The 70,894-nt window shown below is 52.0% G+C and overlaps 1 protein-coding gene and 1 pseudogene across 2 annotated transcripts; both read right to left on the bottom strand.

Moving 5' to 3' along the window:
* Positions 1–15,713: 15,713 nt before the first annotated feature.
* On the bottom strand, positions 15,714–35,785 carry LOC144279712 (zinc finger protein RFP-like; annotated as a pseudogene). The gene is made up of 7 exons (XR_013348688.1): positions 35,367–35,785; positions 33,356–33,451; positions 28,076–28,306; positions 27,754–27,776; positions 26,919–27,034; positions 25,463–25,522; positions 15,714–18,290 (listed from the first exon to the last, which is right to left on the bottom strand). The product of XR_013348688.1 is annotated as a zinc finger protein RFP-like (transcript).
* A 19,006-nt stretch (positions 35,786–54,791) lies between these two features.
* On the bottom strand, positions 54,792–56,231 carry LOC144279968 (interferon-inducible GTPase 5-like). Its single transcript, XM_077841672.1, is given in 3 exon segments — positions 54,792–55,523; positions 55,706–56,114; positions 56,116–56,231. Coding segments are annotated over 3 exon segments (1,257 nt in total).
* Between the last annotated feature and the right edge of the window lie 14,663 nt (positions 56,232–70,894).

Raw genomic sequence — 70,894 nt, forward strand, 5'->3', positions numbered from 1 at the left:
GCATGGGCGGGGATCTGTGTGTGGGGGGAGGGGTTGACACAGGCGGGGGGGGGTGTTGGTGGTGGGGGTTTGACACCGGGGTCTGTGTGTTGTGGGGGTTGACACAGGCGGGGGGAGTGTGTGTTGGTGGTGGGGGTTTGACACGGGGGTCTGTGTGTTGTGGGGGTTGACACGGGCCGGGGGCTCACAGCCGGACACGCAGCGCTGTGCTGACAGCCTGTGGAAATGCAGATCTGGCCGTGACGCTGCCCCGGCACGGCAAGAACACCTGGACTAGCAACGCGCTGCTCATCGGCTACAGACAGCAGGGGCTGGGGGTCGGGAGTGAGGGACACCAGCGGAGCTGGGGGTGGGGGGAACCCAGGGCTGGGCTAGCAGGGGCTGCGGGTCGGGAGTGAGGGGCACCGGCGGAGCTGGGGGTGGGGGGAACCCAGGGTTGGGCTAGCAGGGGCTGGGGGTCGGGAGTGAGGGGCACCGGCGGAGCTGGGGGTGGGGGGAACCCAGGGCTGGGCTAGCAGGGGCTGGGGGTCGGGAGTGAGGGGCACCGGCGGAGCTGGGGGTGGGGGGAACCCAGGGCTGGGCTAGCAGGGGCTGCGGGTCGGGAGGGAGGGGCACCGGCGGAGCTGGGGGTGGGGGGAACCCTGCCAGCTGGGCTGGGGACTAGCCCAGGGGGCTGTAGGATCTACAGGTGACGGGGGGCAGGTGCAGGTGCAGGGGGGCTGCAGGGCCTGTCTGTTTGCCAAGGGGGGAGGCTAGGATCCTGTGCAACATCTCAGGCCCGCGTGTGGGTCACTGTGTGGGGCTGGGCCCGAGCAGCGCCCTGGGCCGTGTGCTGGCATTGGGAGGTTTGTGGGGCTACCGTGTCCAGACACACACACGGCCCTGGCAGCCATCATCACGCACCCCCTGCCAGCCTCCACACAGCGCAGGGTGGGGGACACGCCCATCACCACAGTCTGCACTGGGCCCAAGGGGCCGGGACGTGGGCGGCGCTGGACCAGCCCCCCATCTGGGTCAGTCAGCCTGGCTGTGCTGGGGCAGGGGGTCCCTGAGGATGGGAACCGGCTGGGGATCGGAGTGCGTGTGTGCGAAGGGGGCGGGGGTGCGCGAGGGGCGGGTGCTGGGGGGGATGGGGGTGTGCTAAGCAGGGTGCTATAGGGGTGGGCATGTCTCTCTTTCTGCCAAGGGGGGGGGGTGTGTCCCTGTACCGGGGTGTCTGGCAGGGTTTGTGACCGTGCTCCTCATCAAAAGCCACCCCCCCATTCCCAGCTGCGTCCAAATCCCGGCCCCCTCCCCCAGCCCTTCAACAAGTCCGTCCCCCCGCCCCGCCCCCTGCAACAATCCCTGGCAGCTGGAGTCAGCTGGGCCAGTCAGATGGGCCCTGGGCTCCCAGCGCCCCTGGATCCTTCCCCCCCGCCCCCCTCCCCCGGGTTGTGCTTCTGGCAGGTCTGGCCTGGGACCCAGCGCTCGAGGGGCCTAGTCCTGGCTCCGTCACTGAGGCCTGTGTGACCTGGGGCAAATCCTGCATCTCACGGGGCCTCGGTTCCCACCCGGGCAACATGGGAATAAATAACCCTGCCAGAGTCGGAGTGTGAGCGCCTAGGGCAGTGGCTGCCTGGTCTCGGCTGGGGTCCGGGCAGCACCCGGCACCTGGGGACCCTGATCTCGGCCGGGGTCCGGGCAGCACCCGGCACCTGGGGACCCTGATCTCGGCCGGGGTCCGGGCAGCACCCGGCACCTGGGGACCCTGGTCTCGGCCGGGATCCGGGCAGCCCCCGGCACCTGGGGACCCTGATCTCGGCCGGGGTCCGGGCAGCACCCGGCACCTGGGGACCCTGGTCTCGGCCGGGATCCGGGCAGCCCCCGGCACCTGGGGACCCTGATCTCGGCCGGGGTCCGGGCAGCACCCGGCACCTGGGGACCCTGGTCTCGGCCGGGATCCGGGCAGCCCCCGGCACCTGGGGACCCTGATCTCGGCCGGGGTCCGGGCAGAGCCTGCTGGGCTCAGAAGCAAGGGCGGCTGACTGGAGCAGTGGGGGCTGCAGGTTGGGATTGAGGGGCACCGGCAGAGCTGGGGGTGTCTCTAGATTGGGGGAGCCCCACTGGGGACGGGAGTGGGGCTGAGACTTTGTGGCCCAAGTTGGGAAGCTTTCTTCAGCCTGTTGGATGAAGTGCCCCCCCTCCCCGGCTGCCAGAGGGCCCCACCCAAGGCCCTTTGAGCCCAGGGGAAGGAGCCGCACAATGGTGCTAACCAGGCGCCAACTGGGCTGTGATCGACACCCCATGGGGCTGGACAGGTGGGAGGGGCTGGGCCCACCATTGTTCGGAGGGTTTATGGCCCCTTGGCTCTCTCTGTCTGCACCCAGCCCCAGTGCAGCTCCCACAGGCTGCGGGCTCTGCCCCAGCTCAGCCAGGTCCCAGCCCAGGGGCCAGCAGGACCCACAGGTGAGGGGCTGCAGGTGCTGGCAGTTTGCAAAGGGGGCGGGGGCTGGAATCCTGTGAAGCTTCCTGGCCTGTTTGTGGATCACTGCAGACCCAGCCCCAGAGCCTCAGGGGGTCTTCAGGTTGGGGGCTGGGGACTGTGAGCTGGCCGGGAAAGCGATCAGCACCCCGCAGGCTGAGAGCTGAGCTGCCCCTTTAGACACCGGGCAAATCCAGGCCTGGGCTGCAGTGGGCTGTGGGTCGGGACTGGGGGGGCACCATTGGAGCTGTGGGTGGGGGGAGCCCAGGGCTGGGCTAGCAGGGGGCTGCGGGTTGGGAGTGAGGGGCACTGGCTGAGCAGTGTGGAGAGCCCAGGGCTGCGTTCCCTACCTCTGCCCCACGCCATCCCCGCTACTGGGGCTTGTTCAGCAGTTCCCCCCTTGCAGAGCAGGGCTGGGCGGAGCGAGGCCTCTGGAGGCTCTGCCAGGACTCGGGCGTGTGGGGGTCTCGTCCCACAGGGGCAGGATGCTGTTTGAGGAGCTCGACCCCCGGCATGGCCTGTGGGATGAGGACGGCGAGAGCGGCGAGTCGGAGGAGGAAGAAGCCTTGGGGTCGGACTGGGCAGAGGACAGGGGCTGGTGAGAGCTGGGGCTGGAGGAGACGGGGTGGGGGGCTGTTGAGAGCTGGGTTTGGAGGAGATGGGGGCTGGGGGGCAGTAGGATGTGGGCAGCGGGGGGTGGGACAGATGGTCCATGAAGCTGAGCAGGTCTCTTCTCCCACCCACAGGCTGCAAGAGGAGCCCAGGGTGGGTCACGGCCTCCCCCATTCATGTAACAAGTCTACGAGGCCTCGGCCATGTCGCCGGCAGCTCTTCTCCCCCTGCAGGCCCTGGCCCCACAACCCTGCCCCAGGCCAGGGCTCGCTCCCCGGCTGGGCAGGTAGGTTGGCAGCAGAGGGCGTCGGGGTTGATAGATACCAGGCATGTGGGGCTTGTCTCACCCAGTCCATGTCCGTGCTGTGGGGAGCGGGGCGTGGGCTCAGAAGGGGGTTCTGTGCTGGGGGGCTCAGTAGGGATCACGATGCTGTGGGGAGCAAGGGCTCCGTAGGAGTCACAGTGCTGCGGGGAGTGGGGTGGGGGGCTCCGTAGGGGTCACGGTGCTGCGGGGAGCGGAGCGAGGGCTCGGTAGGGGGCGCTCTCCCCTTGCGGTCAGTGCTGGCCCAGTGCAGCACTCGAGGGAGCTATGCAGTGGGGTGGGGGGCTCTCCCCGCAGACCCATCGTTGACTCCAGGGCGAGGCGAGAGACCCCCGCGTAAACGGTTGCCGGCCTCCACCCCAGAGGCAGCCGCATCCCAGCGCTGGGCTAGAACTGCCAGGCCAGGGAAGTGATCTGTACCGACGGGTATTTATCAGGTTCCTGAGCATCCACCGGCGCTCATGGGGAATCCCCCCTGTTTCCAGGGCACCTTTCTGGAGCTGGGCTGAACCGTGAGCCGCCAGGCACCGATCTCAGGGCTCCCCCGGCTGGGCTGGCAAGAGTGGCACTAAACCTGACAGCGTCTGCGAACCCGGCTGCCTACGAGAGCTCCTGGGAGCCGGGGACGGTAACTGGGGAGATCTGTGAATTAGGGAGAGTCAGAAACAGGGCTTTGCAGCTCATGGGCCCAGCTGGGGGCTGCGGGTCGGGAGTGAGGGGCTCCGGCAGAGCTGGGGTGTGGGGAGCCCAGGGCTGGGACAGCAGGGGGCTCTGGGTCGGAGTGAGGGGCGCTGGTAAAGTTGGGAGGGGAGCCCAGGCCTGGGGTAGCAGGATCTGTGGGTCAGGAGTGAGGGGCACCTGCAGAGTTGGGTGTGGGGAGCCCAGGGCTGGGACAGGGGGCTGCAGATTGGGAGTGGGGGGCACCAGCAGAGCTGGGGGGAGCCCAGGGCTGGACTAGCAGGGGCTGCAGGTCGGGAGTGAGGGGCACCGGTAGAGCTGGGGGGCTGCTTGTCCTGATTCTCTGCTCTCCCCTCTGCAGGGTCACTCGCTTTCCACCCGGACGCTCTCCCACCCCTCCTTCTACCCCTACTATGCGGCTTTGTCTCGCTCCGCACCAGGGACCCATCCAGTGCCCCATGGGGACCGGCCCCAGGGCTCTGGCCTGCAGGGGGGCCCAGTCATTGGATCAGGTAAGAGTCCAAGTGGGGTATGCGGGGGGGAAGGGAATCTCCCTCTCTGTGGCTGGTTCAGCCCTGGGTCCTGTGGGGAAGGGCAGGGGTCTGTGCGGGAGGGGGAGACACCCTCCCCCCGCCCACAATCTCACCTTCCCCTTCTCTGCTCCAGGTCTCCTGCTTCCCATTAGTTCCAGTGAATTCTTCTACACGGATCCCCTGATGCCCCCAGGGCACCGGGTCTACAACTACCTCTCCCATCCCTCCCAGCAGGTACGGTGCCCCCAGGGGGAGGCAGGGCACAGTGGGTGGGTCCCCTCTCCCCAGTGTTGGCCAAAATGGTGGCTTGGATGTCTTAAGACCCCATAATGTCATGTGGCAGGCAGTTCTGCAGGCTAGTTCTAAATATTATCCTGCCCCAGGGGTTACACAGGGTTAAATCCCAATAACAGCAGGTGGCTGGGACTTCCCCTGCTGCAATGAGTTCCACAGGTTAGCATCATGCAGCAGGCACATCTGCAGCTTAACCATAATAGTAGACTGCTCAAGTGGCTCCCACGGGTTAAATTCCTTTACTAGTAATGTGGCAGGGAGTTCCACAGGTTAACCCTACTAATAGCTTCTGCTAGAGTGTTCTGTGGTTGAACCCTCAGTCACATTGTGTGGCATGCAGCTCCACAGGCTAACCCTCAGTAGTGTCGGTAGTTAACCCTCCCCACAATATCATGTGGCAGGGAGTTCTGCACGTAACTTTCCCCCCTTCAGCCAGGTAAATAACCTCCCTCTTGTCTGTTCCCTCCAGGTCTGTCAGAGTCTCCGTCTCAGCACCCCAGACCCCATCATGTCGGTCCGTGAGGCTTCTCCTCCTCCCTGCTTCCTGCCGCGCAGTGGCATGAAGTGGCTCTCGCAGGCAGAGTACAACGCGGTCAGTGCCCTGATGGAGCTGCCGTATGAGGAGCCGGCCTGCAACCCTGGGGAGGGCTCGCCCAGAACCCAGCTCCTCCTGTCAGCCGTGGAACCGGAGTATGGCCGGGTGGTCACCCAGGAGGCCGCTAATGTCCTGCTCAGCCTGCACAGCTCCCCAGACACACTGGGGGAGCTCCTGGAGGGCCCTGAACCCCCAGCACTTTCCCAAGGCCTTGGGACTGTCACGCTAGGGGCCTTCTTCCCCCACGGGGCTGTAGGGGAACCAGCACTTTAATTCTCACACCCTCTTTCCCCAGTGATGGTCAGTTCCAAAGGTCAGGGCTGCCAGTAACGTGGCCGGGAGTCCCAAAGGCCATCCCTCTTCCTAATGACTTTCCTCAGAGTTTTTTACCTAAGTTAAACCTGAGCCACATCATGTAGCAGGGGGTTCCACTGGCTATGTCCTAGTTGCCTCCTCAGCGAGTTTTCCATAGGCTAAAATGCAGCCTAATATCCTGTGGCAGGGAGTTCAGCAGGTTATCCTATTTGCCTGCCCAATGGTCTGTCCAAGGTTTACAGCCCATTCAAACATCATGTAGCAGGGAACGCTCAAGATCATGTGGCAGGAAGTCTCTCAGACCATCAGCCTGCCTTTGGGAGTTTTCTGTGGGTTAATCCCAGTCATATATCCTTTGGCAGGGAGTCCCACAGTTTACCCCTTGATTGCCTGTCTCAGGAATTAAATCCCTGATATAATATCTTTGGGTACTTCAGTTTAACTCTGCTACCATCCTAAAGCAGGGAGTCCTGCTGGTTCACCATACCATGGGTTAAACCTCTGCAACATCCTGTGGCAGGGAGTTCCACAGGTAAACCCAGCTGGCAACTTGGCAAAGGGCTTTTTCAACAGGCCCATGCCGTTGTTACCCTGCAGCAGGTAGTTCTACAGGTTTACACACCCGCTGGGTGTCATTTGGCCATGTGTGGAAGAGCCAGGTTTGACGATGTGAAGGGACAATTTTGTGCCTCTTTGCTGTGAAACAGTGTTGTCAAGTGTGGACTTATTTGTAACTTTTTCTGTTCAGTTTCTTTCATGTTAATAAATGAGAGTTCCAGGGGGACGTAAAACCCAATGTGCTACGTCTTTAAATCCAGTTCAGATCCAGCCCCAGGGAGGGGAACTGGCTGGCCCAGGGGAGTAGGGAATGAGACACGGGGCCTTTCCCCTCTAGGGGTATCGGCTCCCCTCCAGCCGCAGGGCGGGGGACTGGCTGGCTCGGGAGGCTCAGAAGATCTAGCCCAGTTAGCAGCCTCCCCACCCTGCTGCCCTGAAGTGTCACAATCCTCAGTGCTGGGGGTGGAGGGAATTCATCATTTTCTTCCTGACCCCTGTGGTGGGTTCTGGAGCATGAGGGTGAATCCCCCTCCCCAGCTACAAGGACTCGGGGACAGGGCTCCACCTCCCAAGGCTCTTTATTGCAATCGATCCAGAAGGGGGGGGGTCTCATCCAGTCAGCGCCCAGCTCGGGGTCCTGGCTGGCTCAGGGGTCCTTGTCAACACTGGGCAGGTCGCCACCTCTCCTGGCACTGTAGCCTCCTCCCCATCTTCTCCATCACAGCGTCCAGAAGGTGCAGCACATCAGCCAGCACAGCAGCGGCGGAGCCCGTGGGCCTGTGTTCAGCTGCCTTGGGTGTGACCTGGGGCTGGGGAGGAGACAAAAATGGGGGGGAAGGGAGGTATGGATCAGCCCCTGCAGGCTCCCAATCCCTGGGATTGAACCTCTATGTGGAGGGCAGATGGACAGCTTAACCCCAAAAGCAAACAGGCTGAGCCCTGTCCAATCCCAGCACTATCATGTGGTGGGTAGTCCCACAGGTTAACCCCAATAATAAACGACTAGCAGGGAGTTTGTATAATCAGTGTGGCACCCCGTCACACCACTCCCCCTCCCCATGGGCACTAAACTCCCCCACTTCTCAATAGGCCAAGGGCATGTACCCCAGGCTTGCAACAAGGAATTCCCTGAGTTAATTCCTTTTATAAGCCAGTAGCAGGGTGTCCTCAAATATATCCCACAGCCAGGACCTCCATTTAGCCATACTAATAGCCCAGTGGCAGGGAGTTTCACAGTCCAACCAGCCCACTAACCCTCTGCCAGGTAGTCCCACAGGTTAACCCCACTAATTACCAAGTGGTAGGCAGCTGTGTAGGAGAAACCCTCTAATGGCAGGGAGTCCCACAGGTTAACCCTCTAATAACCCACTGGCAGGGAGTCCCACAGGTTAACCATCTAATAATCCACTGGCAGGGAGTCCCACAGGTTAACCCCACTAATGACCAAGTTTAAGGCCCGGCAGGTCTCCAGGCTCCTCCATGTTGCCACCCAATGGCAGCTGTAACCAGGTCGTGCTCCACGGCCCATGACCCGTTACAGACACAGACCATGGGAAGTCCCGCCTCAAGGGGTCTGACAGGCAGCAGCCTTTTGGCTCCTGATTGGCTCCCCGTCCTATGTACACCCCAGGGGGGTTCCAGGAAGGGTGCAGGGAACAGTGTGGGTCTGCTGTAGCCACCACAACCATCCCTGCTCCTGAACTGGCTTTGACCTCGTATCCTGACCTGGACCCGAAAACCTGCCTCGAACTCTGACCCTGGATATCGACCCCGGCCTGGAACCTGCCTATGACTCTGCTGCTATTCCCAGCCTCAAGCTGGACCCTGCTGCCCTTGTCGGGATGCTGCCACCAAGTGGCAGGGAGTCCGGCAGGCGACCCCCTCCAGGAGGCCAGTGACAGGAAGCCCCACAGGTTAACCTCGTACTGTCAGACCACTGGCAGGGAGTCTTGTAGGTTAACCCTACTAATAATCCAATGGCAGGGAGTCCCACAGAGAACAACTCCACTAACAATCCAGTGGCAGGGAGTCCCACAGGGTAAACTCCACTAACAATCCAGTGGCCGGGAGTCCCATGGGCTCACCCAGTTAAACTCAGTCCCTGACTTACTTTCTCTGGAGAGCGGCCCCACCGGGGGAGCAGGATTGTGATGGTCAGGGCACCCAGTACCAGGGTGAGGGCCAGGGGCCAATAGGCCAGGCCAGGCCAGCCCAGGGCCCCTGCTGCTATCCCCAGGGCCGGCTGGGATTGCAGAGGGGTCTCCCCTGGGGCTGGCTCCATCCCCACTTGGTACCACGTGGGACGCTGCCCATGGGTCCTGCCCCATAGACCCCACCACTGAACACTCAGCAGCAGGCAGAGCTCCCCCTGGCCCATGGCTCAGCCACCCACACCCGGGACTAGGACCCGAAGTGTCGGTTCCGAGCCAGCTTCTGGAACCTCCAGTTGCTCAGTGATACGCAAACAGCAGTGACCTCAATGGCAAGGGGGGGGCTGCGGGTCAGGATTGAGGGGCACGAGAGGAGCTGGGGGCCGGGGAGCCCGGGGCCGGGCGAGCAGGGGGCTGCGGGTCGGGACTGAGGGGCACTGGGGGACGGGGAGCCAGGGGGTGGGCGAGCAGGGGGCTGCGGGTCGGGACTGAGGGGCACTGGGGGACGGGGAGCCCGGGGACGGGCGAGCAGGGGGCTGCGGGTCGGGACTGAGGGGCACTGGGGGACGGGGAGCCTGGGGACGGGCGAGCAGGGGGCTGCGGGTCGGGACTGAGGGGCACTGGGGGACGGGGAGCCAGGGGACGGGCGAGCAGGGGGCTGCGGGTCGGGACCGAGGGGCACCGGGGGACAGGGAGCCCGGGGACGGGCGAGCAGGGGGCTGCGGGTCGGGACTGAGGGGCACTGTGGGGGGGAGGAACCCACTTGGTTCTAGGGCTGTTCAACTCCCCTAACAGTTTTCACTCCGTCTGAGACCTTTTCTAGGGCCCCCCCACCGGATCTCTCTAATGCAAGGTCAGGGGATCCACACTCGCACAGTCAGAAACTTGATTTCAAAAAAACCATGAAGGTTTTTCTCTTCAGGAATCTTTCTAAGCAACATCCCATCTTCCCTCTGCTCTGCAGAAGCATTGCTCCGTGCAGCCGTGACAAACTCCTTCCAAGTTTCACTTACACCCAGAATCACCTCTGGCCCATTAAGACTTTCACATAATCCCCTTTCCTGCAAGCTGCTGAACTCCATGGTCAAAGGCTTGGAGGTGGCACGCTCTTTCCCTCTGCGGCGTCCCTCCCTGGCAGTATGCAGGGTACCACGCCCAAGCTTGGGAACACTTCTTTCCTGATGTTCAGTCCGGTCCAGAACCACCCCTGGGACAATGGACAAATCCCAGTGTAAGGGGACTGTTGCCCCCTTACTAACAGTCAATGGGGGAGTTTTAGTTGCTAGCTCCCAGTACTAAAAAGGGGGAAGGGTCGATGGGGAATCAGGACCCTGAGACTGACAGCCCCCAGGAACAATGGGGAGAGGCCAATGCTTCAGGTCAGCCTGAATGACAGGGCGGGCGGGCTAATCAGGGAGTCAGGAGGCCAGGGAGGTCCCGTCCTCCGTGTGAGCTGGATTTGCCTGGGTCAGACAGAGTGGAGCCCAAGCTAAGGAGAAAGCAGGGGCCCAAGCTGAGCTGGGGAGCAGAGCTGGGCCAGATCCAGAGAGAGCAGCCCCAAAGCCAGAGGCACAGCCCAGAGAGAGCAGACTTGTCCTGGGAGCAGAGCTGCAGCCACCAGAGCCCGAGGGGACAGAGAAGCAGCCCAGGGAGCTGGAGGCAGAGCAGCAGAGACCGAGCAGTGCAGCTGGGGTTGGAGCAGTCCGGAGCTGGGTGCGGTGAGCAGCTGGGGAGAGCAAGGGGGACCCTGGGCAGTGGGCCCAGGACAGGGAGACGCCTCAGCCAAGAGGCTCTGCAGGCCAGGCTTGGATTGTAACCCCGACAGGGCGGGGGCAACACTGGGCAGAAGGGTCCTACCACTTAGAGCCTGAGAGCGTGTGGCCACCACCAGAGCAAGTGTCCAACCCACAGCATCCCTGCAGCACAGCCAGGGCCTGAGAAGAAGGCCTGGGACTTACGAGGAACAGACTGTGAACTGCCCTGACGTTCCAGAGACACTGTTTGTGATGTTCCCTGCCACAGAGCGGGGTGATGTGTTTCCTTTAACCTTTCCCATTTTTCCTTATTCTTTTTAAAATTAATTGTTGATTAAATAACTTGCATTTGCTTTAACTTGTATGTAATGGTCAGTAGGTCAGAGAAGTGCCCAGTGCAGAGAGAGTACTCCGGAGTGAATCATAGAATCATAGAATATCAGGGTTGGAAGGGACCCCTGAAGGTCATCTAGTCCAACCCCCTGCTCGAAGCAGGACCAGTTCCCAGTTAAATCATCCCAGCCAGGGCTTTGTCAAGCCTGACCTTAAAAACTTCCAAGGAAGGAGATTCCACCACCTCCCTAGGCAACGCATTCCAGTGTTTCACCACCCTCTTAGTGAAAAAGTTTTTCCTAATATCCAATCTAAACCTCCCCCACTGCAACTTGAAGCCATTACTCCTCGTTCTGTCATCTGCTACCATTGAGAACAGTCTAGAGCCATCCTCTTTGGAACCCCCTTTCAGGTAGTTGAAAGCAGCTATCAAATCCCCCCTCATTCTTCTCTTCTGCAGGCTAAACAATCCCAGCTCCCTCAGCCTCTCCTCATAAGTCATGTGTTCTAGACCCCTAATCATTTTTGTTGCCCTTCGCTGGACTCTCTCCAATTTATCCACATCCTTCTTGTAGTGTGGGGCCCAAAACTGGACACAGTACTCCAGATGAGGCCTCACCAATGTCGAATAGAGGGGGACGATCACGTCCCTCGATCTGCTCGCTATACCCCTACGTATACATCCCAAAATGCCATTGGCCTTCTTGGCAACAAGGGCACACTGCTGACTCATATCCAGCTTCTCGTCCACTGTCACCCCTAGGTCCTTTTCCGCAGAACTGCTGCCTAGCCATTCGGTCCCTAGTCTGTAGCGGTGCATTGGATTCTTCCGTCCTAAGTGCAGGACCCTGCACTTATCCTTATTGAACCTCATCAGATTTCTTTTGGCCCAATCTTCCAATTTGTCTAGGTCCTTCTGTATCCTATCCCTCCCCTCCAGCGTATCTACCACTCCTCCCAGTTTAGTATCGTCCGCAAATTTGCTGAGAGTGCAATCCACACCATCCTCCAGATCATTTATGAAGATATTGAACAAAACCGGCCCCAGGACCGACCCCTGGGGCACTCCACTTGACACCGGCTGCCAACTAGACATGGAGCCATTGATCACTACCCGTTGAGCCCGACAATCTAGCCAGCTTTCTACCCACCCTATAGTGCATTCATCCAGCCCATACTTCCTTAACTTGCTGACAAGAATACTGTGGGAGACCGTGTCAAAAGCTTTGCTAAAGTCAAGAAACAATACATCCACTGCTTTCCCTTCATCCACAGAACCAGTAATCTCATGATAAAAGGCGATTAGATTAGTCAGGCATGACCTTCCCTTGGTGAATCCATGCTGGCTGTTCCTGATCACTTTCCTTTCATTCAAGTACTTCAAGATTGATTCTTTGAGGACCTGCTCCATGATTTTTCCAGGGACTGAGGTGAGGCTGACTGGCCTGTAGTTCCCAGGATCCTCCTTCTTCCCTTTTTTAAAGATTGGCACTACATTAGCCTTTTTCCAGTCATCCGGGACTTCCCCGGTTCGCCACGAGTTTTCAAAGATAATGGCCAATGGCTCTGCAATCACAGCCGCCAATTCCTTCAGCACTCTCGGATGCAACTCGTCCGGCCCCATGGACTTGTGCACGTCCAGCTTTTCTAAATAGTCCCTAACCACCTCTATCTCCACAGAGGGCTGGCCATCTCTTCCCCATTTTGTGATGCCCAGCGTAGCAGTCTGGGAGCTGTCCTTGTTAGTGAAAACAGAGGCAAAAAAATCATTGAGTACATTAGCTTTTTCCACATCCTCTGTCACTAGGTTGCCTCCCTCATTCAGTAAGGGTCCCACACTTTCCTTGGCTTTCTTCTTGTTGCCAACATACCTGAAGAAACCCTTCTTGTTACTCTTGACATCTCTTGCTAGCTGCAGCTCCAGGTGCGATTTGGCCCTCCTGATTTCATTCCTACATGCCCGAGCAATATTTTTATACTCTTCCCTGGTCATATGTCCAACCTTCCACTTCTTGTAAGCTACTTTTTTATGTTTAAGATCCGCTAGGATTTCACCGTTAAGCCAAGCCGGACGCCTGCCATATTTACTATTCTTTCGACTCATCGGGATGGTTTGTCCCTGTAACCTCAACAGGGATTCCTTGAAATACAGCCAGCTCTCCTGGACTCCTTTCCCCTTCAAGTTAGTCCCCCAGGGGATCCTGGCCATCCGTTCCCTGAGGGAGTCGAAGTCTGCTTTCCTGAAGTCCAGGGTCTGTATCCTGCTGCTTACCTTTCTTCCCTGCGTCAGGATCCTGAACTCAACCAACTCATGGTCACTGCCTCCCAGATTCCCATCCACTTTTGCTTCCCCCACTAATTCTACACGGTTTGTGAGCAGCAGGTCAAGAAAAGCGCCCCCCCTAGTTGGGGGACACCCTAGCCCCTGTCCTAGGTGACCACAGCAGGGTTGAGGGTCGAGCCCCCCAGGAATCCTGGGCCCAGACTTGTTGGGGTTACGAGGACTCTGCCAGATAGGAATGTGGAAGGGGAGTCCTCAAGGGCAGGGAGGCCACTGGGTAAAGGAAGCGGGAGCGAGGACTCAGATCCTTTCGCTAGCCCACTTCACCGGGGTCGTGCAGAAGCCAGGAAAGTTCCCCACAAGAGCGGGACTATTTCCCCGCTTACACCAGCATAAGCTGGGAGGGTCCTTCCCAGACAAAGGACTGGAGGTTCACTCTCCTTCTTCAGCAGGGACACTGCGATTTGCAACAGGCCACCAACTGGAAACAGTCTATCCCTCAACAGATAAGCTGGTGTTTTCCACAAACAGCGGCTCCTCGCACTGAATTACTTTAAGCAAAACACTTCTACTTTGTTCAGGCTCGTTTTTACAAACTTCACTTGCCAACAATTCAGCACCCGCCAAAAATCTACCCTTTCCTTCCTCAGTTAGGGCTTTAACCTGGTTAAACACAGACAACTGCTTAGAGCCAGACACGCCCTCCACCTTCACAAATCTCCCTGTTACTAACAGATAACATAGCAAGTTCCCATTCATACTCTCTCTGGGACTGGGTTATCACATTAACTTGATTGAACATAGCTTTAATATCACTCCCAATACAAAGATCTGTAGGCAATAACTTCCTCGCACCAGCTATAACTTTATGTTTAACACTGTTCCATTCAAGGTGGATTCTGGCTAAAGGAACACACAGTAAACTCATAGAGGAGTACAATATTCACCCTCTTATCTGGTAACTAATCTTCCTCTCTGACAAGATCTGCTTGAACTAGAGTGATGTTAGAAGCTGTAACTTGCCCTAAAAAGCTTTTATCATTGACTTTTACACTCTTTAGGAATTTTCTATTATAACCCCCATAAGTAGCATTGGCCCACAGGTTACCTCCTTCAGATCTTACAGTGACAGTATTTACATAAAAGATGGCAGTGTTGGGAGATATTTGGTTACCCTCTTTCTGGTCAAAGTTCTTTAGCAGATTTTTCAGTTAACACCTGGACTAGCTACAGCCTCAGTTATGGAGTAATTTCTTCCAAACCCTCAGGGATTCATAGATATATTGAACCAAAATGACAAAGAAACTTTAGGTTTCAGAGTAACAGCCGTGTTAATCTGTATTCGCAAAAAGAAAAGGAGTACTTGTGGCACCTTAGAGACTAACCAATTTATTTGAGCATGAGCTTTCGTGAGCTACAGCTCACTTCATCGGATGCATCGGATGAAGTGAGCTGTAGCTCACGAAAGCTCATGCTCAAATAAATTGGTTAGTCTCTAAGGTGCCACAAGTACTCCTTTTTTTAAAGAAACTTTAATAACAAAAGGGATACCATACATTGAGCTCAAAGACAAGGGACATGGTATTCTTTAAAGAAAAGAACAAGAATGTTCCTGTTTAGCTGTTCATTTATGGTCCATTGTGAGAACCAAAACCAGAAATATGTCACCCAAGGACGCCCCCTCCACCAGGAACTTCCAGGCTTTCCTAATTGCTACCCATAGTGGGACAAATATGGACAATCCTAAACAGGGACAGAATCAGGACAGCAGGTTGCAAGAAACCCACTGAACCCCCTTTCTCAGCTCCAACGTCAGCAGAGATTTCAGGGTATTTTAGTGTAATTTACTGATTTACAGAACGTTCCTGAGGCCTGTTTCCTTGAACAGAGCTGGTCACACCCCTGAACGACACAGTTATACTGACCTAATTTCCTAGCAGAGACCTGACCTATGTACCTTTGTGGATCTAGGCCAAATTGCCCATGGGCAAGTCCCTCTTGAAGAGGCCTTGACTAAAGCACCAAGAAGTGGATCTCTCTGGGACTCTACTTAAAATACTGTTTTCTTTTCCTGCATCAGCCTCTGGACTTTTTAACTTGAGGAAACTTCTAATGCAAAGCATGAACTCAAAAGACAGCCAGCTCATTACCCTACTTTCTGTGCAGCTGCTCTGCAACAGAAAGAAAACTCAGAAAAGATTTGATTGCTCAGGGCGGAAAAGGAAGCTTGAACACCCACAACGTGCTTGAATACACAGTCCCCTGAATGACCGTCCGTGCAGCTCCTGAATGGACTGACTGGAACTCTGTATTGGAGCAGTCTCATGGGGCGCGCTTATACATCAATGACTCACCCCTAGACATCAGCACCTTTTGCTATGGCCATTTGGAATACGGGAGAGGGAATTTAATGTCATTTTTTCCAACCTTTGCGGTTTGGGTAGTTGAACTATTGTGTTCAGGAAGGGCAGGGACAGTTTGGCAGGATTGTGTGGCCACAACCTTAGGAAAGCTTTTTCTTGAAAGACAGCACAAGCCCGAGAGAGTAGAAGAAATACATCGCCTAGTAATGCCCACACTCCCAGCGTCTGAACGTTCAGGCTTTTTTCTAGAAGTGGTTTGGTCAGTGAGGAATCAAATGCCCTGGTTCTATCCAAGCCGTTCTCAACAAGACAACAATAGCACATCAGAATGAGAGGAACGCCAAGCAGAAAATAACTTTACGTGGATTGAACCGTGTTTGTTTACTATCAACGTGAGGACATCTTCTACCTTGGACTGATTATTTAATCATCAAAAAAGAAACAGACCCAATTTGTGCAAAGTGTGATTTGTAAAGACTTTTAAATGGCTCCACTTTTGATGATCTACTGCATCACATGAATGACACTGTCACTTTCAACAGCATTTATTAAGCTCACGGTCACGCTCCTATATGTCTGTCATTTTCTGTTCCCTTTGCCTTCATTCCACCACACCTGGGTCCCTATCTATCAGGGTCTGACCCTACAGCCTGCTAGAGTCCTCCTTGATCATAGAGGGGAGTGAAAAACAGGCTACACAAGCCACAGGGCAAGGAAATGGCCTTTTCCATCCCAATCATTCCCTGTTCTCTATGGTTTGACAGTACAAAGATTGTAGCATTTAAGGTCACAGAGATGGCCCAGTAGAACGTCTGTAGGATGACAATAGTCCTCCAGGGTCATAGTGACTGGGGTGTGTGAGGCTAGAGGGAGTGAATATAACCAATTGGGGAAAAGGCCGGGGGGAAGCCCATGACCACCTTTCAAAATTGCAGCTAGGAAATTAAAAGGAAATAAACAAGGAATAAATATACTTCATTTACAATAAGTAAAAGTTAGGCTTCAAAGGAGCGGAGAGGGAAGTTCCATAACCAGTCTCACCGTCAGTAACACTTTAAAAAACTCCCTCGCCTTTCTCATGCTCTTTTCTTCTCCCTTTTCTTTCATTTGATTCAGTTTTACACCCCATTGTCTCTGGCCCTTGTTTTCCATCCCTATTTATTTCCCTGCGTTCCCCTCAGTCTTCTCTAAAAAGAAAAGGAGTACTTGTGGCACCTTAGAGATTAACCAATTTATTTGAGCATGAGCTTTCGTGAGCTACAGCTCACTTCATCAGATGCATACCGTGGAAACTGCAGCAGACTTTATATATACACAGAGAATATGAAACAATACCTCCTCCCACCCCACTGTCCTGCTGGTAATAGCTTATCTAAAGTAATCTTCAGGTTAGGCCATTTCCAGCACAAATCCAGGTTTTCTCACCCTCCACCCCCCCACACAAATTCACTCTCCTGCTGGTGATAGCCCATCCAAAGTGACAACTCTTTACACAATGTGCATGATAATCAAGTTAGGCCATTTCCTGCACAAATCCAGGTTCTCTCACTCCACCTGGATTTGTGCAGGAAATGGCCTAAGGTGCCACAAGTACTCCTTTTCTTTTTGCGAATACAGACTAACACGGCTGTTACTCTGAAACCTTAATTAACTCTGTGTCCCTGCCACCTCCACAGCTTCCTGTCCCCTGGCCAGCTATTAATTCTGCCCCCAGCCCCCACATCACTTCTGCCTCCTGTCCCTCCATCCGTTCTGACCCTGCCGCCCCCACATCTGCCCCTTGGGGCCCATCTGCTCCTCCTGCAGCTCCGGGGGTCCTTAATAGAATCATAATCATAGAATATCAGGGTTAGAAGGGACTTCAGGAGGTCATCTAGTCCAACCCCCTGCTCAAAGCAGGACCAATCCCCAATTTTTGCCTCAGATCCCTAAATGGCCCCCTCAAGGATTGAACTCACAACCCTGGGTTTAGCAGGCCAATACTCAAACCACTGAGCTATCCCTCCCCGCGGTGAAGGAGCTATCCTTCACCCCTCCCTCTTCCCATCCCTGGGGCTGCAGGGCGGTGGGGTCGGGGGGAGGAGTTCCCAGGTGTCACAGAGATGAGGTATCGGGGGTTGGGTAGACAGGATTCCTCCAGGGTCATAAAGATGAGGCAGGAAGCTAGACAACTGAGAGTCCTCCAGGGTCATAGATACTAGGATGATGGTGGCTAGAGAAGCCCCCCCCCCCTTTTTTTTTTAATTCCCAGAGGGCTACTCCCCCAATATCTCAGTGACCCAGTCTGACCCAGGATCCCCAGAGTCCTCCTGGACCACAGAGGACAATGACAAACAGGCAGGACAATCCATGGGGCAATGAGATTGATTTTTCTGCCACAAGCACTCCCTGATCTCTGTGGTTTGACAGCCCGGACCTGAGACCCCAGGAGCCTTCAGGAAGACTGGTGTCCTCCAGGGTCATGGAGACTAGTATGTGTGAGGCTAGAGAGGCCGATACACCGTGGAATATTCCCCCTACGTCTCAGGGACACAGTCTGAACTGGGTTTCCAACCCCACTGAGAGCCAGGGGCGGATTCTCTCCCCATTGAAAGATGCTGGTGGGAAAGTAAAGATCGGAGTCTCGTTATCAGCGTCGAAAAATGTCACCTGCCCACATTCATAGTCCAGTGAAACCCGGATCCTCCTGGGGACCTAGCTCAGGGGCAGGGGGGTCACAGGGGAGGTGAGAGCCTGGTACTGACCCCACCAACACTGCTCCACTGCCCAGATCCCGCCCTCAGGGTTATAACTGATCCCTTCCTTCCTCTTCACAGACTCTCTGGCCACCCCCATAGCCCAGAACAATCCATCCCCCACCTCCACCTCCCAGGAATGTATCCCTGAGGTGAATCCCTCATAGCCCAGCACACAGGGATCAGCGTCAAATCTCTCAGGATTGTCGGGCAGATCCTGCCATGTGTCTCCCCATCTCACACTTTTCCGATCCTCAGACAGGACGAGTTCGGGATGAGCCGTATCTGGATCCAGAGTCACATTTGCTGGAGAGAGAGAGAGAGAGAGAGAGAGAGAATCAGAGCGTTAAAAGCAGAGCTCAGCCCTGGAGGAGTCTGGGACCATGTCTTTCCGTCCCCAGCAGACCCGTTCTGGCTGGGACATTCCAGGATCCCTGGAAGCTGCCTCGGCCCTGGGGACCTGAGATGTCACTTCAGTTCCTCAGCCTGTATACTGGAAACCACTTCTGTACCTTCTACTTTGGTTATAGAGGCTGCAGATTTTAATTAGGAGAGTCCAGAGGAGGCAGGTACCAACTTGGCACCCCAGAGGGAAGTTCCCTCCCCTAAATGCATCCTCCACTCCCAGGCCAGGGAGCAGAGACGAAAACGCAGCACTGGGAAGGGAGCCAATGAATGAAGGTCAGTGAGCAGGAAGTGGCGTTAGGTGGGGCAGCCCCTTTCCCTGCCCAGAGAGGAGAGGTCTGGAAGAGAAGTCTGTTTTTGAAGTCTTTTTGTTGAAGAACTGCAACTTTTAGGTCTGTATTCGAGTGATCAGAGGCTCGTTCACCTGCACATCTACCAATGTGATCTATGCCATCATGTGCCAGCAATGCCCCTCTGCCATGTACATTGGTCAAACTGGACAGTCTCTACGTAAAAGAATGAACGGACACAAATCAGATGTCAAGAATTATAACATTCAAAAACCAGTTGGAGAACACTTCAATCTCTCTGATCACTCGATTACAGACCTAAAAATGACAATATTTCAACAAAAAAACTTCAGAAACAGACTCCAACGAGAGACTGCTGAATTGGAATTAATTTGCAAACTGGATACAATTAACTTAGGTTTGAATAGAGACTGGGAGTGGATGGGTCATTACACAAAGTAAAACTATTTCCCCATGTTTATTTCACCCCCTCTACCCCCCACTGTTCCTCAGACATTCTTGTCAACCGCTGGAAATGGCCCACCTTGATTATCACTACAAAAGTTCGTCCCCCGCCCCCTCCCCCAGCCCGCTCTCCTGCTGGTAATAGCTCATCTTAAGTGATCACTCTCCTTACAGTGTGTATGGTAACACCCATTGTTTCATGTTCTCTGTGTAGATAAATCTCCCCACTGTATTTTCCACTGACTGCATCCAATGAAGTGAGCTGTAGCTCACGAAAGCTTATGCTCAAATAAATGTGTTAGTCTCTAAGGTGCCACAAGTCCTCCTTTTCTTTTTGCGAATACAGACTAACACAGCTGCTACTCTGAAACCTGTCATTAGAGAGACAGCATCTCCCCAATCCACAAAGCAGCTTCAATGAGAAAGCCAAGTCCTGCCCAAAGGAAAGGTGGGATGCTGGAGATGAGCCATGGGGAGAGTCTCTCCCCCAGGTGAAAAGGGGAAGGATGTGACAGCCATGAGGAGAGAGATTTCTCTACTGATCGCACTGAACATAATATTAGACAGACACGTCAATGTCAGTACAAATGACCAGGCCACAATTAAGAAGTTTCGGATGCTGGCCAATGAGAGAGTCTGGTTATTGGTGCGTGGGAGAGTTGTTTTCATGGGAATTTTCAGTTAATCGAAGGAAAGTCTCCACCAGAGCTTACCCTTTGGCTGAGCACCCAGAGATCCTCCCCTTCCCTGCTCTAGCTCAGATGGCAAAGAATCTGGAGGGGAAAAGGGTGGAAGAGATTAGTTAGACTCCAGAGAGAAACTGCTGAATTGGAATTCATTTGCAAATTGGATACTATTAATTTAGGCTTAAATAGAGACTGGGAGTGGCTAAGTCATTATGCAAGGTAGCCTATTTCCCCTTGTTTTTTCCTACCCCCCCCTCCCCCAGACGTTCTGGTTAAACTTGGATTTAAACTTGGAGAGTGGTCAGTTTGGATGAGCTATTGCCAGCAGGAGAGTGAGTTTGTGTGTGTGTGTGTGTGTGTGTGTGTGTCCCGGGGGGGTGGGGGGGGGGTGAGAGAGCCTGGATTTGTGCTGGACATGGCCCACCTTGATTACCATGCACATTGTAGGGAGAGTGGTCATTTTGGATGAGCTATTACCAGCAGGAGAGTGAGTTTGTGTGTGTGATTTTTGGAGGGGGGTGGGGGGGTGAGAGAACCTGGATTTGTGCAGGAAATGGCCCACCTTGATTATCATGCACATTGTGAAGAGAGTTGTCACTTTGGATGGGCTATTACCAACAGGAGAGTGAGTTTGTGTGTAGGGGGGTGGAGGGTGAGAAAACCTGGATTTGTGCTGGAAATGGCCCGACTTGATGATCACTTTAGATAAGCTATTACCAGCAGGACAGTGGGGTGGGAGGAGGTATTGTTTCATGATCTCTGTGTGTATATAATATCTGCTGCAGTTTCCACGGTATGCATCCGATGAAGTGAACTGTAGCTCACGAAAGCTCATGCTCAAATAAATTGGTTAGTCTCTAAGGTGCCACAAGTACTCCTTTTCTTTTTGCGAATACAGACTAACACGGCTGTTACTCTGAAACCGGCCTCTGAATTGTAACACCATTTTGGGGAGCTGCCTCTACCTCCTAAGTGAATCACAGAATCATAGAATATCAGGGTTGGAAGAGACCTCAGGAGGTCATCTAGTCCCAACCCCCTGCTCAAAGCACGACCAACCCCAACTAAATCATCCCAGCCAGAGCTTTGTCAAGCTGGGCCTTAAAAACCTTTAAGGATGGAGATTCCACCACCGCCCTAGGTAACGCATTCCAGTGCTTCACCACCCTCCTAGTGAAATAGTGTTTCCTAATATCCAACCTAGACCTCCCCACTGCAACTTGAGACCATTGCTCCTTGTTCTGTCATCTGTCACCATGGAGAACAGCCGAGCTCCATCCTCCTTGGAACCCCCCTTCAGGTAGTTGAAGGCTGCTATCAAATCCCCCACACTCTTCTCTTCTGCAGACTAAATAATCCCAGTTCCCTCAGCCTCTCCTCGTAAATCAGGTGCCTCAGCCCCCTAATCATTTTCGTTGCCCTCCGCCGGACTCTTTCCAATTTGTCCACATCCTTTCTGTGTGGGGGCCCCAAAACTGGATGCAGTACTCCAGATGTGGCCTTACCAGTGCTGAATAGAGGGGAATAGTCACTTCCCTTGATCTGCTGGCAATGCTCCTACTTATGCCGTCCAATATGCCATTAGCTTTTTTGGAAACAAGGGCACACCATTGACTCATATCCAGCTTCTCGTCCACTGTAATCCCCAGGTCCTTTTCTGCAGAACTTCCACTTAGCCTGTCGGTCCCCAAGCTGTAGCGGTGCATGGGATTCTTCCGTCCTAAGTGCAGGACTCTGCACTTGTCCTTGTTGAACCTCATCACATTTCTTTTGACCCAATCCTCCAGTTTCTCTAGGTCACTCTGGGCCATATCCCTACCCTCCAGCGTATCTACCTCTCCCCCCAGTTTAGTGTCATCCACGAACTTTCTGAGGGTGCAATCCATACTATCATCCAGATCATTAATGAAGATGTTGAACAAAACCGGCCCTAGGACCGACCCCTGGGGCACTTTGCTTGATACTCGCTGCCAACTGGACATTGAGCCATTGATCACTACCTGTTGAGCTCGACAATCTAGCTGGCTTTCTATCTATCTTATAGTCCATTAATCCAATCCATACTTTTTTAACTTGCTGGCAAGAATACTGTGGGAGACCGTATCTAAAGGTTTGCTAAAGTCAAGATATATCACGGCCACTGCTTTCCCCATATCCACAGAGCCAGTTCTCTCATCATAGAAGGCAATCAGGTTGGTCAGGCATGACTTGCCCTTGGTGAATCCATGCTGACTGTTCCTGATCACTTTCCTCTCCTTCAAGTGCTTCAAAATGGATTCCCTGAGGACCTGCTCCTTGATTGTTCCAGGGACTGAGGCGAGGCTGACTGGCCTGTAGTTCCCCGGATCCTCCTCCTTCCCTTTTTTAAAGATGGGCACTACATTAGCCTTTTTCCAGTCATCCGGGATCTCCCCCGATCACCACAAGTTTTCAAAGATAATGGCCAATGGCTCTGCAATCACATCCGCCAACTCCCTCAGCACCCTCCGACGCATTTCATCCAGCCCCATGGACTTGTGCATGTCCAGCGTTTCTAATTAGTCCTTAACCTGCTCTTTCTCCACAGAGGGCTGCTCACCTCCTCGCCATACTGTGCTGCCCAGTGCAGCAGTCTGGGAGCTGACCTTGTCTGTGAAAACCAAGGCAAAAAAAAGCATTGAGTATTTCAGCTTTGTCCACATCCTCTGTCACTAGGTTGCCTCCCCCATTCAGTAAGGGGCCCACACTTTCCTTGACCACCTTCTTGTTGCTAACATACCTGTAGAAACCCTTCTTGTTACTCTTAACATCTCTTGCTAGCTGCAACTCCAGGTGTGATTTGGCCTTCCTGATTACACCCCTGCATGCCCGAGCAATATTTTCATACTCCGCCCTAGTCATCTGTCCAAGTTTCCACTTCTTGTAAGCTTCCATTTTGTGTTTAAGATCAGCAAGGATTTCACTGTTAAGCCAAGCTGGTCACCTGCCATTTGCTATTCTTTCTGCACATAGGGATGGTTTGTTCCTGCACCCTCAATAAGGCTTCTTTAAAATACAGCCAGCTCTCCTGGACTCCTTGCCCCCTCATATTAGCCTCCCAGGGGATCCTGCCCATCAGTTCCCTGTAGGAGTCTAAGTCTGCTTTTCTGAAGTCCAGGGACTGTATTCTGCTGCTCTCCTTTCTTCCTTTTGTGAGGATCCTGAACTCAACCATCTCGTGGTCACTGCTGCCCAGGTTGCCACCCACTTCTGTTTCCCTTACCAATTCTTCCGTGTTTGTGAGCAGCAGGTCAAGAGGAGTACAGCCCATAGTTGCTTCCTCCAGCACTTGCACCAGGAAGTTGTCCCCAACACTCTCCAAAAACCTCCTGGATTGTCTGTGCACTGCTGTATTGCTCTCCCAGCAGACGGCAGGGTGACTGAAGTCCCCCATGAGAACCAGGGCCTGTCATGTGGAAACTCCTGTTGTTGTCTGAAGAAAGCCCCGTCCACCTCATCCTCCTGGTCTGGTGGCCTATAGCACATGCCCACCATGACATCACCCTTGTTGCTCTCGCCTCTAAACTTAACCCAAAGACTCTCAACAGGCTTTTCTCCAGTTTCATACTGGAGCTCTGGGCAATCAGACTGCTCTCTTACATACAATGCAACTCCTCCATCTTTTCCCCGCACCTGTCCTTCCTGAACAGCTTATACCATCCACGACAGTGCTCCAGTCATGTGAGTTACCCCACCAAGTCTCTGTTATTCCAATCACATCATAGTTCTTTGACTGTGCCAGGACTTCCAGTTCTCCCTGCTTGTTTCCCAGGCTTCTTGCGTTCATGTACAGGCACCTAAGATAACTAGCCGATTGCTCTGCTTTCTCAGTATGAATCAGGAGGCCTCCCCTGTTGCACCCTCCTCCTTGTGTTTCCTCCCGGTATCCCACTTCCCCACTTACCTCTGGGCTTAGGTCTCCATTCCCTGGCAAACTTAGTTTGAAGCCCTCCTAACTAGGTTAGCAAGCCTGCCTGAGAAGATGCTCTTCCCTCTCTTTGTTACATGGATCCCATCTCTTCCTAGCAATCCTTCTTCCTGGAACGACATCCCATGGTCGAAGAATCCAAAGCCCTCTCTCCGACACCACCTGCATAACCATGCATTTACCTCCACAATTCGACGGTCCCTACCTAGGCCTTTTCCTTCTCCAGGGCAGATGGACGAGAACATGACTTGCGCCTTATCCTTCTTCCCAGAGCCATGTAATCTGCAGTGACCACCTCGAGGTTATTCTTGGCAGTATCATTGGTGCCCACGTGGAGAAGAAGGAAGGGGTAGAGGTCCGAGGGCTTGATCAGTCTCAGCAGACACTTTGTCACATCATGAATTCTAGCTCCAGGCAAGCAGCACACTGCTCGAGTCTCCCGGTCTGGACGGCAGATGGATGACTCCGTCCCCCTTAGGAGGGAGTCCCCGACCACCACCACCTGTCTTCTCTTGGGAGTGGTGATCAGGGATCTCCCATCCCTAGGACAATGCATCCCATGCCCTCTGTTCGATGGGGTCTCCTTCTGATCCCTTCCCTCTGATAACTCTTCCAAGTCGTTCTCCGCCATAGTACCTGTGCAGACAGCCTGAAAATGTTTCCTTACCTCTATCTGCATTGCGGGTACATGGGTTCTCTTCTTTCTTCTTCTGGAGGTCACATGCTGCCAGTTTTCTTCCCCGTTCTGCATTGCTCTCTCTGATTCTTCAGCATGCTGTGCCTGAAGTGCCAAAGCTGGCTTCTCTCCAGAAAATCTCCATTTTCTCTGATGCAGCTCAGGGTCGATACTTGGTACTTGAGTGCATGAGGCAAGCAGAGATGCCCAGACAGTTCCTCCCCCTGGCTGCTGGAGCTGCTATGGTGGCTTCAGAAACTGCCTCTCTCCCTGGTTCCCGGCTGCATCTTCCTGCTGGGGCTGCTTCTCTCTCAGGATTAGAGGAAGGTCAAAACCTGAAGTTGCAGGGAGGGGAGTAAGAGGAGGGAGGCAACAGATATAAACCCCAGGGGGAAGTGTGTGCTGAGCCCGTCCTGGCAGCTCTTCTCACTAGCCTGGGAGAAGTGAAGGGAAGGGATATTAGAGAAGAACCTCTCAAGGCCAGAGAGTGGTGAAGAGGAGGTGGCCTTGGGAGGAGTAGCTCCTTCTCCAGCCCAGAGAGAAGGGAGGAGGTACCAGCATCAGAGGGAGAAATGAGCAGTTCAAAGGGGAGAGCTCAGCCCAGCCCTGCTGAAAAGAAAGGTAGGAATGTTGGTGAGGAGCAACGGGAGAGAGCCCCACCCTCACTCAGGGGAAAGAAGAGGAATGTGGCAACCCTCTCAACTGAATATTTCAAAGGCATGTGGATGTGCCTGGAAAAGCCAGGGTCAACGTTAAGGCCCTTTGTGTGTAGGCGAGAGAGTATTTCTCTTCATCGGCATGGGCATGAACTCAGCACCCAGGCTAGAGTCAGGATTGTTTGTTTGACATTTGCTTGGGATCTCTTCAGTATTTCATGTTTGTGTTTTTAGTTTTAGGGGGAGTGTCGTGGTCAGGGTTGGTTTCATTGGGAACTTGAGCTACGAGTTCATTAAAATGTTTTCATGGGATTTTCCTCTTCATTTAAAGATAATCTCCACATGAAATCTCACCTGGTCTGTCTGATCCCAGGGATTTCCCTCTTTTTACCTCCAGTTCAGAGCACAGCATGTCTGGAGGGGGAAAGGATAAAAGAGATGAGATTTCATGCTGTTCTCTTTATAGTGACATCCCCATTCTTAACTGACATAACTTTGTTTTAATTATACGAGAGAAAATTTGGAGAGACAGAGACACTCCCAGATCTTTAATAAAAGCTAATCTGAAACATTCTATTTTCTCTTTCGTTCAGGCATCTCAAATCAACTGAACCAATGTCCATTAACCCTCAAAAACACCCAAGGATATATTATGTGGAAGATAGATTTCCTGTTCACTCATCCTCCAGACCCCAGTTGGGTTGTCTCATTCTCCTTTTGCATGTTGTCATAACCTAGGCCCAGATCCTGCAAAGAGTTTAGCATGACAGAACAAAGAGCAATGGTCTCAAGTTGCAGTGGGGGAGGTCTAGGTTGGATATTAGGAAACACTGTTTCACTAGGAGGCTGGTGAAGCACTGGAATGGGTTACCTAGGGAGGTGGTGGAATCTCCATCCTTCGAGGTTTTCAAGGGCCGGCTTGACAAAGCTCTGGCTGGGATGATTTAGTTGGGGTTGGTCCTGCTTTGAGCAGGGGTTGGACTAGATGACCTCCTGAGGTCTCTTCCAACCCTAATCGTCTATGATTCTATGAAAGCAACTTTACAGTCCTGGGCTCATTGGACATTAATGAGATTTTGCAGGCTTAGGGCCCTGAATTGCAAGCTCTTTGGATCGATTTACTCAGTATCTGTACAGAGCTCAGCACAGTGGGGCCCTCATCCTCCTTAGATGTAAAAATGAATAATAATAAAATCATTTTATAGCTGTGGAAACCGAGGCAGGGAGAGGGTTGGCTCAATGGGCCTGATTCACCCCTGTGTTGGTAAAGTGATGGGGGACACAGCTTGTGGTTCCCCTATTCAGTGGCTGCAGAGGCTGATGCAGACTTTGGCACAGGCTAGGGAAGCCTTGTGGTCCAGCCCGAGTGGCATCCCTGTTTCAGTGACTGCTGTGTGGCGTTGCCAGGGGGCTGAGTATCAAAGGCACAGCTTTCCCCTGGTCACACCCCTCTATCTCTGCTCCACCCTGCCCTCAGCAACCCCACTCTGTTCCCACCCACCCAGCAAGGAACGCTCCTTGAGCACGAGAGGCTCCTGTCCTGGAGAGATTCACCCGCCCTGTAGTTGGGAGAGAGAAACTGAGGCACCCAGCTCTTGCTATATTTTCATCTGAGTGATTTTACCAAAGCTCATCAAGTGAATCAAACTGAGACATCCTGTTGCCTGGGTCCCTACTACGTACGTTCAGTTTCTCTACTTTCTGTGTTTTATTAAATAGATACACACTGGAATAACGAACCAACTGGCTAACTCCACCCACAGTCCCAGAGACACACTCCGATTTCTCCTCCTAGATTCCTTCTTGGTACCTTTGAACTTCTTCATAGTCTCTGGTAGAGCAAAATTTTTCTGAGAGAAATCGCTGAATCTCTTTTCCAGCTCAGCAGAAAGCCCCACTGGCTGCTGGAACTTCCCCATCTCACACCTGGAAAGAGAGAATTTCACATTATTCTATTGCATTTACTGATTCGTTATCATCCCTTTCTAGTGGAAGTTGCTGCTCTGAAGGACCTGGAGTTAGAATTCCTCTGCTTCTCCCAGCCTCAGAGCAGGGGCAGCACAGGCCAAAGGCCCCATTAATATTCTTCAACTCTGGCCTGCAGAGAGCAGATCCGAGGATAAAAGAGGAATCGAGTCTCCAGGGCCAGTTCTCTCCTTGACCTCCATGCACTAATACTGGTATGTTCCCATATTTCTTGCACTGAGTGTTATGGGATCTTTCTTCCAGGCAGTAGACTGAGACCTCAGCTCCACGGAAATCAGCTCATTCCACACAGAACTCCAAACGGTCCTCGGGTGCGAAAGAATCTTGATTCCTGCTGACCAGAGCATGATTGTACCCCGTGCCCTAGAGGTGAAAGGCCCATATTCTACCCCCAGAATCCTGAGGCAGCCAGTCCCCAGGGATGTATCATATCTAGGAAATCCTTTAGGTCAGTCTTTCCCACTGACTAGATAGTTCCAGAGTCTTGTATAGAAGGATAGACCCTCAGGATTAAGTTCATCGCAGAGACTTGTATGCAAAATGTGACCCTGTCACACACATTTTGCTGGAGAACTTTGGGGAGATGTGTTGTTAACATGGTCTCCAAGCCCTTTCCCAGCACTGTGAAGCACAACGGGGAGTGAGTGAGAGCCACGTACCTGCTCAAGGTGCGTCTGACATCCTAGAGGGAAGAGAGAGAGAGAAAACAATCTCAGTCGCTCATGGCGCACCCTGGGGTACTCAGGAAAGGGATTTTGCAGCTCTGGGGAAAAGAGGCACTGCCCTGGCCCCAGGGCCGTGCATTGGCTGATTTAATGTAATCTCTAACATAAATGAATCTGTAACCCTTGCAAGAGCAACAATAATTCACATTTCATGAATGCGCACACTGAGTTACACCGTGATCTCTGACTGCTGGACACCAGTGCCCATGATTCAGGAGTTGTGTTGGGCTTTGGGATGGTTTTAACTCAGTCTCACCTGCAGGAATTCACTCGCTGGCTTCTGACACTTCCCCTCCATCTCACTAATCAGGTCATTGAGACAGGAAATCCCCTCAGAGAGTTTAGTGACATTTTCATTCTGTATCTTCACAATCTCCTTTTCCAGGTTTTCCAGCTGGGCCAGCAGACGTCGCTCTTGTTCCTCCAGGAACTTCCTCAGTTGCTGAAATTCAGCCACAATCTTCTGCCTCTCGGTTTGTGTCTGTAGCTGTGTTTTTAAAAAAGGAAGGGACATAGAGGGAGCCTAGGGTCCTTTCACAGAGTGCTGCGTGAGAGAGAATTTCTTTACAAACTCTGTGATGGCTGACACGTCACTAACACTGCAGTTACTAGAGAGAGGATTTTCTAAACCTTCCCATTTGTTCCTAATATCTCTTAATGGGATATTTCCATGTCTGATAAGGGGGCGGGCACTGGGGCTGTCTGTTTGTTTGTTTCAGGGGAGCCTGGCTGTTTAAAAATAGCCAGAGCTTCACGAACCAGCTGAGCGGCGGCGAACCAGCAGAGCAGCACACAGCAGGAGTTTGCCTGGGAGTTCGCCTGGAGTGAGCCCAGTGAGGCTTACATCTTGCCAACTTCTCTGAGGAAGCTCATAGTAAGAAGGTGATAAGGAAGTGGGGGGTTCAGCTGTTGTGACCTGCACTGGATGTGCCATGTTTGTCTTTCTTCCACAGGACAGAAGCGATTTTGTCTGTACAAAGTGCAAGCTGGTCTCCATACTGGAAGGGAAGATTGAAGGTCTGGAGCAACAGGTATCGACCCTGCGTTGCATACGAGAAACGGAGGATTTTCTGGACAAAAGTCAGGATATGCTTCTATGGGCACAAAGCTCTAAAGATTTAGAGCAGGTTGCACAGCGGAGCCAAGAGGCCAGTGAAGAAGCTTGGCAACATGTGACCTCCAGAAGAAGAAGGGGGAATGTCCGGGTTCCAGCAACGCTGACACAGGTAACTAACCGCTTTCATGTTCTCTCCACAAGTACCATTGCGGAGAGTGGACCAGATGATATGTCTGGGGGGAGAAAGCAGAAGGAGACTCCACTGGTTGGAAGGCATGAGATGCGCTGTCCTGAGATGGGGGGTTCCACGACCACCACTCCTAAGAGAAGGAGGCGGGTGGTGGTGGTCGGGGACTCTCTACTCTGGGGGACTGAGTCATCTATCTGCTGCCCTGACCGGGAAAACCGAGGAGTCTGCTGCTTGCCGGAGGCTAAGATTCGCGATGTGACAGAGAGACTGCCGAGACTCATCAAGCCCTCGGATCGCTACCCCTTCCTGCTTCTCCATGTGGGCACCAATGATACTGCCAAGAATGACCTTGAGCGGATCACTGCGGACTACGTGGCTCTGGGAAGAAGGATAAAGGAGTTTGAGGTGCAAGTGGTGTTCTCGTCCATCCTCCCCGTGGAAGGAAAAGGCCTGGGTAGGGACCGTCGAATCGTGGAAGTCAACGAATGGCTACGCAGGTGGTGTCGGAGAGAAGGCTCTGGATTCTTTGACCATGGGATGGTGTTCCATGAAGGAGGAGTGCTAGGCAGAGACGGGCTCCACCTTACGAAGAGAGGGAAGAGCATCTTTGCGAGCAGGCTGGCTAACCTAGTGAGGAGGGCTTTAAACTAGGTTCACCGAGGGAAGGAGACCAAAGCCCTGAGGTAAGTGGGAAAGCGGGATACCGGGAGGAAGCACAGGCAGGAATGTCTGTGAGGGGAGGGCTCCTGCCTCATACTGAGAATGAGGGGCAATCAGCAGGTTATCTCAAGTGCTTATATACGAATGCACAAAGCCTTGGAAACAAGCAGGGAGAACTGGAGGTCCTGGTGATGTCAAGGAATTATGACGTGATTGGAATCACAGAGACTTGGTGGGATAACTCACATGACTGGAGTACTGTCATGGATGGTTATAAACTGTTCAGGAAGGACAGGCAGGGCAGAAAAGGTGGGGGAGTAGCACTGTATGTAAGGGAGCAGTATGACTGCTCAGAGCTCCGGTACGAAACTGCAGAAAAACCTGAGTGTTTCTGGATTAAGTTTAGAACTGTGAGCAACAGGAGTGATGTAGTCGTGGGAGTCTGCTATAGACCACCGGACCAGGGGGATGAGGCTTTCTTCCGGCAGCTCGCGGAAGCTACTAGATCGCATGCCCTGGTTCTCATGGGTGACTTTAATTTTCCTGATATCTGCTGGGAGAGCAATACAGCGGTGCATAGACAATCCAGGAAGTTTTTGGAAAGCGTAGAGGACAATTTCCTGGTGCAAGTGCTAGAGGAGCCAACTAGGCGGGGAGCTTTTCTTGACCTGCTGCTCACAAACCGGGAAGAATTAGTAGGGGAAGCAAAAGTGGATGGAAATCTGGGAGGCAGTGACCATGAGTTGGTTGAGTTCAGGATCCTGACACAGGGAAGAAAGGTAAGCAGCAGGATACGGACCCTGGACTTTAGGAAAGCAGACTTCGACTCCCTCAGGGAACGGATGGGTAGGGGACTAACATGAAGGGGAAAGGAGTCCAGGAGAGCTGGCTGTATTTCAAGGAATCCCTGTTGAGGTTACAGGGACAAACCATCCCGATGTGTTGAAAGAATAGTAAATATGGCAGGCGACCAGCTTGGCTTAACGGTGAAATCCTAGCGGATCTTAAGCATAAAAAAGAAGCTTACAAGAAGTGGAAGGTTGGACATATGACCAGGAAAGAGTATAAAAATATTGCTCGGGCATGTAGAAATTAGGAGGGCCAAATTGCACATGGAGCTGCAGCTAGCGAGAGATGTTAAGAGTAACAAGAAGGGTTTCTTCAGGTATGTTGGCAACAAGAAGAAAGCCAAGGAAAGTGTGGGCCCCTTAATGAATGAGGGAGGCAACCTAGTGACAGAGGATGTGGAAAAAGCTAATGTACTCAATGCTTTGTTTGCCTCTGTCTTTGCGAACAAGGTCAGCTCCCAGACTGCTACACTGGGCATGACAACATGGGGAATAGATGGCCAGCCCGCTGTGGAGAAAGAGGTGGTTAGGGACTATTTAGAAAAACTGGACGTGCACAAGTTCATGGGGCCGGACGAGTTGCATCCGAGAGTGCTAAAGGAACTGGCGGCTGTGATTGCAGAGCCATTGGCCATTATCTTTGAAAACTCGTGGCGAACGGGGGAAGTCCCGGATGACTGGAAAAAGGCTAATGTAGTGCCAATCTTTAAAAAAGGGAAGAAGGAGGATCCTGGGAACTACAGGCCAGTCAGCCTCACTTCAGTCCCCAGAAAAATCATGGAGCAGGTCCTCAAAGAATCAATCCTGAAGCACTTACATGAGAGGAAAGTGATCAGAAACAGTCAGCATGGATTCACCAAGGGAAGGTCATGCCTGACTAATCTAATTGCCTTCTATGATGAGATTACTGGTTCTGTGGATGAAGGGAAAGCAGTAGATGTATTGTATCTTGACTTTAGCAAAGCTTTTGACACGGTCTCCCACAGTATTCTTGTCAGCAAGTTAAAGAAGTATGGGCTGGATGAATGCACTATAAGGTGGGTAGAAAGTTGGCTAGCTTGTCGGGCTCAACGGGTAGTGATCAATGGCTTCATGTCTAGCTGGCAGCCGGTGTCAAGTGGAGTGCCCCAGGGGTCGGTTTTGTTCAATATCTTCATAAATGATCTGGAGGATGGTGTGGATTGCACTCTCAGCAAATTTGCGGATGATACTAAACTGGGAGGAGTGGTAGATATGCTGGAGGGCAGGGATAGGATACAGAGGGACCTAGACAAATTGGAGAATTGGGCCAAAAGAAATCTGATGAGGTTCAATAAGGATAAGTGCAGGGTCCTGCACTTAGGACGGAAGAACCCAATGCACAGCTACAGACTAGGGACCGAATGGATAGGCAGCAGTTCTGTGGAAAAGGACCTAGGGGTGACAGTGGACGAGAAGCTGGATATGAGTCAGCAGTGTGCCCTTGTTGCCAAGAAGGCCAGTGGCATTTTGGGATGTATAAGTAGGGGGATCGTCCCCCTCTATTCGACATTGGTGAGGCCTCATCTGGAGTACTGTGTCCAGTTTTGGGCTCCACACTACAAGAAGGATGTGGATAAATTGGAAAGAGTCCAGCGAAGGGAAACAAAAATGATTAGGGGTCTGGAACACATGACTTATGAGGAGAGGCTGAGGGAACTGGGATTGTTTAGTCTGCAGAAGAGAAGAATGAGGGGGGATTTGATAGCTGCTTTCAACTACCTGAGAGGTGGTTCCAGAGAGGATGGTTCTAGACTATTCTCAGTGGTGGAAGAGGACAGGACAAGGAGTAATGGTCTCAAGTTGCAGTGCGGGAGGTTTAGGTTGGATATTAGGAAAAACTTTTTCACTAGGAGGGTGGTGAAACACTGGAATGCGTTGCCTAGGGAGGTTGTGGAATCTCCTTCCTTAGAAGTTTTTAAGGTCCGGCTTGACAAAGCCATGGCTGGGATGATTTAATTGGGGATGGGTCCTGCTTTTGAGCAGGGGGTTGGACTAGATGACCTCCTGAGGTCCCTTCCAACCCTGATCTTCTATGATTCTATGACATCAGTGGTGCTGGAACAATTTCTAGAGTGGGGGTGTTGAGCTGCGCCCCCCCTTGTCCCTGTTCGTGCCCCTCACTGCCCCAGGTTGGGACCACAGCTGGGGGCGGCTGCAGAGCTCCAGGCACGGGGCTGGGATCCCGGGTGGCAGCGGGGCCCCCGGGCTCGGGCTGGTGGCCGGGACCCCGGTGTGGGGCGCAAAGCCTGGGGGTGCTGCAGCACCCTCTGCACCCCTACTTCCTGCACCTATGTCTGACATGGGCAGGACAGTGTGTTATCAGAGGCCTAAGTCAATCCTGATCCAGAGCAGCAGGAGGCAGGACTCAGCCCTACATTAACAGAGATGCCAGGGGAGAAAAAAGAATGAAACAATTCAACAATACGAGAAATGCCTGCAGGCGGCAGACAGCCTGCCTGGGATCTAGTCAGTTCAGCTGGGGGGGGAGATTTATGAAAGCCACAAGGGCTAGAAAATTAACTCATTAATTTGGAATGGGGGCTTAGAGTCTGAGGCATATGAGACGGTCCTGATCCTGGGAAAGGACTTCTCAGGCCCTGTGTATGTGTGTGAGAGTGCACACACAGGAATCCAACACAGCAATCCATGGTCATGGAGCAACACACACTAGCCCGCATTCCCCAAGGCCACAGAGCAATAGGCCTACAAACACACCTCCCATCGCAAGTCCCTGCGGGGTTAATAGCAGCGGGCACCTACCAGGTACTCCTGGCTTTTCCCCTCGCCAGTCACTTTAAATCCCAGCAGCTTCTCTCTCTCTTCCCTCAGAGTCTCCAAATGGGCCTGAATCTTTCCCTGGAGAAACCGAAATAAGTTGGCTGGTTCCATTCCGAGGGTTGAGAGCACGTGTGTAGTGGGTGTTTTTCCACCCAGTACTCAGTCGGTGACTGGCGGCCTGTAGCGGGGCACTCACCCCGCTCCTGTGAAAGGCTAGGCTGATTGGGGAAGCAGCCACAGCTGAGGCCATGCCCCAATCAGGCCACACCTGGCCCTATAAAAGGGAGGTGAGCCAGGTACTGAGGCAGTTTCTCTCTAGCTCTGGAGAGAAGGGCATCTGAGGCTGGCCACGGCGAGCTCCAGCCTGGTAACTCCCCCGACTGCAGGCCTTGTGCAAAGCCTACTGGGGATGCAGAGGGGCAGCCCGGGGATAGGCAGAGGCAGCTGGTCCTACCCCATTGCCAATGATGAGTAGCTATTACAAACTACGGTCTGCCCCAGTGAGCGGGGCTAGATGGTGGCTGGCAGTAGCCACTGAGGCAAGGTGGGTTTAGAGGGTTGGGGGCTCCCCTGGGAGGGGAGACCCAGACTGTGGGTCACTGCTGGGGCAGAACCCTGAGGTAAAGGGGTACTGGGGTCCAGGAGAGACATGGGGGTCTTCAGGCAGGTGAGCCACTGTCCCGCTGAGGGTGTTCTGGGCTGGACAAGAGCTAATTCCCAAAATGACCAGCAGGAGGTGCTGTGCCAGTGAGTCTCAACCTTGCTACACGGCCTTATTAGGTTTATGACATGAGGGACACCAAGGAAATGAATTCTCATTCATGGAGACTGGGAGTGTTTTATATTCGGGCAGTTTAGAATTATTTGGCCTGACTTAAACCAGTGGAGAAAGCTGGAGTCACAGGGTGGTGAATCAAAAATCAATTTTTTTAGACAGTTTAACTAACAAAGTGTGATACAAACCCCAGAAGCCACCAGGATTAGAAATACGGTCTTGGATGCTCACAGGAGCTCAGCTCCCTCTGAATTTCAGCCCTGAACCCCTGGGGATTGGACTGATCTAAGCACTAGGGCAAAGCCCACTGGCCCTGGTGATTTGTGTTGTGAGAAGTTGGTCTATGGTGTCCCAAATCCTTTCATTCGCAGTGGCCTCTGGGGAGCTGTCTGGACCCCCTTTCTGTGTGAATGCCAGTTACTTGGGGTCCACACAATGTTTAGCACTGCGATCTCCTCTAGTACGGCCGGCAGCTGAGTGTAATCACTCATGGGAACGTAGAATCCCAGTGGGAAACTTCATCTCCCTGCTGGGCCTGGAGCCTTTAGCAAGGAGTCTTTTCCCTCTTAATGGCTGCACTTTGTCACTGCTTAGCACTGCTGGGGAGGCAGCACGGCCTTGTGATTAGGGCCCTGGTTTGGGCCTGGGGAAAGCTGGGTTCTGTTCACAGCTCTGCCGGTGACCCTGGGCAAGTCCCTGCGTCTGTTTCCCCTCCCATTCTTGGCTGTCTTGTCTGGTTAGCTTTAAACTGCTTAGGGCAGGGATTGTCCCTCGCTGTGTTTTGTGCGGGGCCCAGCGCAGTCAAGGTCAGGTCTTGTTTGGGGTCTGGAGGGGCTGCTGGGACGCAAAGAACCGCGATAATGCAGACGACAATACACATCCGTTATAAAAATAGCAGCTTGTAACTTCCCCTGCTCCGATCTGAGGACAACATGCTGACGGAGATCGGCCTGCAACTTCTGTGACTTAAACCTCTTGGATCCTTTCGCCGGTTCATTTGAGGGGGAAGTTGCCTTATTTCCCCAGTGGGAAGTGGTTTGGAAATGGTGTCAAAGAAACGTTGCCCACATCCAGCCTCTTAGCTTTACAGCGCATAAGGGTGCAGTTACAGCAAAAGCTGTCAGGGAGAGAGATTGCGTCTGACCCGTAAATTGGGTTGAAATTACCCTGTCATTAAAATTCAATTCGAATGAATTAGACCGGCCAGTGCTTCCCTACCTTGTACTCCTGGGCAGCCTCCTCTATGGGAACTGCTGTGTGAGCTCTGTGAGCCCGGGTGGTCCTCTTCACAGAACAGTTTGAGAGGCTCCCGGTGCTCGCCACACGCGCTCTCCCCTCCTGCATCCTTCATCACCTGTAGACTCAGCCGTTTGGCTAGTTTGAGGACATTCGCCAGGGGCCGGTTTGGCGTCAGGTTTCTCTGCTGAGTGGTTTCTCTGCACTGAGGACAGGAGAAGCTTGTATCCTGACCCTCCCAGCACTGGTTGATGCAGGCTCGGCAGAAACTGTGCCCACAGTCTATAACCACTGGGTCTTTAAAATACTTCCCACAGATGGGGCAGCTAGCTTCATCCTGGAGACGGTCCACGGGGTTCTCTGCGGCCATGGCTCCCTCTGGACACTGCTACTGGGTTAGTTTCACTTTCCCGAGCTCAGAAATCCACCCTGCTTGCAGCAGCAACTGGGCGTCTCCCTGCTCAGGACTGACTCATGCTGTTTGCGGAGCTGGAACGAGTCCACCGGTAACATAAATGCCCCATGATCCAGATGGATCCCTCCTGCTTCCTTCAGGATTCGGGCTGATCCGTCCCTTCCAACGCACAGACTCTCTGGCCACCCTCACAGCCCAGTATTCACCCCCACCCCACCCTAGGAATGTCTCCCCAAGGTGAATCCTGCACAGGTCCGCACACAGGGACCAAATCTCTCAGGATTGCTGGGCAGATCTTGCATGTCTCACACTTTTCCAAGGGAGTGCTAGCCTCTCCCCAGTGACCCTGGGGATCTGTCCATCTCAGGACCCAGACCCTTTCTTGGCGCTTCCCATGTCTCTTGGGATTGGAAGAGAGCCAACCAAAAAACCCCACCATGTTTCAGTAAGGGGCCAACATCCCCCTTGACATGAACACAGCGAGTGTCAGCTAAAACCAGCAGTCACTTTTGACAAATTAGGCCAGGATGATTCACTACGTAATTCAGTGGTTGTCCGCCTATGTTCATAGGAGCAGTTGCTTGCAGTATGTGTTGAACTGGCAGGTTACTCTGGGTGGGATTCACAAAGGGATTTAGGCGCTGAGCCTCCATTGAAATCCATGGTAGTTAGTTGTCTAAATACCTTTGTGAATCCCATGCTCAAGTGCCTGATCAGATCGTTGTCTCCACAGCGACGCTGTTGACTTGTTTAAGAATGAAAAGCTTTTTGTTTGTTTTGAAGAACAGACTTTTAAAAAAAAAAAATTCTGAAAAATTGTCAGCAGTATCACGATTTTCTTTCATGTCCATTTTGATCAACTCTGTTCTAGAAATTGTACCAATGTCCCCACTCAAAAAATCATTTTATTCCTGATAGAAAAGCTTTGACAACCATTTTGATAGAACGTCAATGAAAATTGTGGGGGAAATGTCATGAAAACAAGAAATTGGGTGTATTTGGAACTCTGCAAAATAAACTCAGCGTTGACATTTTGAAGTCTTTCACAAAGCAGCTTTCCCTTGCTCTGTCCAGCTCTTTCCTGCCTCTTCTCTACAAATCCTGGCTTTTCATTAGAAAGCTCACAGCTTGAAAAGCAGCTGTAAAAAGAGAAAACAGCTCTTGTGAATGAGCAAGTGCCCAGGAGGCTCGAGCAAGTGCTCAGTGGGACCAAGAGTGGCCTGTACCTGAGCCAGACTATCGTAGCTGCATAATATGGTGGTTGCATGAATAAGGTAAAGGACTGACAAAGAACAAGAAAATCACACTGTTATTCAAATTCACATGTCGAAAACATGGCACTGGACCATTGGGATTTTCTACCTTGTAGCCCTGGGCAGCCTCCCTTAATGGGATGGGAGAGTGCTGTCCCTGGGTCTCTCTACCACTTGCACATAGCAGGGCCTGAGCCTTTCCACAGAGGAATTTGAAAGCTGCTTTGTGGTTTCACACCCTTTTGCCTCCTCCTGGCTTTCTCACTGATTGGCTGGATTGTTCCGCTCTGTCAACCCTGGTGGCCATGGCATTCAAGAATCATAGAAGATTAGGGTTGGAAGAGACCTCAGGAGGTCATCTAGTCCAACCCCTGCTCAACGCAGGACCAACACCCACTAAATCATCCCAGCCAGGTTTTTGTTAGGGGTGGTTTAATTATGTCAGGGGGAGACAGCTCACCTGCCAGCACTGAGTGGCTACATGGGAGACCTCACAGCTGGGCCGCTGTAAGATCTGTAGTGTAGACAGAGTCCCAGTGTTTGTTGCTTTTGTCTGCATGCCAGATGGATTCTCTGCTGCAGTTAACTGTTTCTGGGCAACTCCCTGTGTTAATGTATCAGTTCTAGGTGTTAACACACTCACTCTTGGTTTTTCACTTTGAAATTCTTTTTTATCCGCTCCCCTGCAGTCTACCTGCAGCTGTCTCTTAAGGTGCTCTGTTAACCGGACCGTTTTCTCCTTCATCTGATTTACCAGGCTGGTGAAAATGTTGTTTGCTACTTCTCCCTCCTGGTCACTTTGTGATTCCGAATGTCTGCATTGCAGGACCCATTCCAATCCTTCCATGTTCCATTTTTTAATTTTTGCTTGGGCCATCATTTTCCATTTCTGTCCCCATTCTTCAGACATGATATCAGCACTGGAAGCCTGTTGTTGCCCAACAAGATTTATAACAGGGGATGTCACTTTTTTATTGCAGATTTTCTACTGCTGTTTCCAATTTTCTATTCTGTTCCTGTGATCGCTGTAACATATATCTTGGGACTGCTTGCTGCCCAGCTAGGAGAGCGGGAACTTTCCAGGGCTCTGTTGATGCTCTTGTGTCTTTTAATTCTTTTTTGTTTGTTTGTTCCTGTTACTTACCCTGTCAATTTTGTGGCATGTTGTCTTAACCATTGAACAGGCCTGATGGCCAGAGTTTGCAATATTGTACATTTCTTACTTATTATTTTTCAAGGCTACAGTCTCTGCCCTGGCCTTAGCGATTCCGGTCTATGTTTCTTCCCCACTTTGGATTTTAAACTCATATGGACTGGGTTTTTTTAGTTACCCAGCACATCCAAAACTGATCAAACTTTGTGGGGATTTGAGCTAGGAAATCCCCTAATCCCCTCCCTTCATCGTCTTCTGTCATGTTAGATCGCAACCCCTACAACAGTCAGCTTGTCACTTATTGTATCAGAGGTCAGGATCACCAGTGCTGTTAAGTGCTGAGGGCTGGAATGTTATTGCCAAGTAACACTGTTCAGGGGCTGCTTTGAGCTATTACAGCTGCTCAGTGTTTCTGTTCCTGGAACTCCAATGTTTTTAACACGAGGATAGAATGTGGCTTGCTAATTTGGCAGACCTCAATGTTATTCATAAAGAATGACCACAGGCACAGTTTGGTGACGAAGGCACTTAGCCAGGTTTTTTGCCCACAAGGCCCAATACTACTGCCCTGACTCTGTGGTTACAGGCCCACTAACACATGAGTGCCCATTGGCAAGGATCGGCTCAGTCAGCAGCAGGAGTCTGCTGTCCCCAAGGCCACACAAAGGGTTAAGGCGAGGTACACCGACATTTATAGACTGAGACAAACAATTTACGCGTTTTCATGACATCTGCTTGTTACCTCCCCTTGTATCGTGCTCCAGGTGTCTCAGGCAAAACATCCCTGTTCATCATTTCTGTCAAACCCGCTTATCTGGTGTTAGGTCAGGATGCTCCTGGGCTAATCTTTTGAAGTATGTTTAACTGTTCACACCCATGCCCAGTATCTGTTGCTTCTTAGGAGTGCCTGTGTTTTAGCAACTCTAGTAATACCTTTACCAAGATCATGCATCGGATGGTGAACTTTTAAGCATCTGTTTTAATCCGTGGCCTGACTTTGATTCCTGGTATGGCCTGACTTTGCTGACTATGGTTCAGGACTCAGATCTTTCATCAGGCCCTGTGCTCCAGGCTGTCTTTCTCTCCTACACATGGTTTACGTATTCTTGTGGACCAGGATTGTGTGTAAATTCTCTAGGGAGGAGATATGACAGATGTGAGACCTGGGTATTCAAAGGACTACATTGAAAATGTGCCAGACAGGAATTAACTTTTGGGACAATAAATGTAAACTGGATTTCCTGGGGAATCCCTAGAGAAAGGTTTGTGCAAATCTTCCAACTCCAGTTATGCAAAAACCCAGCATTATGAAGTTATGCCTTAAGGAGAGGATGATTGTCTGTTGATCAGCTGAGCCCAGAGGCTGGAGATCAAAGACCCAGGCTGATCTGCTTAGTCTCTGTTCTGACACAGTTGTGAACTTGTAACCATGGGGTTACCAGTTTTGGGGTTTGAAGGACTGACACGTACCAGAGCCCAAGGTTGGATTTGGGGTGATCGCTCGTAAGCTTTTTAGCATGTGTGTTGCATCTTTTATTGTTTTTAGTGTTTTCTCTGTAATGCTTTCATCTTAAGAATAAATGGGCTTGCTTATAAAGAGCTGGGTGTTAACTTATAACTGCAGGCAGTGCTTGTGGAGAGAAAGCAAAGTGCAGATGCTGGATATCACAGTGTAGGCAGGCAACCGTGCAGCCTTACAGATTTCCTGGTCAGGAGAGAGTGAGATGTAAGTCTCTGCCCAAAAGAGATGGGGTCTGGCAGCCTAAAGTGGGTCCTTGCACGTGCTCCTCCAGGGGCCCCTATTCCCACCAATCTCCTTGCCACTCACCCCCATGTCCCCCTCACAGAAGTCCCTCTCCCCTCCCCTCTCCCCCTGTTCCGACCTACTCTTCCACCTCTAATCACCAGCATTTGCTTGTGTAATTTATTTTCTTTTCAAAAGAATTGTTTCAGCGTCTTTCAAATATTCTGCTGTGTTCAGATTACATTTCCCCAAAATAACCTTCCCCACCTTTGATAGGGGCAGATTGGAGCAAAATGGCGGCTATTTTTATGTCAGATTTCTCCTCTGGGTTGGATTTGAGCTCTCAGTGCCTGGGGTGAATCTCACATTCAAATACCTTAACAGAGATCAGACAGGAACTACATGAAGATGGGGTTACGGTGAGGAGCAGATATCAGTGTCTGAGGGTAAAATACAGCAGTAGAATGTTTGTGATTATCACTCAGCAAAAGCCTTAAACCCCAGGAAATTCAGAGTTAAGGTTACATTTCAGAGCAATCCTATCCTGCCAGGGCATGGAAATGTACATTTAAGGCACTCAAAAAACCCTTAACTCTGCCCGGTAGTGACACTAGGTGATACCACAGGATTGTGACTAAAGAATTTTAGTGTGTGGGCCCCAGATGAGACTAAACGGATTTGTTAAACACAATAGGTGTTTTCCCTCTCAGGGTGCCAGCTGCACTGGGCTGTTCCTCTTATTGTCAATGGCCCAGCAGCAAGGAGGCAAATACAATTCCATCAGTTATAAGGTGTCCGTTTCAGATTTCAGGGCAGCGTCTGTTATTCTGCACTGAGACCCAGATCCAAGGACAGGCTGAGCTGTGGCTCCGTTTTGATTTGTGCGTGTTCAGCAGCTCCCAGAATTGGGCCCAAAGCAGGGCTTAAATTCGTATGGAGTATTTCCCGGAGCGCCCCCTCCCCCCCCGCATGCCCTCCCCGCTCCAACATTCTATAACACGGGGACAGGTTGGGTCACAGAAACCCCCTTGGGGGCTGCCACCTGATGTAGGGAAACTACCTCTGAACCTGTGTTCCCTGCCAGCGTGGGACTTCAGTGCCCTGCCTGGTTGTGCCAGACACGCCAGCCTGCTACAAACAAAGACCCAGGTCTGAACCATGTCCCCCCAAAAGCTGCAGGCTTAACTGAAAACAGCTTAAGAAGTGCTCCCGTCTCCAGCTCTCAGATACCCAACTCACAATGGGGTCCAAACCCCAAATAAATCCGTTTTACCCTGTATAAAGCTTATACAGGGTAAACTCATAAATTGATTGCCCTCTGTAACACTGATAGAGAGAGAGGAACAGCAGTTTTTCCCCTACCCCCACCCCCAGGTATGAATACTTACCCTGGGTTAATTAATAAGTAAAAAGTGATTTTATTAAGTATAGAAAGTAGGATTTAAGTGGTTCCAAGTAATAGACAGAACAAAGTGAATTACCAAGCAAAATAAAATAAAACACACAAGTCTAAGCCTAATACAGTAAGAAAACTGAATACAGATAAAATCTCACCCTCAGATGTTTCAATCAGCTTCTTTCACAGACTGTACGCCTTCCTAGTCTGGGCACAATCCTTTCACCTGGTACAGCCCTTGCTCCAGCTCAGGTGGTAGTTAGGGGATTTCTCATGACTGCAGCCCCCTCTGTTCTGTTCCACCCCCTTATATAGCTTTTGCATTCCCGCAGAGAGGGAATCCTTTGTCCCTCTCTGCGGTCCCACCCCTGCTTCTAACTGGAAAAGCACCAAGTTAAAGATGGACTCCAGTTCAGGTGACATGATCACATGTCACTGTATGATTTCATTACCCACTTGCCAGCCCACACCTATACAGGAAGATTTATAAGTAAACAGAGCCATCTACAGTCAATTGCCCTAGTCGATGGGAGCCATCAAGATTCCAAATCACCATTCACAGAATCATAGAATATCAGGGTTGGAAGCAACCTCAGGAGGTCATTTAGTCCAACCCCCTGCTCAAAGCAGGACCAATCCCCAATTTTTGCCCCAGATCCCAAATGGCCCCTTCAACGATTGAATTCACAACCCTGGGTTTTAGCAGGCCAATGCTCAAACCACAGAGCTATCCCTCCCCGCATTAAAGGCCCACACTTTGCTTAACTACACTAGGACCTCAGAGTTATATTTCAAGTTTCAGATCCAAGAGAGACACATTTATACAAATGCAATGACCACACTCAGTAGATTATAAGCTTTGTAATGATACCTTGCAAGAGACCTTCTGCATGAAGCACATTCCAGTTACAGTATATTCACACTCATTAGCATATTTTGATAAAATCATAGAATCACAGAATAGAATCATAGAATATCAGGGTTGGAAGGGACCTCAGGAGGTCATCTAGTCCAACCCCCTGCTCAAAGCAGGACCAATCCCCGACTAAATCGTCCCAGCCAGAGCTTTGTCAAGCCTGATCTTAAAAACTTCTAGGGAAGGAGATTCTACCACCTCCCTAGGTAACGCATTCCAGTGTTTCACCACCCTCGTCATGAAAAAGTTTTTCCTAATATCCAACCTAAATCTCCCCCACTGCAACTTGAGACCATTACTCCTTGTTCTGTCATCTGCTACCACTGAGAACAGTCTAGAGCCATCCTCTTTGGAACTCCCTTTCAGGTAGTTGAAAGCAGCTATCAAATCCCCCCTCATTCTTCTCTTCTGAAGACTAAACATCCCCAGTTCCCTCAGCCTCTCCTCATAAGTCATGTGTTCCAGTCCCCTAATCATTTTTGTTGCCCTCCGCTGGACTCTTTCCAATTTTTCCACATCCTTCTTGTAGTGTGGGGCCCAAAACTGGACACAGTACTCCAGATGAGGCCTCACCAATGTCGAATAGAGGGGAACGATCACATCCCTCGATCTGCTCGCTATGCCCCTACTTATACATCCCAAAATGCCATTGGCCTTCTTGGCAACAAGGGCACACTGTTGACTCATATCCAGCTTCTCATCCACTGTAACCCCTAGGTCCTTTTCTGCAGAACTGCTGCCGAGCCATTCGGTCCCTAGTCTGTAGCAGTGCATGGGATTCTTCCATCCTAAGTGCAGGACTCTGCACTTGTCCTTGTTGAACCTCATCAGATTTCTTTTGGCCCAATCCTCTAATTTGTCTAGGGCCCTCTGTATCCTATCCCTACCCTCAGCGTATCTACCACTCCTCCCAATTTAGTGTCATCTGCAAACTTGCTGAGGGTGCAATCCACACCATCCTCCAGATCATTTATGAAGATATTGAACAAAACCGGCCCCAGGACCGACCCCTGGGGCACTCCACTTGATACCGGCTGCCAACTAGACATGGAGCCATTGATCACTATCTGTTGAGCCCGACAATCTAGCCAGCTTTCTATCCACCTTATAGTCCATATAGAGTGCAACGTCACAAACCCCTCCGGGGGCGTGGGGTAGGGGGTGGGTTTGAGAATATTTACCAGAGCTCTGCTCCAGGCAGCTCTGGCTGAATTTAAGCCTGGAAAATATTTCCATATTTCCTTGTCCTGTTGTAAAAGTGTTGCCACGGGCCGTGGGGGAGGGGCAGGTGCTGTTTGCAGCCCAGTCCTTGAGCTATTTGTAGCTCATGACAGGGACAGATAAGCGCTGGGGATTTCATAAATACCTTAATAGTTCTTGGTGAGTTTTCATCTCACAGTCCCATAAAACACTCACTAGTACACCTTGGCCACTTCCTGAGAGTTGGGGAATGGGAAGGTCTCTTCTCTGTGCTTCCAGATTTGCCTCTGGGCTGAAATCGCCCTGTGTGGGTCTCCGCCTGAAGCTCCCTCCCTGGATAATTTGGGGAGGAGGCAGAGACGTTCCCTAGAAAGGGTCGTTTTCCCCTGGGGACGGATGATGAGCGGGGTCACATCCTCACTGACACAGCAGCCTGCGCGGACCATGGGAACTCTGGCTGTGCCTGAGTGCCGGGGGGCGAGTGCCGGAGACGAGGGGCCGGGGGGAGCAAGAGGGGAACTCGGGGGGGAGAGAAATACAGAGGGGCCAAGAGAGAGACAGAGCAAGACAGAAACACAGAACGAATCAGTGACTGAAACACAAAGTTTTCCCAAGCCAGATCTGCTCCTCACAGGTGTTCGGTGGGACAGGGCAGTCCCATGGCCTCATGGGCAGCACTCTGGACTCTGAATCCAGTGTCCTGCATTGACGCCTTTGGATTGTTTAAATTTCATTGTTATTTTGTTGCCTTGTTTGGCTTAACTTGGACTTTTTCTTTGCCGAAATGGATTGACATTTTCATTTCATTTAGTTTTTCCCTTTGTCACTCTCTCTTCTGTCCATTTCAGGAATTATTATCCAATGGGCAGCAGCAAGAACTGACACAGACCTTGTGTTCCCCACCGCGCCAGAGTACAGTGTGAACACCTGGAGCTGGAATGGCAGCAGTAGAGACAAAGAGCGACAGGGGGAGGTTGTTTTTCTCAAATCACACAAGGGTTCCCCTGTAGCTCACTGTAGATTCCAGCCTCCCTGTGGCTGTCCTGACCAGCTGGGCTGTGGGACTGTCATCACTCATTTTAATAACAATGTGATTATAACAGAATAGGATTGAAATTAAACCAGTGCCAGCAGGAAAAGGGAAACCTGAGGGAGGGCCCAGGAATCAAACCCAGTGTGACATTCTATACCTTGGGGGGGCTCCTGTGACCCCCCCATATTCATCATCTGTATATAACGGTGATATTGCATACAAAGCACGCCATGTGAGGTGTCAGGGAAAAGGTTACGATCGGCTGAAAGTCACTGTTCTATCTAAATATGTATATCTTCAGTGCATATGAAGTTATGAGATTCTGTTGTATGGTGTGCCCTTGTTGCCAAGAAGGCAAACGCCATATTGAGCTGCATTAGTAGGAGCATTGCCAGCAGATCGAGGGACGTGATTATTCATCTCTGTTTGGCACTGGTGTGGCCACATCTGGAGTATTGCATCCAGTTTTGGGCCCCCCTCTACAGAAGGGATGTGGACAAATTGGAGAGAGTCCAGCGGAGGGCAACAAAAATGATTAGGGGACTGGAACACATGACTTATGAGGAGAGGCTGAGGGAACTGGGATTGTTTAGTCTGCGGAAGAGAAGAGTGAGGTGGGATTTGATAGCTGCTTTCAACTACCTGAAAGGGGGCTCCAAAGAGGATGGATCTAAACTATTCTCAGTGGTACCAAATGACAGAACAAGGAGTAATGGTCTCAAGTTGCAGTGGGGGAGGTTTAGGTTGGATATTAGGAAAAACTTTTTCACTAGGAGGATGGTCAAACACTGGAATGGGTTACCTAGGGAGGTGGTGGAATCTCCTTCCTTAGAAGTTTTTAAGGTCAGGCTTGACAAAGCCCTGGCTGGGATGATTTAATTGGGGATTGGTACTGCTTTGAGTAGGGGGTTGGACTAGATGACCTCCTGAGGTCCCTTCCAACCCTGATATTCTATGAACACTATGTGGTCCCACCAGTCTGTGCTTATTTCCCAGGCCCAGAATTGGCATTCCATGGCATGAACCTGACCCATTGCCACCAGGATGGCCAAATTGCCGGGGCCCGTGCTTTGAGAAGTCTGTGTCCGTGTCCTCATCACTCTCATCACTGCGCTGCCGTTGCCTCCTCGCCTGCTTTTGCAGGTTCTGCACATACTGTAGGATAACGCGCGAGGTGTTTACAATGCTCATAACTGCCGCGGTGATCTGAGCGGGCTCCACGCTTGCCGTAGTATGGCGTCTGCAGGAGAGCAGAGTTGCAGGGGAAGCGGTGGTTGGATGACCAGTTTTGCAGATGTACTGCACCGTCTGCTGCCAGGACGCAACAGCTGAGCGGGCTGCAGGCTTGCCGTGGCATGGCGAGACAAGAGCAGCCGAGCAGAGCTGCAGCAGAAGCGGCCCTCCGAGACCACCAGGAGAGCAGAGTGCCAGCAGAAGCGGTCATTCGATGATGACGGTTTGCAGTCCTACTGCACTGTCTGCTGAAAGCAGTATCCGCCTGCCTGGAAAAAAGGCGCGAAACGATTGTCTGCTGTCGCTTTCAAGGCGGGAGGGGTGACGGACGACATGTACCCGAAACCACCCGTGACAATGTTTTTTGCCCCATCATAATCTTACCACAAAAAAGGGGTTTAAAAATATAAGTTGCCGTCCAGTTAACATCTCCAATGTAGCAAGCCAATGGTGGGTTTGTAGTGGTCCCTATGGCGAGTGTAATTTGAACGGCACAATTAGAAATGCCCCCACTTGTACCCAATCAGGAGGATGGGATGCCCCCTTAGGGGCATATAAATTGTTTAAAAAAGCAGCCAAAGCAGCCTTAAATATCCCAGGAATCCCCTTAAGAAACAGTCCTTACTGGGCCCTACATCAGGCATTGGGAGCTTAACCCAGAATTCCAATGGGTGGTGGAGACTGCGGGAACTGTGGGACAGCTACCCACAGTGCAACGCTCCGAAAGTCGATGCTAGCTACAGAACTGTGGACGCGCTCCACCGACTTAGTGCGCTTAGTGGGGACACGCACAATGTTGGACTCCGAGGCAGGAGTTTTGCTCATGGTCAGATGTGTTTGAATCATGGTTATGGTGTTTTCCCAAATTAATGCCAGGTTCCACTCCCTTTTTTATTAAAAGGTTTCTCTGCTGTACGCAGGCTCAGTGCTCGTGAGTGGGGAAGTACTGTCTCTTAGATGCACCCAGGGGTGGTGTTTAATTTTCCCAGATCACTGGGTGGGGGCTTGAGCTGGTTCTGTGCTGTGTTGTTAAGAGGGACTCCTGGTTTTTGAGCCCAGCCCTTGTTGGTGCCGACTCCACCTGGTTACAGAATCATGAACTCTTATCATTTCATGGTCACCTTCACCCAAGCTGCCTTCCACCTTCAGATTCTCAACCAGTTCAACCTGTTTGTCAGAATCAAACCCCGAACAGCCTCTCCCCTAGTCACTTTCTCCACCTCCTGTAATAAAAAACTCGTCTCCAGCAAAGCAGGTCCCATGGGAACCGGAGCTTCCACAGCCAATCACGTCTCACTTGCCCTTTCCTCTGCAGACACAGAGTCAGCTCAGCCCAGAGAAGCTGGGCTCTGCACCATGAGGCTTCCCCAGGAATGGCTCCCAGATGGGCCAAGACCCCCTAAGGGACAATCCCCTGCAGCCTCTTGTCCTCATTCACATCTGCTGTCCTTGGGGATCTTGTGAGGGCTGTAGGGCAAGAGCCCTGTTCCTGCTGGCTTTAGGAGAGAGGTGGCTGGAGGCATCTGGACATCAGGAAACCTGGAGGAAGAGCAGGGGCATATTCCCACCAGCCACTGCTGCTCCAAGGGAAATATGCTCTGTGCATCCCCCCAACTAGCCACCAGGTGTCACTGCTGCTCCCATGGTAGGGAGGGGTGGTGGGGGAGGACACACTCTGTGCATTACCCCGACTGGCCACCAGGTGTCACTGCTGCTCCGAGGCTGACAGGCTGCAGGATGGTGCGAAATGGAGCAGGGTCAGTTCCAAGGGTCAGATTTCCAGACGTGTGCAGGGCACAGGAGCCCCCCGTCAGGAACAAAGAGGATTTCTCCATCCCCCCCCCCCGGGGAACAAGGGGAGCTGCTGGATGCCGGGGGGGTTGGAGAATCCTGTGGGAATCGTGCATCTCGTGAGTGTGGTGTGGCCGCCCCCGTGGCCAAATGCGTCCCTGCTGTGTGCAGCGTGGCTGGGCTGAGTCCTCCCCTCCCAGAGCATCTGCCCCAGCGAGGGACCAGGCTCAGCTCCGAGCTGGCTGGAACAGCTCGTTCCCTGCCTTGTGCCTGGCACAGCTCGCACTCAGCAGCACGGACACAGAGGTACAGTGTCCCCCCGCCAGCCAGTGCGTTCTGGGACTCCAGACGAATGTGTCCCTTAGAGCCCAGCACCACCACCGGGAGCAGGGGCTTTGGGGTAATTCCCACGTGCAGAGCACTGCATCATGGGAAGGAGTCAGTCAGCAGGACGGGCTGAACCTTGACTGCCCGGTGGCTCCTCGCCCATCCTGGGAACCAGCTTCCAGGGCCTGGCACCATCCCACGTGTCGCTACCAATCCTGTGACCAGCTGTGAGAGCTGCAGTGTGGGGATCCCAGGTGCTGGGAGCAGGACACCAGCCCCGAATGTTCAGAAATTGCAAGTCAGACCCAAAACATCATGAGATTTTTTACAAAACCCACAAGTTTGGGCCAAGAATCATGAGATATTTTTGAAAAGTTGACACTGTGGGTTTTGATTTCTGAACTTCCCCTGCCCCAGTGTGTGTGTCAGAGACAATGACTGTGCCCGGCTCTCCCCGACGTACAGAGTAGGTGACTCTGGCTCTCGTGGCTGCTGGATAGAAAGGAGCTTCTAGCTTCTCCCCAGACCCCCACGTGATAATTAATTTTATGCCCCCTTCCCAGCCCCACGTCTGCCTCTCCCCGAGACCAGCCATTAATTGCCCATCCCGAGCCCCACATCGGCTCTGCCCCCCAAGTCCCACTGCTGCTCCTCCTGCAGTTCTGGGGGGGGGGAGGGGGTCTTGTCCCCTCTCCCCCTCCCCTACCCAAACACTCCTCTGCCTCCTGCTGGGAGGGGGAGAGAGCTGCCTGTCACCTGCAGCAGCTCTGATTGGCTGCCCTTCCCCAGGAGGTGAGGCAGTGGGTATTTCTGATGGAGCAACAGTGACTCCTGGTGGCCAGTCTGGGTAACGTTTCCTTCATTAGCACAGCAGTGACACCTGGTGGCTAATTAGGGTAATGCACAGAGTGTATTTTCTAGGTGGAACAGCAGGGACTGTGCATTGCATGTTACTTCTGCTTCATTAAGTAATAAAATCTGAATGTAGAGCGGGAGCACAGGGAGCCAGGACTCCTGGTTTCCACTGTGAGCTCGATGTCTGCAGCTGTTGTGCAATCTTGAGCAAGTCACTTATTTTCTCTGTGCTGTGAAAGGGGGAATTCTGCTCCTTTGAGGTCTGTGGCACAAATCCCGCCAGCTCCACTGGGAGCAGCGCTGTGCCCGAGAGGGCTGACAGGGTTAATTCGTATGTAGAAAGCTCTGTGGTGAAAGGCTCAGGAGGGAAGAGTTCATTATTAGGCAGCAATTATGGGGCTGTGGGAGCAAGACAAACAGTTCACAAGACAGTGAAAAATTGGGTGTGAGGAGATGGGACCTTAATTTTGTCTTATGATTGAAGAACAAACCTGAGTACACGACCGGGAGATTCTTCCCCTGAGACTCAGGCCGGTTTCTGTGATTCCCGGACCAGCCTGGACTCTCTCCAAGGTCCGATCCCGACCTCATCCCCCGGGGATCTGAGCACTCTCCGGTCGGGTGCTAACTGAGGTGACGGACGTCTGTCACGTGTGATTCGGTGCCTCTCATCCTCTCTCTGCGCTGTGCGTGCAGTGGGGTGGTTTGTTCTGGGAGGTGTCACAGGCTGGCCGGCCCTTTGAGGCAAGCCAAGCTCAGCCTGGCCTGTGAGCTGGCAGCTAGCCCCCCGCTGGTGGTGATAGGGCGACTTAATGATGTATGATAATCAAGGTGGGCCATTTCCTGCAGAAATCCAGGTTCTCTCACCCCCTCACCCCCCTCCAAAAACCACACACACAAACTCACTCTCCTGCTGGTAATAGCCTATCCAAAGTGACCACTCTCCTTACAACATGCATGAAAATCAAGGTGGGCCATTTCCAGCACAAATCCAGGTTTTCTCACCCCCCCCGCCCCACACACACACAAACTCACTCTCCTGCTGGCAATAGCTCATCCAAACTGACCACTCTCCCCACAATGTGCATGACAATCAAGGTGGGCCATTTCCAGCATAAATCCAAGTTTAACCAGAACGTCTCGGGGGGGGGGGGGTAGGAAAAAACAAGGGGAAATAGGCTACCTTGCATAATGACTTAGCCACTCCCAGTCTCTATTTAAGCCTAAATTAATAGTATCCAATTTGCAAATGAATTCCAATTCAGCAGTTTCTCGCTGGACTCTGGATTTGAAGTTTTTTTGTTGTAAGATAGCGACCTTCATGTCTGTAATTGCGTGACCAGAGAGATTGAAGTGTTCTCCGACTGGTTTATGAATGTTATAATTCTTGACATCAGATTTGTGTCCATTTATTCTTTTACGTAGAGACTGTCCAGTTTGACCAATGTACATGGCAGAGGGGCATTGCTGGCACATGATGGCATATATCACATTGGTAGATGCGCAGGTGAACGAGCCTCTGATAGTGTGGCTGATGTTATTAGGCCCTGTGATGGTGTCCCCTGAATAGATATGTTGGCACAGTTGGCAACGGGCTTTGTGGCAAGGATAGGTTCCTGGGTTAGTGGTTCTGTTGTGTGGTATGTGGTTGCTGGTGAGTATTCGCTTCAGGTTGGGGGGCTGTCTGTAGGCAAGGACTGGCCTGTCTCCCAAGATTTGTGAGAGTGTTGGGTCATCCTTCAGGATAGGTTGTAGATCCTTAATAATGCATTGGAGGGGTTTTAGTTGGGGGCTGAAGGTGACGGCTAGTGGCGTTCTGTTATTTTCTTTGTTAGGCCTGTCCTGTAGTAGGTGACTTCTGGGAATTCTTCTGGCTCTATCAATCTGTTTCTTCACTTCCGCAGGTGGGTATTGTAGTTGTAAGAAAGCTTGACAGAGATCTTGTAGGTGTTTGTCTCTGTCTGAGGGGTTGGAGCAAATGCGGTTGTATCGCAGAGCTTGGCTGTAGACGATGGATCGTGTGGTGTGGTCAGGGTGAAAGCTGGAGGCATGTAGGTAGGAATAGCGGACAGTAGGTTTCCGGTATAGGGTGGTGTTTATGTGACCATTGTTTATTAGCACTGTAGTATCCAGGAAGTGGATCTCTTGTGTGGACTGGACCAGGCTGAGGTTGATGGTGGGATGGAAATTGTTGAAATCATGGTGGAATTCCTCAAGGGCTTCTTTTCCATGGGTCCAGATGATGAAGATGTCATCAATATAGCGCAAGTAGAGTAGGGGCATTAGGGGACGAGAGCTGAGGAAGCGTTGTTCTAAATCAGCCATAAAAATGTTGGCATACTGTGGGGCCATGCGGGTACCCATAGCAGTGCCGCTGATCTGAAGGTATACATTGTCCCCAAATGTAAAATAGTTATGGGTGAGGACAAAGTCACCAAGTTCAGCCACCAGGTTTGCCGTGACATTATCGGGGATAGTGTTCCTGACGGCTTGTAGTCCATCTTTGTGTGGAATGTTGGTGTAGAGGGCTTCTACATCCAGAGTGGCCAGGAGGGTGTTATCAGGAAGATCACCGACGGATTGTACTTTCCTCAGGAAGTCAGTGGTGTCTCGAAGGTAGCTGGGAGTGCTGGTAGCATAGGGCCTGAGGAGGGAGTCTACATAGCCAGACAATCCTGCTGTCAGGGTGCCAATGCCTGAGATGATGGGGCGCCCAGGATTTCCAGGTTTATGGATCTTGGGTAGTAGATAGAATATCCCAGGTTGGGGTTCCAGGGGTGTGTCTGTGCGGATTTGATCTTGTGCTATTTCAGGAAGTTTCTTGAGAAAATGCTGTAGTTGCTTTTGGTAACTCTCAGTGGGATCAGAGGGTAATGGCTTGTAGAAAGTGGTGTTGGAGAGCTGCCGAGCAGCCTCTTGTTCATATTCCGACCTATTCATGATGACAACAGCACCTCCTTTGTCAGCCTTTTTGATTATGATGTCAGAGTTGTTTCTGAGGCTGTGGATGGCATTGTGTTCCGCACGGCTGAGGTTATGGGGCAAGTGATGCTGCTTTTCCACAATTTCAGCCCGTGCATGTCGACGGAAGCACACTATGTAGAAGTCCAGTCTGCTGTCTCGACCTTCAGGAGGAGTCCACCTAGAATCCTTCTTTTTGTAGTGTTGGTAGGGAGGCCTCTGTGGATTAGTATGTTGTTCAGAGGTGTGTTGGAAATATTCCTTGAGTCGGAGACGTCGAAAATAGGATTCTAGGTCACCACAGAACTGTATCATGTTCGTGGGGGTGGAGGGGCAGAAGGAGAGGCCCCGAGATAGGACAGCTGCTTCTGCTGGGCTGAGAGTCTAGTTGGATAGGTTAACAATATTGCTGGGTGGGTTGAGGGAACCATTGTTGTGGCCTCTTGTGGCATGTAGTAGTTTAGATAGTTTAGTGTCCTTTTTCTTTTGTAGAGAAGCAAAGTGTGTGTTGTAAATGGCTTGTCTAGTTTTAGTAAAATCCAGCCACGAGGAAGTTTGTGTGGAAGGTTGGTTTTTTATGAGAGTATCCATTTTTGAGAGCTCATTCTTAATCTTTCCCTGTTTGCTGTAGAGGATGTTGATCAGGTGATTCCGCAGCAGGAGAGTGAGTTTGTGTGTGTGTGTTTTTTGGGAAAAAAAAAAAAGGGGGGAAGACCTGTATTTGATAGAGCTCTTGTAGGTGTTTGTAGGTTTTTGGAGGGGGGTGAGGGGGTGAGAGAACCTGGATTTGTGCAGGAAATGGCCCACCTTAACTATCATACACATTGTGAAGAGAGTGGTCACTTTGGATGGGCTATTACCAGCAAGAGAGTGATTTTGGGGGGGTGGGCGGAGGGTGAGAAAACCTGGATTTGTGCTGGAAATGGCCCAACTTGATGATCACTTTAGATAAGCTATTACCAGCAGGAGAGTGGGGTGGGAGGAGGTATTGTTTCCTGGTCTCTGTGTATATAATGTCTTCTGCAGTTTCCACAGTATGCATCCGATGAAGTGAGCTGTAGCTCACGAAGCTCATGCTCAAATAAATTGGTTAGTCTCTAAGGTGCCACAAGTCCTCCTTTTCTTTTTGCGAATACAGACTAACACGGCTGGTACTCTGAAACCTGGCTGTTTTAGTTGCTAGGAATGCTTGTTAGAGGTTGCAGGAAATAAACATTGCTGTAACGCATATAAGGAAGGCAGAGTATTTGTGCAAAGTTTTAATTGGCTGATGTGCAGTGCAGTAGCATTAAGGAATATAAAAGTGTGTGTAATGACCCGCTCTGGTGTGCAGGATTTGAGATTCTGTTCTCCCTGTACCTTCTTTGCAGCTGCAAATAAACTTTTCTGCTTCTCCCGCCGTTGTGTTTATTGGGTGACGCACACCGGGCAACGAACCCCTGCTGTTGTTTGCCTCTGGCACTGGGTGCCGACAGCACATGAGCCTTTAGCAATAGCGAAATTCAGAGACACGGGCTCTTAGTCCAGGTTAAATGCAAGTTCATTATCATTGAAATATTAAATCATTTCTACAAGACAAGAGCGGCCCGTTCTGGGGGGGTGAAAGGGGAGCAGAACCAGACCGCTAATCATTATGAAAACAAAAGCAACAAATGAATGGGTTATTGAGGGAAGGCAGAGGCTGACGCACTGGCTATACAAGTGGCCAACCCAGCTGCAATGTATCGGAGTCTCCAGTTGCTCAAATGAATTGTTCAGTCATCGGCTCTTATAATAAACTACATAATCGGCTCACATTGAGAAAGCAAATCAAGGAGCAATAGATGTCCATAAACTCAGCATTAAACATGAAAGCCTCTCTCCACACAAACTCCCCAGCCGTGAATGGGAGCACAGCCCAGAGTATAAGTGACAGCTGCCACTCAGCTAGGTAATTATCAAGCATCCAATATGGGTTTATCAGCCAGACCCTTCTCCATTTAAATATAGGGTCATTCTCAGGATTACTAGCTCAGCCAGACCCAGGTGCTTCCCTGGACAAATCTACCTTTGCATAAGGGACTGGTTAAACCTATGAGCATAGAGACAGAATTACAAGGATCAGTCTAAGCATTTCTTAATCTATTCTTGTCTCAAAGGAAAACCTAGGACCCCTGTTGGGGGTGATGGCCCTGTAGTGCTAGGTGCTGTACAGACACAGAACAAAAGGATAGGCCCTGCCCCCGGGAGCTGACAATCTAAGACTAGACCCAGCAGGCGGGTGCTCCAGGCAGACAGGGGAGCACAAGGGAGCAGGGAGAGGGTTGGGATAACGCAAGGGGCTCCAGCTGCGGGCCATTGTCGAGGGATCCAGAGGCTCCATGGCAGGGGTGAGGCTGAAGGAGGCGTTTGCAGGTCAGTCCGGGGGCTCTGTGGGAGGTTACAGGCAGCTCCTCCCCGGACAGGGTTCAGCCTGGGAGAAAGTGCAAAAGCATCTGTGGTCAAAAGCCTGTTTCATTTGCCTTGGGCCCTGCAGTGACGAGGGAGGAGTTGGCACCTGGGGTTCATCACCCAAGTCATGTCAGCATTTAGGGTTTTTACGATTGTCTCTGAGTGAATTTACCCACATGCTTAACATGGTGCCTGCCAAGGCTGCAATTTCAGGGCAACAGGAACCAAGAAGTGGAAAATCTGTGGCTAGAACGAGCAATTGTTGGTGTCGCTCCCTGTTGTTTCCTAGTGAAGAGTTAGATGGGCTCTGCCATGGCCCTGCTCTTGGCTAGGGCCTGAAATAACCATTCCCTGAGCTCCCCTGCAGAGAGCGTAAGGCACTGGGGACCCTGGGGAGCTTTATCACAACTTGGCCTCTTTCGCTGGTGAAATAAAGAAAACACAAAGAACAGTGTCAGTCAGGATCCCCCGCCCCTTTATGGCTGAATTAAATTCAGTATGTCATCATTTTTAGGGTGGGTGGGGGAGCTCAGTGGACATGGGGCTCAGAGCTCAGTTATGGTGAAGTTTCCCCCCTGATGCAGAAAGGCAGCATTTTCATGAGACTTCCCAGAGCGTTGAGCTCCGAGCTCCGGCGGGGACTTTACTTGGATCCTTTCAGCCACGTCCTGACGTTTCTTCCTTTCAGGGGCTGCGGGTTTTAATCTGGGTTTGAAACGGCTCCCTCCGTAACCACCTCCAGCACTCGTAGAGCGTCAGCAGCAACATCCTCCAGGAAGCTCCGCAGCATGAGGTATGTGGTAGGGAGCGAAACTGCTGCCGATACCACGGAACCTACCACAGGTATAAATTTTAAAAAAGTTGTTGAATATTGAACGGCCCCAGCTGCGCACTTGGTCAGTAGCGTAATTACAAGATCTTTTGTTATTGCCTCACTCAGTGAGGACTGTATAACGGCCTTCAGCTCTGCAATGGGCTTGTTATTGTGTCTAGCGAGTGCAGCGAGAGACTTTTCATCAAGGCCGAAGTCCCTGCAGAACCCTTTCAGGGACGTCACCAGCACGGCAACATCACAAGCAATGGAGAGACCCGGGAGAGGAATGGCAGTGACTCCACATGACACCAGACTTTTCAGCCATATCTGCCTTTGCAGTTGTTCTTTTTTCTTCTCCACGGTTTCTTTCGAAACATGGGACAGGGATCGTAGAAGAGCGAGTCTCTTGTGACTGGGGAGCTCATCCACAAGCGTTTCCTGCAATGTGGGAAAATCGTACTTGCCCAAGTCCCATCTAGAGACAAGAAAAACCCGTGGGGAGACCACCCCTGCTTTTTCCAGGCCTTTGATGCAGTTCTCTCTGATGGCATCGAGGATCGCACGCTCCCTGTGCTGACGTGGCCTTTTCGCAGGAGCATTTCTCTTCTTCAGGATTCCCTCTTCATACAAAAAGAAAAGGAGTACTTGTGGCACCTTAGAGACTAACCAATTTATTTGGGCATGAGCTTTCGTGAGCCACATTTGAGCTCATGCTCAAATAAATTGGTTAGTCTCTAAGGTGCCACAAGTACTCCTTTTCTTTTTGCGAATACAGACTAACACGGCTGTTACTCTGAAACCTCTTCATACAGTTTTTTCTCATTTGCCAAATCCTGGTCCACCTTGGAGTGCACAAAGTAAAACTTCTTCCCCAATTTCTGGATCTCCTGGGCAAGTTCAATATCATGGTATTTGAAGCGGTTGCAGGAGATGATGATGAAAAAGTCGTAGTCGCTGAACTCCACCTGCTCAAGGTACGTGTCTGGTTTAAATGTTGGGGTATTGATCCCTGGCAGATCCCAGACTCTTGCATTTGGGTATCTAGGATGTGGGTAAGCAGTGGGCTCCATTGTCGTTTCAATGACCCGTGTCGCAGCAGCACCTTCATCTCTATCCCCCAGGCCCCGGATAGCGTAGACAAAGGATGATTTTCCAGAGCCCGCCTCCCCCGTGACAGCGATGTCCAGAGTGATTTTATCAGCCATATCCAGTCTGTTTCACTTTAACAGCTGCTTCGATGAGGTTTCCTTTCCCAAAAGCAGCCTTCAGTTCTTCCACATCCTTTTCAGGTATCTTGGGAAGCTCTTTAGCATCTAACCCAGCCATGGCAGCTCCAGTGCACTGCTCAGTCTGCCTGCGAAAAGACAGTGAGATATTCCATGTACGGTTAGTTTAGACAGAAGATAGACGTCAGCTCACATGAGTAAGTCCAGTGGAAGTTTGGGCAGGAAATGGGAAAGGTGAAGTTAAGGTGACACTTTCCACTCAGCTCAAGCACATAACCTTAATTCTGCCCCCATAGAAATGCCAGGAGAGACACCCCCTCTGGTTTTCTGGGGATGGAAGGGCCCACACAACATGTGACACGTGAAATCCCAGAAAAGGATTAGTATTTTCCCAACAGGAAGCCAAAGAATTTTCTTAGAGAAAGAAGAAGATTCCCATGAAGTGCTTGGAATGGGTAATGGCTCCCAATCAGCCTGCTGGGGCTTTCCCCACCCTGCAGATCTCAGCGAGTCCACAGGGAAGGGAGGAAGAACTCCAGACCCCTCAAGCCTTCTGCTCACTACAGAATCGCTAGCCCTTCTTCCCACCTTTGATCTAGAGCAGGAATCTCTTCCTAGAGCTTCCAGGAGACCCAGAGTGGGTGGGAGAGGGGACTTGGTGACTATCAGAGGCTTGGAAGAAGGAGGGCCATTTTTCTCCCTTCCTGAGATCCTGTGTGCATGATGGAGAACCTCCATGGGGCCTCAGGCTCATTAGTTCTAGCAGTGTGTACCCTGGAGCTTTGGTTGGCTGGATGTGAAATTTTTCACAGCCCTGAGCGATGTAATTAGGTCGACCTAACTCTGCAATGTAGACCATCTCTTAGAGGAAGCAGAGGGACAGAGTTTCTTGGGCACAGAGCCCACTGGAGGGCAGGCATGGGGATTTTGGAGCGAGGAAACTGCCTGTGACTGTTTCTGCTGTGTTCAGAAACCACAGCTGTGTGTGCGCTCTGTGTAAATAAACAGGATCACACCAAGAACAGGACTGACTTGTGTCTTCGATTTCTCCTCCTAATGCAAATAGCCCTGCAAATAATGGTGAACCCCATGGCCCCAAGAGACAACAGTATTAAGTGGGACTTTCATTTCCACAATCTCCCTCATTCATTCCCTGTCTTTTATGGAGAGCCCCCTGCTTGCCAGACTGTAGGATGGCGTCAGAGATAGTATGAATTATCTGAACTGCTGCCAAGCCATTCGGTCCCTAGTCTGTAGCGGTGCATGGGATTCTTCTGTCCTAAGTGCAGGACTCTGCACTTGTCCTTGTTGAACCTCATCAGATTTCTTTTGGCCCAATTCTCTAATTTGTCTAGGGCCCTCTGTATCCTATCCCTACCCTCCAGCGTATCTACCACTCCTCCCAGTTTAGTGTCATCTGCAAACTTGCTGAGGGTGCAATCCATACCATCCTCCAGATCATTTATGAAGTTATTGAACAAAACCGGCCCGAGGACCGACCCTTGGGGCACTCCACTTGATACCGGCTGCCAACTAGACATGGAGCCATTGATCACTACCCGTTGAGCCTAACAATCTAGCCAATTTTCTGTCCACCTTATAGTCCATTCATCCAGCCCATACTTCTTTAACTTGCTGGCAAGAATACTGTGGGAGACCGTGTCAAAAGCTTTGCTAAAGTCAAGGAACAACACGTCCACTGCTTTCCTCTCATCCACAGAGCCAGTTATCTCGTCATAGAAGGCAATTAGATTAGTCAGGTATGACTTGCCCTTGGTGAATCCATGCTGACTGTTCCTGATCACTTTCCTCTCCTCTAAGTGCTTCAGAATTGATTCCTTGAGGACCTGCTCCATGAACTTCAGCTTGGAGAAGCTGCGTTCTCCACTGGCAACTGTTACAGGAAGTGTTAGAAGTATGCGCATAGCAACAAAAGCATTTGGAAAGAGGGTGGTCATCTTATTTGTGCACATATATTCCAGAACAGTCTTTGGACTTGATCCTGCTGAAATGTATCTTGAATGGGCTTTCAGTTCATCACCTAAATCACTCGCATCAATATTGTGCATGTCATCATGTGTCAACACTGTCTCTAGTGCCCTGCATTGCTGGTGTAGGTCTTCTTCAGGTATAGTGAGGAGTTTGGGAATATCATAGAACATCCCAAATATACTGCTGTGTTCCCTGAGCTGCATGAAACATTCTTCAACTGACTGTATTGCACAATCTAGCACCTGGTTAAAGAATTCAACTTTGAATTGTTGTTTGTGGTCTCATGGGATTATCCCATGCCTCATAATCAAAATGTCTTCTTCGGTGACTCTTGTATTCTTGAATGGGTGGGAAAATAGCTTCAGTGTGAAGTCTTTAAACCACAATTTAAACCACGATTTGAGGACTTCAATAGCTCAGACATAGGTTAGGGGTTTATTACAGGAGTGGGTGGGTGAGATTCTGTGGCCTGCGTTGTGCAGAAGGTCAGACTAGATGATCATAATGGTCCCTTCTGACCTTAAAGTCTATGATTCTAAGTTCCTCTGCCAACTTCTGGGCACTCTTCAGAACGTTTTGAAATCCCTCATCTGACCGGAAAGACTGTAGGTATGACTTTGCTTTGTTCAGTTGTTCCATTGCTCGAGATATAGGTCAACACCTTGCAGACTCTTGCTTACAACATTTATTTCAAACAGTTTGTCATGCCACAACACTAAGCCACACAGAAATTTGAAGTTATGTATATTTTTGGTGATTCCATTTCCCTCTGCCACTGTTCTCCCACAAACAATTCCTGTCATAACATTATCCTCCATAATGGCAACTATGGCATCATCTATCTTCCCAATTTGGTGTTTGATAGGCTTTATCGCCTCCACTCGACTTTCCCATCGTGTGGCACTCAGTGGTTTCAGTGTCAGAGAGGATGTTCCCAGATGTTGCTTCAAAATTTGCCATCGATGAGTTGATGCAGAGAAAAATACATAGATGCTTTGAATTACATTCAGAAATTCAGCAGCCTCACTGCATCACTGACCACCAAGTTCAATGAATGAGAACTGCATGGGACAAAAAAAGCTCGAGGGTTTAACTCTTGGATCCGTGTCTGCACTCCTTTGTTCTTTCCTCTCATGTTGGCACCATTATCGTAGCCCTGACCTCTCATGTCAGCTGTCACAATTCCCGTCTCTGCCAGCTTTTTAAGAAGCACATCTGTCATACCAGCTCCTGTAGTATCATTAATGTCAATAAATTCTAGAAAATGCTCTGACAGTCACCATTGCAGGGACATTTTCACTCGGTTCTGTGGTTGTTACAAAACGCACTATTAAAGTCATTTGTTCCGTATGGCTGATGTCAGGTGTGCAGTCCAGAATAACAGAGTAATATCTTGCTGACTTCAGATCTGCCACAATCTTTTGTTTGACTTTTGTTGCCAGTAACTGGATGATCTCATTTTGAATTGTTTTTCCAAGGTAGTGGTGTGTGTACATTTCTTGGGTGGTGACTCTTCTTAGATTCTCCCGGAGTACAGCATCAAAGTCAGCCATCAGCTCCACAATTTTAGGGAAATTTCCATTGTTTGGCACATACAGCTGATCTGAAGTGCCACGCAGTGCTAGGGTTTGGGTAGCAAGCATTCTCACAATGGCAATGAGCCTTTTCAGAACATTTTGACAGTAAAGAGACTCTGATGCAATCTTCTCTTGATGCTGATCACCTATGATGGCCTTTAACCTTAGTCTCATCTCAAGCTCTTTCCACCTATGGAAAGCTCTCTGGTGATTTGCTGCCTTCTCATGGCATGCCAGATTTCTAGCCAGATTTTTCCAGTCCTTTGTTGCTGTAGAACCCAATGTGGCTGGAACATTAGACCAGAAGAGTTTGCAAAAAACAAAAAACAAAAACAGTATGCACCATTCTGGGTTTTTGAGTACATAAGCCATGGTCTGTCCACTTTGTCACCTTTGGGGATTTCACGCCAGTAATGTGCTGGATGGAAACTTCTATTTCCATTGTCTTTGGGGAACATGAAGTTTTTCACTTGCTGTGGCCCATGCAGTACCGGAAGTCCCTCAGGCTACTGCTTAAGTGGGTCCACAGTCCTGGATCATCTAGACTTAAGGAACTAAACTCAGCAGCAGCTGTTTCTTGCGCCTCCACCACACTCTTCTCTGATCTACACTTCAGGACTGTGCCTGGTTACATCCATTTGAGATGGAGATATGGATGCTGCAGTAGCTGCCAGGTCACCTGCACTCTGACTAACTGGAAGATCAGGCATCTCCTCACCACTCACATCCTCACTGGGGCCGGAAGGCTCACCGTGAACATTTGTGTCTATGAATCTCAGGAGAGCGCCTTCCTGCTTAGATAGAAAAGCTTCCTTTGCTTTCTTTCTTTTTCTGAATGCTGCCCCAGAGGGGCGTTTTCTTCCTTCACTCATGACTGCTGTTCTGTGCCAGCTAGAGTGGCTCTCAATGCTCAGTTGAAGGGGACAAATAAGCAGGCTGGTAGCAGGGCCTGAGTGAGGGAAGATATCAGCGTCTTAAGGGCCTAACTGGCTCCTACTACTTCAATTGACTGCCTGTTCTCCTCAAGTGGGTTCAGGGAAGCAGCAGGAAACCGGAAGCTCCCTGAGAAGCTGGTGTTAACAGTCCAGGCTCCTGGGGGTGCTCGAGAGGTACATAAGAGGCTCCTCCTCCTCTCTCTCCCTGCAGCTCCTGCTGCTTTCTGTTATTCCCGCTCCCCTTTTCTCCTGCCTGCCTGTTCTGTCTCTTGTGCCCTCCTCCCTCCAGCCCAGCACTCCCCCATCTCTGTGCCTCTAGAGCAGAGAGAATTCAGATTCACCAGCAGCAGACACAATTTTCTACACTCTGGGTCCTAGTGGTGCCCCCCACCCCACAGTCTGGAACCTGAGGCGGCCGCCTCAGTTCGCCTCATGGTAAGGCCAGCCCTGGCTCAGGGAGAGGAATTATTTAAGCTCAATACCATATAGACACAAGAACAAATGGAGATAAACTGGCCATCAGGAAGTTTAGACTTGAAATTAGACGAAGGTTTCTAACCATCAGAGGAGTGAAGTTCTGGAACAGCCTTCCAAGGGGAGCAGTGGGGGCAAAAGACCTATCTGGCTTCAAGACTGAGCTTGATAAGTTTATGGAGGGGATGGTATGATGGGATAGCCTAATTTTGGCAATTAATTGATCTTTGACTATTAGCGGTAAATATGCCCAATGGCCTGTGATGGGATGTTAGATGGGGTGAGATCTGAGTTACTACAGAGAATTATTTCCTGGGTGTCTGGCTGGTGAGTCTTGCCCACATGCTTAGGGTTTAGCTGATCACCATATTTGGGGTTGGGAAGGAATTTTCCTCCAGGGCAGATTGGCAGAGGCCCTGGAGGTTTTTTGCCTTCCTCTGTAGCGTGGGGCACAGGTCACTTGCTGGAGGATTCTCTGCACCTTGAAGTCTTTAAACCATGAGTTGAGGACTTCAATAGCTCAGACTTAGGTTAGGGTTTATTACAGGAGTGGGTGGGTGAGATTCTGTGGCCTGCATTGCGCAGGAGGTCAGACTAGATGATCAGAATGGTCCTTTCTGACCTTAAAGTCTATGAGTCTAAATAAATTGAGATGCCATGAAAGGAATTCCACAGGTCAGTCAGTCATGAGAAAGGAATTTTCATTGCCCCTTTGTCCATAAACAAGCATGGTTTATAAAGGGGGGATATTCTGGCAGGTAGCTGGAATGGTTCAGGTTGCAGTACCACTTCCCCAGATCAGTGATGTATTTACACTCCTGTATCGTGCTGATTAATCTTTGACCAATAATCTTTGATTAATAACCTGATTGATCCTGGTTATCTGACCTCTTATTAATAGAATTGAACCTGTAGCCCTACCTAGATGCCAAGGGTATTAGTGCCTGGGAGCAAACAGAGATAAATGTGTACACCTCCCCTGGCCAGCGCCCTCTGCTGGTGGGGCTCCTAGCTATGGAGCAATCCCATTGTTAAGGTTCTGGCTGAATTTCCATTACAAGCCTGATTTTGACCCCTTCTAAAACGCACACAAAAGGCCTGATAACTATTGTGTTAGTTCAGTTTTAGGCCAGCGTGAGCCCTTCCAATGTAAAACTGGGGTAACAGTGGGGTGAATAAGGGCCAACAGGTCACATCTCTCTCAAAACTACCCCAGACCTGAAGAAGAGCTCTGTGCAGCTGGAAAGCTGGTCTCTTCCACCAACAGAAGTTGGTCCAATAAAATATATCACCTCACCCACCTTGTCTCTCAAAACTGGTATGTTGCTTCTGGGCTTAAGGTAGAAATTTACAATAGAATTTTAAATGTATCTGACAAAGGGATCCTGAGTGAGAACACACTAAAAAAGAGAGGGGTTCAGCAGGGGTAAAAACTTCTGTTATTGGAGGAGCTGGGGTGTTTTTAGCACTTGGTAGCAAAAAAAGAGAGAGCAAGTCAAAACAGGGCAGACAGCTGTTCCAGTGGTTTGGCTGTGAGCCTTGGAGCCCGGTGACCTGAGTTCAGCTTTGTACTCTGCATGCTCTTGGGACAGCGACAGATTTTCCCAAGGTATTTAGGCACTGAAGAAGCCGATAGGTGCCTTGTGGGATTTTCCCATTGGGAGTTAGGCACCTAACCTGCCAGGTGCTTTTGAAAATCCTCCCAGGCACCTATCTGCATTGCTGGATGTCTACATACCCATTGCAAGTATGTCCTCAGCACCAAAGATCAGTTAGTTACAGTCTAATTTTCAGCGTTCCTAGTGTTTGAATTTATGCTGCTACGGTGGGTCATTGGCTCTGATGCCCTTAGTGCAGGGTGTCAAATGACTGCTGGGCACCTAGCCATTCATTTTATTAAATACTTAGTAGTCCTTTTTCCAACAGAGAGAGAGAAATCAAATACCTCCCAAAAACTAGGAAGGCTTGTCAATGGAAAAGGAAGGTTGTATTTCAAAACCAAGGTACCGAATCTCCTTAACTTTGCCCCTCGTCGAGATGCCAGTCTGTTATCTTCCCTTTGCACAAAAAGCATCGAAAACACGCACCACCAAACACTAGTTCTAATGACTTGTTTCACATTTATGTGTCCAGCACTAAGTGGATTGATGGTCACCAACCATTGCTCTTTTCCTCTAACTGCTCTCATTTCCTGACTGGGGCCACGGAGGTTCGTAAATGGGGACACACTCATGAGGATCCAGAGTGCCGAGGAAGGCCAACGCTTGCCGAAAGAAACGCACCCGGTCCAGGCCCTTGTTCGGGGCATAGACGTTGACCAAGTTCAACGCCAGTTCCTCTACGTAGTCCCGGATGTGCAGCAGGCGGCCTGGCCTGAGCTTGGCGACTCCCAGCACCTCGGGTCGTAGCTCGGGGGAGAACAGGGTGGCCACCCCAGCCGAATGGGCTCTGAGGTGGCTGAAATAAACCCCGTCCCCTCACTCCAGCCTCCAGCTAGCCTCGACGGCTGGGGCTGTGTGGGTCTCTTGCAGGAAGATCACAGAGTACCGCCCTTCCCAAAGGAAGGAGAGCACCTGGCTCCTGCGGAGACCCACCCTACAGCCCCGGGTATTTAATGTAGCAAAGATGGTAAATTTCATAGGGAGGGCTGGGGCGAATCCTCATGGGCAGGATGATCAACAGCCTCCAGCGGGCCCTGCAACAACCCGCTTTCGACCCCAAAGGTCAATAGGGAGTTGCGGAACTTGTGGGCCCGCCGGGAGGCCGTGATGTTCTGCCTCCCGGTCCTTCTCCCCTCCCGCAAAAGGGCCTTCACGGCCCGGAGGACGCGACGGAAGTCCCCCCAGCGCTGGAGGGCGAGCTGCACCTTGCCCTTCGAGCCACGGGTGTCTGTTAGGAAGCAGCGCAGCTCATCCCTCCGTGCAGAGGGGGACGTGGCAGCCACCCACTGCCGTCCTCCGGAGGGGCCCCTGAGAGAACCTCGTGGCCTGCAGAGACGGGCAAACAAGGGGCCGAGCCCCAGTGCGGCTGCTCCGTGCAGCCCGTCCCCATCCCCGGCAAGGGAGGGGTCGGCGGAGGGAATAGTGCACACCCCACAATGTCGGGAAGGGGAGACACGAAAACTGCCCCCTAAGGGTTGTCCATGGGCAGTGAAAACGAGACAACCTTGGAGGTGGCAGCAGCATGGGAAGTGAAGAGGAGAGCAGCTGTCAATGCATTGGGGGCAGGAGTGGGGCCAGGAGCGGGATCAGGGGCAGGGATTGGAGCAGGAGCAGGGACTAGGGCAGGAGAAGGGTTGGGAGCAGGATCAGCGGCAGGGACTAAAGCGGGAGCAGGATCTGGGGTGGAGGCCGGGGCAGGAGAGGGGACACGATAGGGAGCGGGGACAGGGATGGGGAGGGAACGGGGACAGAGATGGGTTTTCGGTCTCCAGCAGCCGAGCTGCTGGGGTGCGGCTCCTCTCAACCGGGGCTTGGGGCTGAGGGGATGGGGGCGGGAGGGGAGCCTTCACCGATGCCGGGCACGGGCATCGCGACAAGTGCGCCATCCGCAGACACAGCGTCAGGCCTGGTGGAGTCTTCAGTGGGGTCCCCTTCCGGAGGGGAGACTGGCCGCTCTGTCCGGGTGGTGGATGGTGCACCCACAGGCTTGGGGCCCGGGCACTCGGCATCAGCTGTCGTCCTGAGGGGCTCGGTGGCCTCAGACAAGGTGACATCCGTGGCCGGGCAGATAGGGAGGGCCAGGGGTGCTCCAAGGACAGAGCGGGGGTGACAACTTGGGGTGAGGAGCAGGGAGGAGGAGGGGGCGGTGGGACTAAACCGCCGCCAAGATCGAGGCCCACTGGTGGGGGGTCGTCCTCCCCCTGGGTGACCGGGGTCAGACCCAGGGCCTCGATGTCCTCAAAAATTGAGGTAAAATCAGTTCCCGCAGCGCCAGAGTCCTCCCCGCCAGTAACCGGGGCAACAATTGCCCCGGCAGCGGCGGTGGCGGGGGGCAGAGGTGGCAAAGGGGCCAGGGGAACTCCTGCAGAGGCCTCCCTGGGGGGGGCTCCGTGAGGGGGGCGGTACCGCCCCCATCTGCTGCCATGGCTTCCACGGCCAGCGCCTCCTACTGGGCTCCTTCTGGGGGCGTGGTGGAAGATGTAGCAGCATCAGCCCCCCACAGCATCTTTCCGGGGGGAGATCGAGGCCGCGATTTGCGGGCGCCCCGCTTCCCCCGGATGAGTACCCATCCCTCTGAGGTGGAGGGGGAGGGCCGGTCGGCAGGGCCAGGGGTGAGGGTGACGGTTCCAGGGCTCAGGGCGGCTATCTGAGCTGAGACCCGCCCGCTCGTCTGGGCACAACGGGGGGGCTGTCCCTGCGGCCCGAGTGGGGGTTACGGCAGGAGGAGGAGAGGTGTCGGCTGTGGGGCTCGGGGGTCCCGGATGCCCCTCCGTGCCGGGCCAGGGGACAGTCCCTCCGGACGTGCCCCATCGCCCAGCAGAGGAAGCACCAGGCCTCCCCCGTCGAATAGTGCACCCGGTAATGGGCCCCCTAGTAGGGCACCAGGAAGGACCCCTCGAGCTCCACCCTGTCACGTGCCCCCGGCGGCACTTGGATTTGCACCTGCCGGTGGAAGGACAGAACGTGGCGGAGGGCGGGGTCCTTACAGCCCAGCGGGAGAGGGCTGATGACGGAAATGGGCTTCCCCAGGGTGGAGAGGGCAGGTAACAGGGCAGCGTTGGGGAGGAAGGGCGGGACGGAGGTCAACACCACCCGTATGCCCAGGTCCTCCAGGGGCTCTAGGGGGATGAACACGCCCCCCACCACCAGGCCCTTCTCCACCACCTCCTGAGCAGCATCGGGCCCTGTTTTTCATTAGTTGTCCCCCGCATTTCCTTGGTCCCTTGGTCCAGTGGTCCCTCCCACTAGGCTGGGGAAGGGGCCTGTAGAAGGTTTTCCAATAACACAAGGGGGAACCAAACTCCTGGGGAAGGACGGGGCAAGCAAAGTAACAAACAGTCAGGAGGCTGGGGTGGGTCAGGCAAAGCAACTAACTCAGGAACGTAGGGCGGGACCAGGGCGGGGCAGGCAAACAACAGGGAAAAAACTTCTGGGGGGCTATGGTAGGGAGAGAGGAAGAAATTGGGCTGTGGGGGGAGTAGTGGGGAGGCCCCCCACTAAATGCCACTGGGGGAGCGGGGCCAAGTCCAAGGTGGGGGGTGCACCCCCGAGCGCTTGTGAGGCTCACTCCGCTCCTTGCTTGCTGCTAGGTACAGTCCCAGATGGCGGTGGGGGGAGCAAGCGGCCCCGTCGAGGGGCGAGCAGCAGGTGCCCATGGTTAGCTGGGTTGGTGGAGGGGGTAGGGGTGGTGGAAAGTGTGGAGGGGGGCAGCTGAGCTGGGGGGAGGGGCTCCACGCCTCTCCCCTGGCCCCCCACAGCAGCAAAGGCTCCCACTGCCCCAGGAACACAGGTGTTAGAGTCACTCAGTCCGGTAATGACAACCAACCCCCACCGCCGTGTCCCGCAGCCGTCTCCCTCCTCCTGACGAGGCAGCAGGCTGAGAAGCAGCAGCAGCAAGCAGGCGGCAGCCAGCCAGGTAGGACCCAGGCAACGAAGGTGGGCGTGGTGGTGGTGTTAATGGGGTCCTCGGTTCTCCTTCTGGAGGGATGGAGGTGGGGCTGGAGGGGGCAGGCCGGCAAGGCCCCCCCTTCCCCACACCAGCAGTTCTCCAGGGAAGGGAGCTCCAGCCAGCAGCAGTCCGTCACGTTGAAGGAAATGTTGTGGAAGTTCCCCTTGAAAGAGATGCACCAGTGGGACCAGTTGATTCCTCTTCCCCGCGCCCCCCGCTACTGGCCCTTTGGGAAGTACCCCAAGCCTCAACTAAGTTCTCCCTGTCACGGAGTCACCGGGCGATGCTTTCGAACTACTCCATACGAAGCCAGTCAGGACGCTGGGGGAGCCTCCTCTCTGTGCTCAAATAAATTGGTTAGTCTCTAAGGTGCCACAAGTACTCCTTTTCTTTTTGCGAATACAGACTAACACGGCTGTTACTCTGAATCCTCTCTGTGAGCAGACTGTCCCCAGGGCAAGACACTCGCACAGCTTTGACCTTCCTGGGGCTGATCTCAGAGTATTCAGCATCCCCTTCCACACCGTGCGCTTCCCACAGCGAGTCCACACAGGCACGGCTCCTGGGGAAGCCAGAGGGGCCTACACCCCAATTCCACAGTCAGGCGTGACTCTCAGCCAGCCACTAAAACAGAAGGTTTATTAGATGACAGGAACATGGTCTAAAACAGAGCTTGTCGGTACAGAGAACAGGACCCCTCAGTCAGGTGCGTCTTGGGGAGCAGAGAGGCCAGAGCCCCATCTGGGCCTCCCTCCATTTCCCCAGCCAGCTCCAAACTGAAACTCTCCAGCCCCTCCTCCGGCCTTTGTCCCTTTTCCGGGCCAGGAGGCCACCTGATCTCTTTGTTCTCCAACACCTTCAGTTGGCACCTTTGCAGAGGAGGGGCCCAGGCCATCAGTTGCCAGGAGACAGGGTGTCAGCCATTCTCTATGCAGACACCATCACACTGGCCCTCTAGGGCTCTGCGACAATCACACCCTTATCCCCCCACCTAGATACTTAAGAAATGCATAGGGGAAACTGAGGCACCCACCCAGTATTCAGAGAAAACATTAAGAACATTCCCACTTCGTCACATATCTCCCCCCTTCGAGACCAAACTGAGTGGGGTCACTTTCGCCCGTGGAAGGACGGGATCTGGAAAAGCCATTGGCTCTCTCATGGTATCTAGTATCCCGTCCTTCCAGGTGTCATGTTATCGGATTCGGTGGGGGCCGCCAGGATGGTAGCGGAATATTCGTGGAAGCGCCTCCCCGTATTTGGAGCCATGGTGTCAGGAGGGGTGGCACTGGTTACCACCTACTTCATGCTGCGGAAGTGTTTGGCCTCTGTAGCTGACGACACCCAGCTGGTTCTGAACAAAGCTCTGGCGGCAAAATGGGAAAACACCATCTAAGATTTGGTGTTTCATTGGATGAGCCTGCTGCTGTCTAGAAGACACAGTCTTGGACTTCAAGCAGGAAAGATTCCTGCTTCTCCATCCAGGAGTTGCATATGTAGGCCAAAAACCTAATGGGAAGAAATTGTCTTAAGTAAAATTTTGCTTATTTTGCCTTATACTCCATTTTGCTAGCTTTGAATTAGTAAGAAGAAATTGTAGCCTTGAATTAGTACGAAGAAATTGTTCTGAGTTTATTTTTTGCTGATTGCGTTAACATTTGTTCTTGGACGGATAGCCGTTTTATGGCTGTAATTGCCTTATTTCCAGTTTGGTGTGAGTGAAGAGTATATGGTAATTAACTGAGCCAGGACAGCTGGGCCGGATGGTCAAGAAGGGAGTGGAGGAGTCAAGAGGCACCAACTTTATGATCAATCACCCGGATGGCAGATTGACGACCCTAAAGCAAAGGCATATGCCCCAAGGACGAGATAAGGAGTTGAGCCAAAGGGACGAGAAAGAAACAGCTGCAGATCCTCCCCTAAGAACTCAAAATCATACTAATTAAGAGCAACCTTGACTACCTCATGATTGACGGTTCCGGTGTGACACAGCAAGGTCCATAGACTTGTATGGGAACTTATCGCTATAAAAGAAGGGTGTATTGCCATGGGACTTTGGGTTTGTTCTGCATCAACCTCGGAGCTTCGAATGCGTTCAACAGCCCAGCTCCCCTCCCTCGTGTGCAGGTTCAGCTGGCCACTGGAACTGACCGAGCCCTTGTCCGCTGCTGATCCCTGTTGGGGAAGGGAGGAGAGGAAAAGGGGACGGTCCAAAGGGGATCCTAACTTCGGAGAAGAGGGAGGTGGAGTGAAAAGGAGAAGAGGAGAGAGACTGCAGGGAGCCACCGGTGGGGCAGGGCATGTGGGCAGAAGAGGTGCAGGTGTAACCTACACAGCTTGTGGGTGTGGTGGTCTGACCCATCTAGTAGCACAAAGACCACGGAAAGAGACAGAGATTATTGAGTTTGCTCTACAGCCTTAGCTAAGAGCCCGTTAGCTTTTAGCTCACGCAGTAGAAGCTGATGCACTCAGCTCCAGAGGTCCCAGGTTCGATCCTGCCTGTGGCTGACCAGGGTCTGTCAGTGTTACACAGGTACAGTGTGCGGCTGCTCGGAACAGCTGCTCTCCCCCGGGACCACCAGCCTGCTCCCCAGGAGGCCCTAGCGTGTTCGCTGCACGCTCACAAAAGCCGCACGCTTGCAAAAGCCGTCCCCGCTGCTCTTGGGGGAAGGGGGTGAGCAGGATCTCTCGGCTCGCAGGAGGCTGCTGGAAGATGAAAACACTGCAGACCGCTAAGGGAGGCCACACCCGGGGGAGGGGGGTTGAGGGCCTGCTTCTAGTTCCCCACGTGGTTTCCAGGAAATCAAGTCTGGCGGGTTTCCAAGTCCTGGTTTCCTCTTCAGTCAAGTGGGACAGAAAGAACCAGCAAGCCCCGGCCAGGCCCCGGGCCCTGCCTGCGAGCACCTGCAGCTGTCCTTGCCCAGGGCAATTGCTTCCACCAGCGCCCCTCGGAGTCCATCCAGCCTCCATGGAGGGAGGCTCCAGGCTTCTTCCCTTGCGGAACCGGACAGTGCAGGGAGAGCGGTGAAAGGCGGCGAGTCAGAGTCAGGGCCCTGGGGTTTCATCCCCAGCTGAGGGTGTAGCAGGGAGTGGGGTCTGCTGGAGGGGGGTGGGAACCAGGACTCCTGGGTTCTCTCCCCAGCTCTGGGAGGGGAGTGGGGGCTAGTGCTTAGAGCAGAGAATCAACCAGCTCCTCTAGAGCAGCAGCAATAGCTGGTGTCAGGTCTCTGTATGGAGTGTTCCCATGGGGCATTATCAGAAGAAGCCGTTTCTTGGCTTGCTGAAGCTCGCAGTGGACCCTGGAGGCAGCTGACTTGGGGTAACAGGGTCAGAACAACTTCCCCTTTTAGCCCTGTGATGCCAGCCGTGGGCAGCTTGGTCTGCAGTTTGGCTTGTGCCAATGTAGCCCACACACCTCCTGGGTGTGGTGTTCTGTCCCGTTTGGTGGCACCGAGATCACTGAGAGAGAGAGAGAGAAAATGAGGCCAGAGGTCCCAGGTTCAATCTCGCCTGCTGACAACTGGGGTCTGTCGGCGTTACACCAACTCTGACTTTCTCTCCTAACGGAAGCTTTAGAAGCAGAGAGCCAAGCAACGTCCACTCCTTCGCCCTGCCAGGACAGCAGACACACCGCTGCAGATGAGATCTCCCTTTACCACCCCCTCTCTGATTCATAGCCCGGACGTCCCCAGTCTGAGCTGGCTGTGGGGGGCCGGGATTGCCCCCATGGCGCACTGCTCCGGTTTGCATCATGGCTCTCTTGGAGCCCACGGCAGCTGCCAAGTGGGTAACACACTTGATAGGTAAGAAAAATTAAACATGAAGCAGTTATGCCAACCGAACCAAAGTCAGGCCAATAAAGGTTGCTGGGAAAGTCCCTGAAGGAGATAAGTAGAATGAAAGAATGCTTGTTTACGTTGCAGGGAGTAAGGAAAAAAGGGAGGCCTGCATTCCTGCATTTTTGTACCAGATGTTCTGGGAACAGTTTGGTGAGGTACGGGGGGGGGGGGCACTGTTTTACACTCCCTGTTCTTGTGTTATCTCTGTTTTTAACTCCTCGTCTCCTGGCTGACACCCATACCGATAAGACAGTTAGTGAAGCATTACGATTTGCTAAAAGTGATCTACAATAAAGGGGTAGAAGTGCATGCATAATAGAGAAAGAGGATTTTAAC

The sequence above is a fragment of the Eretmochelys imbricata genome, chromosome 24 (genome assembly GCF_965152235.1).
Source record: "Eretmochelys imbricata isolate rEreImb1 chromosome 24, rEreImb1.hap1, whole genome shotgun sequence".
NCBI classification, from domain to species: Eukaryota; Metazoa; Chordata; order Testudines; family Cheloniidae; genus Eretmochelys; species Eretmochelys imbricata.